General features: G+C 46.7%; 1 protein-coding gene and 1 pseudogene across 1 annotated transcript; one reads left to right on the top strand and one right to left on the bottom strand.

Annotated features, from left to right (window-relative positions):
• The first annotated feature begins 2,798 nt into the window (after positions 1-2,798).
• On the top strand, positions 2,799-51,762 carry LOC141917154 (acrosin-like; annotated as a pseudogene).
• Positions 5,540-16,893, bottom strand: LOC141917175 (uncharacterized). The gene is made up of 4 exons (XM_074810258.1): positions 16,203-16,893; positions 8,094-11,071; positions 5,805-5,866; positions 5,540-5,628 (listed from the first exon to the last, which is right to left on the bottom strand). Exons 2-4 carry the CDS (start codon positions 10,544-10,546, stop codon positions 5,540-5,542), a joined length of 2,604 nt encoding a protein of 867 aa, XP_074666359.1. The 5' UTR covers positions 10,547-11,071; positions 16,203-16,893.
• Positions 51,763-71,362: the final 19,600 nt, after the last annotated feature.

Consider the following 71,362-nt stretch of genomic DNA (forward strand, 5'->3'; position numbering starts at 1 on the left):
AAATTGGCCACTTTTACAAAAGGAAGCAAAGAGAAAGGTGGGAAGCACAAAGCATCTGGGAACACGGAAGAAAAAAATAACAGCTGTCAGTTACATTGTGCAGTTACGTTGGCAGGGATTTTGTTACTCATTTCCTCAGGGTTTTTAAATTCTAGAAATAAATTCAAACTTTTAATTAGACTTTGATGCCTCCAAACTTTGCCAGTGGAGAGCTGGGTGAGCCTTTTGGTGTTTGTGTCTTTTTAGGATGCACCAAGCAGCTAAGTACAGATCTCAGGAAAAAGGTAAATAAATCATAAAATATGGAATTGAAGCACCTGCCACTCTTACAGCTCAGCCTTAATTCCACACCATCACACACTGACAATAGTCACTGGCAGTGTCTGGGTGGCTTCTGCCAGATTGAACCTTCCAAGAAAAAAATTTGTCTTTTATTTTACAAACAAGACATTGGCATTACATGAGCAATCCATAGACATCCCCCACTGTCCATTTCTGCTATTTCCTCTATTAACAAGAACCTTGAGAGCATTTCCAGTGCAGGCCAGGGGCACCGAGTCGCCTATATCCAGATCTACCGTAATCTCCCAGATCCCATAAAGGGCCACATCCCCTGGTAGAAGGAGCCCCTGAATAAAACAAGGGAGAACTGATTTCTGTGCCCCTCTGCCACAAACCTTGGCCAAGCTGCTTCAGTCCTGAGCCCAGCACATGAGCATCTGCTGCTGCCCAGCTGCAGGTGGCAGCTCCTTCAGGCCCAGCACCTCATGCCCTTTCAGCTGGGTGCTCTGCTTTGAGCTCCTCCTCCATCAAACTGGCATCTTTTACTTTCCTTGGAAAGTCTTCCAAGAGCCAGTTAGTGCTTAAAATTCAGATCTATTATTTTATACAGACTACAGAAAAGGGCATTTCCTTCCTTAAAACGCTACTGTGGGACCGAAGCGAGGCCCCAGCTGCAGCCCAGGACTGTCTGACAGGCTGCTCAGCCTGCTGGGCCAGGTCACACGGCCTGGCCTACGGCAACGCGAGCGCTCCTTGCCCCCAGCCCGTCCTGCCGTCTCGGCAGGCAGCTTCCAAAAACTGTATCCTGAGAACTGGAGACAAGGAAAAGATGCCCTGAAACACGGAAGGAGCATCCTGAACTGCTGCTGGGCCTTGGGAACACTCTCCTCTGGACTATCTGGCCATCCCCAGGGAGGGCACGTCGCAGATGGAAATATTAACCCAGTAATGATTTAGCAGCAAATCAAGATTTATTAATGACTAGCAGCACTTAATCATGAACCAATGTAAGGATTTACAAAATAATTCAGTAAAATACACTATGATTCGAATAGCCACTTCACTAGAGGTTCGAAAGTGAAAAAATTCACACTAACTTGCTATAAGGTATCCTAAACCAGAATATATATATATATGCCTATTCATAAATGTAAGATGCACAAACACACGCTTCCTCTCCCCAGAATCACCCCATCTCTCCCTTCAGTTATCTGTGGAGTGTGGCCCCTCTCACATCATTCCCCCTTAACCACCGGCAAACCCTGGTGCTGGAATAGCCACAGAGGACGAGTTGTCTTCTCTCAGGCCGCCTTCTGCCTGCTCTCTCGAAGCAGATCTGGGGCACCACCTTCAGGTCAACTTCCCCAAAACAAAGCAGCCTTGAGTCCCGTTTCTCTGGGGCCCAGCCCTGGTGCCTCAGAAGCCTCAGGGGCCTTGACAGCAGCTGTTCTGCTTTCAGCGGGAGCCTGCCCTGGCACCCTCGGGTCCAGGCTGGGCACTCAGCTGTGTGCCTGATGTCTGTCCACACAAGCCAGGATGACAGCAGGGAGCTCCCGTGCCCTTCGCCAGCTTTGAGACTGCTGTTCTTCAGGCCACTGCTCTCACCCCTCCAGGGACCGGCCCTGCTCAGCAAGCGCAGCGCAGGCGGCTGCCTCCTGCTTCTCTGCCAGGACTGCCATGCACCCCGCACGTGAGCATGGCTCTGCCGTCGGCCGTAGGAGGCAGACTGAGGAGATGAGGCTGCTGCAGCGTTTCCCAAGGCCATGGAGAATGGCACGTGGGGCTGATAGCAGGAGCAGCCTCCTCTGCCTGGAGCTTACAGCTGCCTGTCCTTGGCCACGCACACCAGGGGCCACAACCGCCCTTGTTGGTGTTGGCCCAGAACAGTGAGACAACTCCTAGAGAGTGAGGACACGGCGCCTGCCAGAGGGTGTTGCTGGGCTGACGTGGCCGGTGCTGCCTCTGTGCTGCCCCATGCTGTGTGTGGGAAGGGTGACACTGCTCGTCTCTGCTGGGCTGAGGTGGCTGCACATCCCTGCTTGCCTGCACAGCTGGAACCAGATGGGCTCTGCCACACCCACACATGTGCTGCTGCCTGTAGCAGTTCTGTTCTCCAGTGTACCAGTTTTGGGAAGGACCTGGTGGCAGAGGGCTGCGGAGAGCAGGGGCGCGGTGAGCTCCCCAAAGAGGTTGTGGTGCCATGCTGGGTTTTTCCTGCTGGCCGTTGGCAGGCAGTGCTGGGGGCCGGGCGCTGCTGCCTGCCACGGGGCCTGCACACCCCATCCCGCAAGCAGAGCATTCAGCGGCGTCTGTCGGGGGTGTCCGATCCCAGCTTCTGCCTCCCCTCCTGCTTGGAAACCCCCATGTTGTCCCCCCCCCGGCCCTAGAGACCACCGTGCCCAGCCCCTGGAACCAGCGACGCTGTGACATCAGCCCCATTACCAAGGGCACCGCGGGCACCGCGAGCCCTGCAGGCACTGCCTCAGCTGCTGCACTGGTGGTGACAAGCCCTCGGTTCTTGCAGCTGGCACATGCCGCTGGCAGCGATGCATCTGCTCCGTCTCCTCATCCTGCTGGCCCTGTGCTGGCCTGCGCACAGCGCCTGGGACAGCTGTGGGTAAGTGGCCAAGGCTCTGGGAGGGAGCTTGAGCACCCTGATGGGGGTTCCCTGGAGGGTGCCCGCTGGTCCCCCGTGGCCACACCACGACTTCCCCATCCCCACACGGGAGCCTCGGCTCCTTGCAGCACCCGGGCTGCTGGCACAACTCGCCTGCGGGGCTCCAGCAGAAACAGGGGTGGCCACCCGCCCACCCCACGGGGCTCCCTGGCCTCGCTGTCCATGCAGCGCCCCATGGGGAGGGCAGAGGGCTGACCTTCAGCCGGGACAGCAGCGAGCCGTCGAGCAGGACGGTGATGAGTTTCTGGTTACAGGGGGACCTGCGGGCTGCAGTCCATTGCTACTGACGACGGCACCTCACACGTGGTGGGGGGCACAGACGCCCAGCCAGGGGCCTGGCCCTGGATTATCAGCATCCAGGATCCCTGGGCAGCGGGCACGGGGCATGTGTGAGTAGGGTCCCTCATCAGCCCGCAGTGGGTCCTCACAGCAGCCCACTGCTTCACCAAGGCCAGGTAAGGAGGGCCAGGAACGGGGATATCCCCTGGCACTCACGGGTGCCCCGTCCGCAGCACCACGTGCTACTCCTGTCCCCTTTCCTTGCGGTATGCCCAGTGCCTGGGCACTGCAGACCCCACCTGGGAGGCTGCTCAGGAGAGGGCTGGGCTCCTGCCACGGCTTCCTACAGCCTCCAGCTCGACACGCCATGAGCCCAAGGCATGCAGGGGCAGTCGCAGCCTCTGTAGCGCTGCTTTCCTCTCCCCCACGTGAAGCAGTGGGCAGGGAACTGCTGGGCTGCTGCAGCACGTGGCTCCACTCCCTCTGAGCCCTCTCCCCATCTGCCTTCCAGGCACATCACCATGTGGCGCATGGTGGTCGGGGCCACCCGCTTGACTCAGCCGGGCCCAGAGGCCCAAGTGCGCAATATTAAGCGGCTGCTGGTTCACGAAGACTATAGCAACATCTCGCAGAGGAATGACATTGCACTGCTGGAGTTGGACTGGCCTGTCCAGTGCAGCAACTCCATACAGCTTGCCTGCGTGCCTGACGCCTCGCTGAAAGTGTCAGCGCTGACAACCTGCTACATCAGTGGCTGGGGGTCCACAATGACGAGAGGTGAGTTCCCAAAGAGCGCTCGCTTCCCGAGTGCAAGCTCGGCACACGGGGGAGGCGGGCTGGGCTTCCTGACAGCAGAGGCGAGAGCCAGAGCCCGGCTGTGGGGACGTGTGCCCATAGAGAGATGGGCCTGGCCCAGGGCCCACGGCGAGACAGAAGGGCAACGCCGGTGCAAAGCCAAGCCCCAGGGAAGGGCCTCACCCAGACAAGGCAGGAGACCTGGCAACGAGCTGCTGGGTGTTAATTCCTTTCTGTGCTCACAGCTGAAGGACCAACAGATGTCCTGCAGGAGTCCAAGGTCCACCTCATCGACCTCAACGTCTGCAACAGCAGCCGGTGGTACCTAGGGGCCGTCCACCCCCACAACCTGTGCGCTGGCTATCCGCAGGGTGGCATCGACACCTGCCAGGTAGGAGCCTGCGACAAGGCAGCGCCCAGCGGCACAGGCAGCCCCGGCACAGCCGCCCAGACACACCCCGGCACGGGCTTTGCCTGGCCAGTCGCCGTCCTACCGCTGGGTCCCCACCACTGGCGGGGCTCACCTCCCCTTCCCCAGCTGCAGCTCCTTGCCCAGGGCCCCACTTGCCCCAGAGGCCCGGGACTCTGCCCAGAAAGCCCACCCAGCGCTCCTGGCAGCCCCGAGCTCCAGCTCCCAGCCCTGGAACATCCCTCTTGCACCCAGCCATCATCACTGTGCAGAGATGAGCGCGAGCCCTACCCCACAGGCCCACGACCCCCTCCCAGACAAGGTTCTGTCGGCCCCAGCACCTGAGCAGAGCCTCTGTGCCGCGGATACAGCTCTGGGAGGTGCTGGCAGAGAGAAGGAGCCGGCCCTAGTGCTGCCAGTGACCACCCGACACCACCTAGACCCTCTCTCCTCCGCTGCAGGGGGACAGCGGTGCTCCTCTCATCTGCAGAGACAACCATGCTGACTACTTCTGGCTCGTTGGGGTGACCAGCTGGGGGAGAGGCTGCACGAGAGCAAAATGGCCCGGAATCTACACCTCCACTCAGCACTTTTACAGCTGGATCCTAGAACAGATGGGGCTGAGCCCAGCAGCAACGGCTGCTCCAACGCCACGGCCAGCCTTCCCCTCAACTCCCCTTCAGACGCCAAGGCCAACACCAACGCAATCAGGCGGGTTCAGCTTCTGCCCCTTTCTACTGCAGAAGTTGGTGGAATTCTTCACTTGGTTGCAGGAGCTCCTGCAGAACCTGAGGGAAGGCCTGAGCAGCAGGACGGACAGGATCCAGTGCAGGCTGCAGTGCACCATGACCATCTCCTGCAGGGGCTCTGCCTGCTGAGCCAACGGCAGCCTCAGCACCAACAGCCTGCTCGGTCCTGCCCACACCCCTCCAACTGCACAAAAAAATGATGTTGTCTTAGTTGTTGAATAAATTTGCCACATTTCACAGCTCACCATGCTTCAGTTCCATTCCGTCTCCTGTCAAAGGCAAGGATTGCACTCCCGGCACCTGCAAAGTGAGGCTGCAGGCAGCCAAGTTGGGCACAAAGGGAAAGAGTCACTCCAAGGGGTGACCCCAAGCCTGGTTGAAGGGGAGGGGGAGGGTGCGGTGGGAGAAGGGACCACTGGTCACAGGGGGTGAGAGGTCTTGGGGACAGCAGCTGGAAACACAGAGTGTCTTAGGGCAGGTGCTGGTGGGACCCCACTGTGCGTGTGTACAGTGCACCAGTGAACTTGAAACTGGACTCTCGTGACCCGGCAGACACGGCTCTGGACAGAGCCAAGCTGTGCCTGATGCCAGGGTGAGGAGCTGGACATCCTACCACTGATATCCCAGGCGCTTGGTGTCCCTGCTGCCAGCTGAGCAATCTCTGCACATGCTGTGCTGGTGAATCAGGGAGTGAAGGGTGTTTGTGTTTCACTAGTAAACATCCACTCCTGCCCATCGGGAAAGGCAGAGAAGGACTGGCCTCTGCTCCTGGCTATGGACGGGCTGGTTACGAACCCAGGGGCGCTGGTAAAGGCCTTGGCCTGTCTGTGTCAGTCTGTTCTGCCCCTCACATCAACCGTGTGTGTCTGTGCGTGATTTTGTGTATCTGCTCTTTGGGATGCAGCATCAGTCTTTGGAACACACACACAGAGACAGCAGCTGCCACATCCATGAGAAGAGGAACCTCCTGGGTGTGAGTCCCCCAGATTCAGCTCTAGTGGGACTGAAAGGAGAAATCCCCCGTGCTCAGCAGTGCCCTGGCTGCTCCCTGACAGAACAGGGAAGGAAACCCAGAGAAACTCTGCAGCAGAGATCACGATGGGCAGAGGCAGCGCTGGCTGTGAAGGCGATGGCGAGGGCTGGCAGCTGGGCTGGCACTGGACAGTAACTGGGCTGCCTGCTGACAGAAGGGCAGCAAGATGCGAGCTCAAAGCTTTATACAAAAAGTTATTTAGTGATTGTTCTCTCCAGTAGGTACCATGAAAGCATCTTGGCAGGACCCTGCCCTGCAGGCCCAAACATGGCTTCTCTCTCCTGGCCAGCTTTGCCTTGAAGAAACCTGCAGTAACGACATCCCCAGAGCTCTCGGGGCCTGAGAAGATTCACTCTGCCAAGGGCAGCTCTGAGTAGCCCCAGAGATCCAGAGCAGAGGGAAGAACAGTCCCAGGGTGCAGGGCTGAGGCAGACGGGGGCTTCTCTTCAGGGCAGCTCCTCTTCCCCCGACAGACTGTCACCCTCCTCCTGCAGGTCAAAGCTCTGGGAAGGGGCAGGACAAAGAGCTGCTGAGAAGTACGAAAGCAACACCTGCACTCTGCTGTGGGTCTGTCAGATTCGGTCTGGGGCAGCGTGGGCTCTTCAGAGGGTCCCCACCTCAGCCCTTCCACCCCGGACACCAGCAACACACAAACCCCGTGGGGTCACCAGCACAAGGCCAAGCTTCCCATACCTTCTGAGTTTTACCCTCTGCCCCAGGCTCTGCTTTCCCCGAGGGAAAAAAGAGCTGAGCTGCAAATGAGCAGTGCAGGAAGTGGAGCCTTTCTTACCTCCAGTTCCCCCGTGACCTCGCCCAGGAAATCTGAATTCTGTTTCAAAACAGCTGCTGGAGATTTTTCCCTTCTGATTTACACCCTGGGCAATGTCACCTGGCACAGAGCCAGCATCGCGTGACAGATAACCTTTTGTTCTCAAAGAAATCAGTTCTCTTCCGCCCCAGTCAGAGGGAAAGGGAAAGCTAGGCGCATGACACGTGGCGAACTTTGGTTCTTCCTGCGTGACCAGGGGGAGGACATGAGGAAGTGGGATGGTCAACCCACCTTCAAGTTGGAAGCTCGTGTACATGAATTGCGAGGAAAGACCCCTGCCAAGAAGAAGACATCCAAGAAGGCTGTTAATGTAGCTGGTGTGAAACCACAAGAAAGTAATCAGCGATCTCCCATGTTATAGACTATCTTGCCAAAATGATGCAAGTTAGGACAAATTAAATTTCAATTATTTATTTTAGCAAGCGGCAATAAGCAAAACAGCGCTGGGCGGCCGGGGAGTCCCTGCTCCACCAACGGCGCGCACCCACTTCCCGAGGGTCCGTCTTTTTTATATCCTCCGCCTTCCGGTATCGGGTCTCTCTGAGAGGTGTATCCTGCGTCTGCGCACTTTGCAGCTAGGGGGTCGCTCCATCCGGGTCTTCCTCACGTCACCAGCTCCTCGTATTTCCTACTTTCCTGAGAGTGGCTCACAAAGTCTTTGTTTATATTTTACAGAATATAGACACTACCCCCTTTTTTTTTTTTTTTTTTTTTCTTTTTTTTTTTTCTTTTTTTTTTTTTTCCCTTTGTCTTTCTCCCCTTTGTCCTTCTTCCCTTTCTCCCTCTTTTCAGTCTTTTGCCTAGTAGGAGTCCTTGCTTCAGCATTTCAACTTAGATAAGCACTTACAGTCAGTTAGTCGTTACACAGTGTAATAGTTAAGATTAAGCTTAGGCCAACATAGTTTATGGAATAACATGTCACGAGCTCCCAGTATCTTCAATGGAATTTGATGAACAAACAGTTTACTGTCTATCACAATCCCCCCTTTTTCTTTTTATCATTTTGTTCATCAAATCGTTGCAATTCTTGTTGACTTAACAGGAGAGTTTTTTTCAATTTAAAGTCATCATCTAATTGATTGGTTTTGGCTTTAATGAGTATTGGACGGGCGACAGACATCAGATATGTTACCCGTTGCATCATTCTCCAAGTTATGACATATAATATTATTGACAAAGTCAAACTGATTAAGATTAATATCAAGAGAACCACAATGGGGTGACACAACTTGTTCAAGATGCCTGTAGCAGTAGGTGACCATCCAAAAAGGGTGTCCCACCAGTTATGTTCTGCATTCTTTTTTGCTCTTTCCAAGACTCGGTGTATTTCTTCCACATTGTGATGAACAGTTATTAGAGTTTTCTGTCCGTTTTCTCTAACTTTCTCTAAAATTCTAACTAAGTCTTTGTGTTGAAGTAACTGCTTAACCAAAGTGAGGTTCATTCCAATGGGTGTAGGTTGTAGATTATGTATTAATGTATAATTGGATTGCAGGAGTTGGTAAGACGTGACCGGGGCTAAATAGGAAAAGTCACATCCGATTACCTTTGTGAAGTTGCAAACACAGAGATTTGAATAATTTTTTGTCTCTATTATGATCTTGTCTACAGTTAAGAATTCACAAACCGTCCTCAAACATACACAACCTTCGCCAATATATATAAGTACTGTTTTAGGATTTTCATTGGGATGGACCTCAAAGTGACAAATATTTTGTTCGGTATCTAAACAAATATCTTGTGCCTCAATTGCATTGCCTTCACAAATGAATCCTTGTTGCTCCCGTACAATGCAGGACTCTAGATTGACAGTTTGCCATTTTTCGTTTACCTTTCGGGCCCATACTCTATGCTCAGAAGGATAGAGTATGGTTCCGTTGTGATTCAGCCCTAATGCAATGATAGGATAAATTTGGTATATGGTGGCATTGTAAATAGTGAGTATAAAGGTAGTAGCTGTGTTTGTGATGGGGTCATAGGTAAAGTTTACCAGGTTCCACCAGGATTGGAGTTTCTTTTCAAAATTAGTAGCACTGTCCCAAATTATTCTTCGAATTTCAGTAGGAAGAATACCTTCTTCACCTTCTCTTATAATTGAGGCAGCTATCGACTGCATCCATATTTGAGCCTGGATGCAGCTGAGAGCTAAAGAGAGGTTATTTTGGAGCACACTGAGTGCGTCTGTAATCAATTCATGATCCTTTATATTTACCTTTTCCCCTTTTGGTAATATATTCGACAACAGCCACTGGTTAGCCCCCAAAGCCAATAAGGAAGATCGCAAAGGCCTTTGTATATTAGTTAAATCACTAATTGAGGTAGCCAATTTGTTCATTATCACCTCCGAATCAATACTATTTAAAACTCCCAATCCTGTTCCCAAAGCACCGGTTAAGTCTCTCTGCGTTCTTTTTGTGTGAGGAGTTTGTTTTTGCAGCCAGGTTGTCCATCCCTCGTAAGAAGTCTTTAGGAAAGGTGAACATGCTGGCTGAATATTTGAAACATTATTTTGCATTAACAATTCAACTTGCTTGAGAGACCACGCCGGGTTAAACAGCATTTGTTGTTTACCTGTATTTCTAATTGCATATGGTCCAATTTTAAAAATTCTTGGGCTAAGCACGACTGTTGGTTGTGTTGGAACAGTATGAGTAGTCTGAGTAGTCTCTTTGGGAGCGTGGGTTGTGATTGTTGTAGTTTCCTCCTGTATATTCAATGGAAATCGGAAAGATATAGCTTGATCTCCTGACCTGGTCCCTCCCAAACAAACTATGGACACCGGTTGGGTTGCAGTAAATGCATACCAACAGGTTTCCGACTCACAACGGGTTTGAGCTATTTTAGATTCCGTTTTGTCTCTGATAACGATTTGAGTAAAAGGGGGCTGACGGACGGTTTGAATTAAAGGGTGCCGACTTATTATCACATTTACATTGAATACTCTGCAGCCTATCTGTATCTCATCTCCTTTTTTAGCTGTCCAGGTATGGGATGAATTCTCCCATTTATATGTTTGGAGTGTTAGGTTATTGCTTAGTATGGCAGTTGCTAACTCTGTCCCATACAAATCTGCATCCATACTTCCTGTATGTCCATAATAAGCATCTGTCCAAGGCCATATAATTTGATTAGTTAGGGTATGTTCAAAAGGTTGGTGGGATTGGTTAGTCGTTCTAGCCCATCCTGGTAGTGTATTCATTGTAGCTAATACACCTAGCCAGACTATCCAATAGCTCCAATAGAAGGCTGACGGGATTCTATAGATTTGCATATTTTTTCTTAGTCTCTTTTGTATCGGGGTGTCTGACACTCTCGTCTGGCCCTTCTCCCTCAGAGGTCCTTTTTTCTTCAGAGTAGGGCAGTAAAGTTTTCCCCACTTTGATACGTCTCTGCCTCCTCTGCCTACTCTGTTGCTTAGAGCAGCAGGGTGTTCCATCTTCTCGGCAGCAGCCGTATTCTTCAGGGGTACGTTTGCCTCTACTCCGGGACACATAGGTCTCCCAGTTTTTATCTTTGACCTCGGGTTCACGACAGAGGACCCAGAGGATGTGCTTTCTACAGATCACCCTTAGGATCTGAGAGTGTTATTGAGTAGGCCAATTAGAGTGAGTGCACTCTCTTTAGTAAATATTTTCTACCAAGTTTTAGAATCTCCAGTTTTAGGGCCTGATTAGTTAATCGCTATTCTCGTTAATAACACTGATTACAACTAGACCGAAGATTTATTCCATGTGCATTATGAATCCCCCAGCCTTCTTTACATACATTACACTTTACACTTTATGCATATAAAAGGAAAACAAATATAAGTTTCAATTGGACAAAAATATCAGGGTCTCACTCATCGAGTCCTTCGTAGGTTCTTATCTCACAATGTGTAGAGAGTTCTTTCAGGTTTTCCGAAGGGTGACTCGTAGATCCCCAGGAGGGCTGGTCACTTTCCAGGTCGGATCCTGTATAGGTCCCTTTACTCGGCTTGCGTGTGTCCACCCCTTCTCAGCAGTCCGAACAGCAGTTTCTGTAGTAATAAGAGCAACATAGGGTCCTTCCCAACGGGGGGTCAAAGAAGATTCTTTCCATGATTTGATTAGTACTTTATCTCCTGGTTGGATTTGATGCATGGCCACATCCAATGGAGGCCTTTGTACTACCATCCCCCGAGCCTGTAGTTGTTTTCTCCTTGCCATTAGCTGTATCAGGTAGGACTTTATCTTTAATTCTTCAAGTTGGGGGTGATCCGGTGGCATTTCTAAATCATAGGGCATCCCATATAGCATTTCAAAGGGAGAAATGCCTACATCAGTTCGGGGCTGAGTTCTGATATTTAACAAGGCTAAAGGGAGACACTTTACCCATGACATTTTAGTTTCTAACATTAGTTTGGTAAGTTGTTTTTTTATTTCTCCGTTCATACGTTCAACTTTCCCTGAGCTCTGCGGGTGCCACGGAGTATGGTATTGCCACTGTGTACCCAGGGTAGCCAAAGTCTCTTTGGCTACTCTGGATACAAAGTGTGGACCCCTATCTGAGTCTATTGCTTCTATTGCTCCATACCGAGGTATGATTTCTTCAAGTAATATCCTTGTTACTGTGTGAGCTGTGGCTCGGGCTGTGGGAAAGGCTTCTACGAATTGAGTTAAATGATCTATAATTACTAATAGGTATTTATACCTCCCCACCTTTGGTAATTCAGTAAAGTCTATTTGTATTCTTGCAAAAGGTCTATGAGCCAATTCTCGCCCCCCATATACTCGTTTTCTTATTTGATGTTTATTTACTTTTTGACAAACGAGACATTCTCCTATCACTCGTTTGGCTATATCATATATCCCAATGCACATGTATTTAGTTGCAAATTGATCCACTAATGCCTGAGTTCCCCAATGAGTGTTTTTATGGAATTGCTGCATTATCTTGGTAGCTATGGGTTTTGGGAGAACTTCTCGGCCATCCGGGAGTTCCCATTTTCCATTAGCTTTCTGTTTAATCCCCATTTGATTTAATTTTGCTTGTTCTTGAACAGTAAAACTTAAAAGTTCATAGGATTTTCCATGGAAAAAGCACCACTTAAACCCTGGTCTTTCACATACACATTCTATACCGTCTACTCCGTATTCTTTCCAGCAACCATAACAGGGGAGGTAATTATCTCCACAATTAACACACTGCTTTCTGTCCTCTATCGGATCATCCAAGTCCAGTGCTGATAGCGCTGCTCTCTTTGCCTCTTGATCAGCAAGGTTATTCCCCCGTACTAAAGGATTTAGCCCCCTCTGGTGTCCTTTTACGTGCACTACCGCAATTTCGCTGGGCCCTCGTATAGCTTGCAAAATTTGTGATATTAACTCCTGATGTACTAGGCTCTTCCCCCGAGAATTGATTAAACCTCTTTCTTCCCATATTTTCCCAAAGGTATGTACTATTCCGAAGGCATATCTAGAATCAGTGTATATAGTTCCCACTTTTCCATTTAGTAATTGTAAAGCCTTTAATACTGCATATAATTCACATGCCTGTGCTGACCAGCTGGGACTCAAGGGTCCTGATTCTATCACCTTAAAAGTTTTTCCATCAATTATGGCATACCCTGATTTTCTTTTCCCTTCTACCACTCGAGAGGATCCATCTACAAATAATTTTTCTCCTTTTCCTAATTCCTCCTCTTCCAAATCTGGTCTTATCTTAGTCTGCTCCTCGATGTTACGGAGGCAATCATGAAAAAGATCTTGACTAGGTTCTCCATACAAAAATTGGGCTGGATTTTGTAACGATGTTGTTTCAAGGGTCAGGTGGGGGGACGTAATGAGGATTGCCTCATATTTTACTAGTCTAGCATCGGTTATCCATTTTTCTGCTTTTTGCTGTAACACACCTCTAATATTATGGGGTGATAGTACCCTTAATTCACTACCAAAAGTTATTTTATGCGCTTCCTCAACTAACAAAGCAGCTGCCACCACAACTTGTAGGCACGTAGGCCATCCCCGACTTACGGGGTCCAGTAATTTTGAGATATATGCTACTGGTTTCTTTTTTCCTGCCCATTCCTGGGCTAATACTCCAAATGCAGTTCCTTCCTCTGTGTTGACAAATAAGAAAAATGGTCTTTTCAGGTCGGGCAAGCTCAGAACAGGAGCATTTACTAATTCAGTTTTTAGTTCTTTTAACCGTTGATCATCTTCCTGAGTCCATTTTAATAATCCATTTTTAGTTATTTTGGTGTATAAAAACTTTACTTTTCCACTATACCCTTCGATCCACTGCTTACAATATCCAAATAGCCCTAATAGCTGCCGGACTTGTTTTTTAGTTTTCGGACTTGGTAGGGAAAGTATCCCTTTCACCCTTTCTGGATCCAATTTCTTAGTTCCTTGACTTAATCGATGCCCTAGGTATTTAACTTCCTTTTCAACAAATTGCAATTTGGATTTTGACACTTTCAGTCCCTTTAAGCTCAGGAAATTTAACAACTTGATGCTTTCTTCCCGAACCCTTTCCTCATCCTCCCCTGCTATTAAAAGATCATCTACATACTGGACTAGGGTAAGGGTATCTCCTATCTGGTAATCCTGCAAAATTTGTTCTAAAGCTTGCCCAAACAGGTTTGGGGATTCAGTGAAACCTTGGGGTAGGACTGTCCACCGGAGTTGAGTTTTCCTGTGGGTGTCTGGGTCCTCCCACTCAAAAGCAAAATAGTTTCTACACTCCTCTTTTAAGGGACATGCCCAGAAAGCGTCCTTCAAGTCTATTACACTGTACCACCGGTCGTTCGGGCCTAATTGACTTAAGAGAGTGTGTGGGTTAGCTACTACAGGGAATCTAGTTACAGTCCTTTTGTTAATTTCCCTTAGATCATGGACTAATCTGTACCCCCCATCCGCCTTCTTGACAGGTAAAATGGGAGTATTAAAAGGGGACATGCAGGGTTCCAATAATCCCTGCTTTATTAATCTCTGAATTTCTGGTTTTAATCCTTGCCTTCCCTCCAGAGGTATGGGATATTGCTTAATCCTCACCGGTACTTCAGGATCCCGGATGGTTACCATAAAAGGTTCAACATTCAGTTTTCCCACCGTATCCGGAGTGTACCACACTTCAGGGTTGATTTTAGTCTCATCTTCAACCCGTAGGGGGCATAGTTTGATTTCAAGTTTGTGTTCTGTTACTTCCAAACTAATTCCTAATTCAATCATTAGATCTCTCCCCAGTAGGTTATAATCTGCCTCAGGTACTAACAATAAGGATCCCATCCCCACTTTAGAATCTGTTTCAAGGAGTACATCTTTAATTACCGGTACTCCGAATGGTTCTCCTTTCGCCCCAACTACTTGTACTTTTTCTGATGAAATCTTACATCCTTGGGGCAATGATTGAACAGTAGATCTCTCCGCTCCTGAATCTACTAAAAATTCTACCTCCTGTTGCTGAGGACCTACTTTTAACTTTATCAAGGGCTCAGTTCGTTCTCGGGTCCCCAGCAAATAGAGCCCCTGACACCCCTAATCTTCTTTAAACATTCTCTCATCCATCATTCTCCTTCTGCAGCTCTTCTTTGTGTGACCTTTTCTTCCGCAATAAAAGCAGACAATACTCCCTTTTTCTCTCTCTCTCTCCGGTTCCTTTGATCTATAGCCTGTTCTTTGACCTTCTTGTTTTCTCCCAGCACTGTTCACTCTCTGTCCTTCCCTTATCGCAGCTACCATCATTCTGGTATGTTTCTTTTGAGTCTCGTCCTCCCTTCGGACATAGACTTTCTGTGCTTCTCTCAGTAATTCATCCAACCCCCGATCCTGCCAATCTTCTATTTTTTCTAGCTTCTTTCTAATATCTATCCATGCTTTTGCCACAAATTGTGTCTTTAACAATGCCTGTCCCACTGGGGTATTAGGGTCTAGTCCTGAGTAAAGCTGAAGATTTTTCCTCAGTCTCTCTAACCACTCAGTAGGAGTTTCATCCTTTTTCTGATGTTCACTAAAGGCTTTGTTTATATTTTGTCCTCTAGGGACTGATTCCCTTATACCCTGGATTACAATCGTCCTCAGGTCTTGCATATGACCTCTATCGATTTCATTTTGATTATTCCAATTAGGTCGATTTAGAGGCCATTTTATATCTGCTGCCGGACCTTGCTGATGCTGTTGATCCCAAATTCTCATTCCTGCTCTCCTGATCATATCCCTTTCTTCAACAGTGAATAGTATAGCCATTATGGCTTGTATTTCATCCCAGGTATAGATGTTTGGTCCTAAAAACTGATCCACCCGCTCCGCCACACCTAAGGGATCCTCCAATAGATTCCCCATCTCTTTTTTAAATTCTCTGACGTCCCCTGAATTAAGAGGGACAGTCACATATCCCATGCCAGGCTGGGGTCCCCCCATCGCAACCTCCCTTAGGGGGTACAAGCCACTATCACCCCACCCCATTCTAGTTTGACTACGGGTTATTCGTCTCGGTTCTTTCGGGGATTCAGGTGGGGAGTCTGAATTCTCTGGGTCCTCCGGCGCAGTCGGAGGAGGTGAAGGCGCCGGAGGTGGGGGTGGAGGTATGTAAGGAGGAGGAGAGGTGGGAGGTTCGTCCTCATCACGTACCTTCTTTTTCTTAACTTTTTCTTTTAGAGGATATAGTTTTATTCGGGTATCTGATGCTATCCATACCTGTGCATATTCACTCTCCTCTAAATTAAAGGGTTCCCTTGAGTTGACATAAATGTTTAGGGCTTGGCAGACCCATTCTTCAAAGGACCCAAAAACAGGCCAATAGAGATGATCGCCTCTGATTTGTTTCCCTCCCCAAACTTCCATACAATAATAAATCATTTTTGCTTTGTCCTTACCCCGCCTAGAGGGGTAATCTTCCCAATGGTTTAACATCAAGCCTAAAGGGCTATCTGGTGGTATTTGGGGGTACCTCACCTCGGGTCCCAAATCACCCATGGGATCAGAAGGCTTGCTTTTCTTCTGTCCCATCTTCCGGAGCGCCTTCACACACTCACACAATTCGCTTCCCCCTTTTCGTGACCCAGTCCCTTGCGGGATATGGGAACTGCACTACCGAGGGGTCCGCACTCGCTTCGCCCTGCTGGGCGTCTCACACACCACGCTCCGGGAAACCCAACCCCAACCGAACGGTAACCGGCCTATACTCACGCAACCCTGCGTCTTCGTCCGGGGCTTCGTGCACAAAGATTACGGGGTTACCGGTATTTTTTTTTTTTGCTTGTTGCCGAGTTTTGGAGTTCGTCGGTAGAGGGCGTGATGTGATAGCACTCAGCCGGGGCCGCTGAACTCAGCGGGGCGCGCCTCCCCGTATGGGGCTTCCCACCAGATTGCCTCTATCCGAGTCACGGCACCAATTTTGTTATAGACTATCTTGCCAAAATGATGCAAGTTAGGACAAATTAAATTTCAATTATTTATTTTAGCAAGCGGCAATAAGCAAAACAGCGCTGGGCGGCCGGGGAGTCCCTGCTCCACCAACGGCGCGCACCCACTTCCCGAGGGTCCGTCTTTTTTATATCCTCCGCCTTCCGTTATCGGGTCTCTCTGAGAGGTGTATCCTGCGTCTGCGCACTTTGCAGCTAGGGGGTCGCTCCATCCGGGTCTTCCTCACGTCACCAGCTCCTCGTATTTCCTACTTTCCTGAGAGTGGCTCACAAAGTCTTTGTTTATATTTTACAGAATATAGACACTACCCCCTTTTTTTTTTTTTTTTTTTTTTTTTTTTTTTTTTTTTCCCTTTGTCTTTCTCCCCTTTGTCCTTCTTCCCTTTCTCCCTCTTTTCAGTCTTTTGCCTAGTAGGAGTCCTTGCTTCAGCATTTCAACTTAGATAAGCACTTACAGTCAGTTAGTCGTTACACAGTGTAATAGTTAAGATTAAGCTTAGGCCAACATAGTTTATGGAATAACATGTCACGAGCTCCCAGTATCTTCAATGGAATTTGATGAACAAACAGTTTACTGTCTATCACATCCCAGGTACAGGAAGACTGAGATCACCTCCCTTGGCCCTGATGAAGGAGTCTCCAGCCTGGCACAGCAAGGGTCAGACAGTGAATACTCTGACCAAGAACAGGAATAGAGGGCCCCTGCCTCCAGCCAGGAGGAGGAAAGGGATGATCGGGTGTACTGGACAGTGTGGATTCAATGGGCTGGCACATCAAATCCACAGAAGTACCAGGCTTTAATCGACATCAGGGCACAGTGTACATTAATGCCATCAGGTTATAGAGGGGCAGAACCTACCTGGATCTCAGGAGTGACAGGCGGATGTCAAGAACTGTCAGTACTGGAGGCCGAGGTTAGCTTGACCGGGGACAAGTGGGAAAAACATCCCATTGTAACTGGCCCCTTGTATCTTGGGCATTGACTACCTCAAGAGGGGGTACTTCAAAGACCCAAAAGGATACCGATGGGCTTTTGGTGTGGCCAGTGTGAACACAGAGAAGGTCAAACAGTTGTCTAATCTGCCTGGCCTCTTGGAAGATCCTTTTGTTGTGGGACTGCTGTGAGTTGAAGAACAACAGGTGCCAATTGCTACGAGGACCGTGCACTGACGGCAGTATTGCACGAACCGAGACTCTCTGGCTCCCATCCAAGAACTGATCCGTCAACTGGAGACCCAAGGTGTCATCAGTAAGACACGTTTGCCTTTTAATAGCCCAATATGGCCAGTGCGAAAGTCTGACGGAGGGTGGAGGTTGACAGTAGACTATCGTGGCCTGAACGAAGTGACGCCACCACTGAGTGCTGCTGTACCAGATATGTTAGAGCTCCAATATGAACTGGAGTCAAAGGCAGCCAAGTGGTACGCCACAATCGACATTGCCAATGCATTCTTTTCAATTCCTTTGGCAGAAGAGTGCAGGCCACAGTTTGCTTTCATGTGGAGGGGTGTCCAGTATACCTGGAATCGACTGCCCCAGGGGTGGAAGCACAGCCCCACTATTTGTCATGGACTAATTCAAACTGCACTGGAAAAGGGTGATGCCCCTGAACATCTACAGTACATCGATGACATCATTGTGTGGGGCAACAAGGCAGAAGAAGTGTTCAAGAAAGGACAAAAAGTAATTGAGATTCTTCTGAGAGCTGGGTTTGCCATAAAGAAAAGCAAGGTCAAGGGACCAGCACAAGAGATTCAGTTCTTGGGAATAAAATGGCAAGATGGACGCCGTCATGTGCCTACGGATGTTGTCAACAAGATAGCAACTATGTCTCCACCGACCAACAAGAAGGAAACACAACCTTTCTTAGGACTTGTGGGATTTTGGAGGATGCATATTCCAGGTTACAGTCAGCTGGTGAGCCCTCTCTATCAGGTAACCCAAAAAGAAAAATTTTGAGTGGGGTCTTGAGCAACAACAAGCCTTTGAGCACATCAAACAGGAGATAGCTCGGGCGGTAGCTCTTGGGCCTGTTCGGACAGGACCAGATGTGCAAAATGTACTTTACACATCAACTGGGGAGCATGGCCTCACATGGAGCCTCTGGCAGAAGATACCAGGTGACACTCGGGGTCGACCATTAGGATTTTGGAGCCGGGGATATCGAGGATCAGAAGCCCACTACACTCCAACTGAAAAGGAGATACCAGCAGCGTATGAGGGGATTCGAGCCGCTTCCGAAGTTGTTGGTACAGAAGCACAGCTCCTCTTGGCACCGCGATTGCCTGTACTACATTGGATGTTCAAAGGAAACATCCCTTGTACGCACCATGCAACCAGTGCTACCTGGAGTAAATGGGTAGCGTTAATCACACAACGAGCTCGACTGGGAAAACCCAACCGTCCAGGGATCCTGGAAGAGATCATGGACTGGCCAGAAGGTAGAGATTTTGGAGCACTGCCTGAGGAGGTGGCTCGTGCCCAAGAGACACCGCCATATAACGAGTTACCAGAAGATGAAAGGTGGTATGCTCTGTTTACTGATGGATCCTGTCGTGTGGTAGGAAACCATCGAAAGTGGAAAGCTGCTGTGTGGAGTCCCACAAGACAAGTCATTGAGGCCACTGAAGGAGAGGGTGAGTCAAGTCAGTTTGCAGAAGTAAAAGCGATCCAACTAGCCCTAAAGATTGCTGAACGAGAGAAGTGGCCAGTACTGTATCTCTAGACTGACTCCTGGATGGTGGCTAATGCCCTGTGGGGGTGGCTACAGGAGTGGAAGAAGACCAATTGGCAGCACAGAGGTAAACCCATCTGGGCTGCTGCACTGTGGCAGGACATCGCTGCCCGAGTGGAAAACGTGGCTCTAAACGTACGTCATGTAGGTGCTCACGTGCCCAAAAGCCATGCCACCGAAGAATATCAAAACAATGAGCAAGTAGACAAGGCTGCCAAAATTGAAGTAGCTCGGCTGGACCTGGACTGGGAGCGCAAGGGTGAGCTATTTGTAGCTCGATGGGCCCATGAAACATCCAGGCATCTCGGGAGAGATGCAACGTACAGATGGGCTCGTGATCGAGGGGTGGACCTGACCATGGAGGCCATCTCACAGGTCACTCAGGAATGCGAAACATGTGCTGCAATCAAGCGAGCCACACGAGTAAAGTCTCCCTGGAACAGAGGGCGATGGCAGAGTTTTCGATATGGTGAGGCCTGGCAAATTGACTATATTGGACCATTGCCACGAACACGCCAAGGCAAGCGCTACATACTCACCATGGTGGAAGCAACTACTGGTTGGCTTGAGACATACCCTATAAATCATGCCACTCCCGAAATACCATCTTAGGTCTTGAAAGGCAAATTTTATGGCGACATGGAATCGAATCAGACAATGGGACCCATTTTCGAAATAATCTTATAAACTCCTGGGCAAAGAAACACACGGCATTGAGTGGGTGTATCACATCCCTTATTACCCACAAGCGTCTGGAAAGATTGAAAGATACAATGGACTGTTGAAGACTATGTTGAGAGCATTGGACAATGGGGGATGGAAGCACTGGGATATGAATTTAGCAGAAGCCACTTGGCTAATTAACACCAGAGCATCTGTTAACCGTCCTGGTCCTGCCCAAATCAAACCCCTTCATACTGTGGGAGGAGATAAGGTCCCTGTAGTACACACAGGGCAATGGCTGGGGAAGGCCGTGTGGATTGCTCCTCCCTTGGGAAAAGGCAAGCCCACTCGTGGGATTGTTTTTGCTCAGGGACCTGGATGTACTTGGTGGGTAATGCGGGAGGATGGGGCTACTCAGTGTGTGCCTCAAGGAGATTTAACCTTGGGGGGGAAATAATCTGTGGGCTGAGTTGTATGTTGCAGGAAGTGATGGAGGAAGTAGAAACGACGAAGAGTAAACCAGATACGTGTGATGATGACCCAAACCTAGCCGGTGCTGGAGTCCAACAGTCAAACATACTGCTCCTGTCCTGAACATCCATCCTGACAGATGGGAGCCCAGTCACTGAACATCTGGAGGAGTGAAGAAAGCTTACGGAATGAATAAATGAGTGTTATGTGGGACCTGGGCATGACGTAAATGGTATGGAATAAGGGGTGGAGACTGTACCGGGTCTGGCTGAGCCAGAATTGATTTTCCCCTGTAGCAGCCCTCATGGTGCTGTGTTTTATGTTGGGAGCTGGCAGGGTGTTGATAGCACACTGGTGTTGTGGCTACTGCTGAGTGGTGCTTACACAGCACCAAGGCTCTTTCTGACATTTCCCCCCCCCACAGTGGGACGGGGTGGGCAAGATCTTGGGAGGGGACACAACCAGGACAGCTGACCCGAACTGACCAAAGGGATATTCCAGACCATATGACGTCTGCTCAGTATACAGCTGGGAGTAAGGAGGAAGCGGATGGGGTCACCCTTGGTCCTCTGAGGCAACCACTACGCATATTGGATCCCTGCTTCCTGAGAAGGCCCGACATCGTCTGTTAATGGCAAGTAGAGAATAAATCTGTTTTCTCTTTTTGCTTCCACGCACGGACCTTTACTTCATTTTGCTTATATTAAAACTGCTTTTGTTTTACCCACAAGGGTAGTGTTTCTTTTTCCCTATCTTATCCTCTTTACTCTCTTTGCCTTGTTGAGAAAAAAAGGGGAAGGGGGGGATGTGATAGAGCGACTTGGTGGGTACCTGGCATTTAGCCAAGGTCATACCACCACAAAATGGCGGAGAAATGGAAAATTCTGTTGGCCTGGAATTCATTGGTTTGATAATAACCTGAGACCCATTGAAGTAAGACTTGAGATGGCAACAGATAAACTAGTCTAATCTCTGGAATAGCCTCTGAGAAATACACTCTCTGACAGATGAATCAGGGCTTTGGGACAAGCTGTGGTAGACAATGTGGAAGTTGCAGCAGCTTCATGAGGGGGAAGGTGAGCACAGCACGAGGAGGAGGAGGAGGAAGTATCACGGGTGGCGACGACAGCAATGTCAGCCGCACAGCGTGTAAGGAGAGACTGAGGCTTCTCATGCAGTTTTCATCGTTTTATTTTCCTTCTTTCATGATGAGACTCTAACAAGCACCTCCAAGTCCCCTTGGGGGCTGGCGCGCACCCCAGCTGCTGGCCCGGCCCTGGTTTTGCCGGCTTCTGGCCACCCTAGCGTCGGCGGCGGCGTGGCCGCTTGTGGGCTGAAGAGTCCTGGGAGCAGTTGGCCTTCCTCTTGGGGCGTCGCCGGGGCCCCCTGGGTGAGCAGTCCCTGCCCTGGCCAGCAGCGGAGGGACCTGCCACCGCCTGCCCCAGCTCTTCACGGGGCTCCTCCTGTGCTCTGGGGTCGGGGGCAGGAGTGTCCCCCGGGGCGGCGGCAGGGCCAGGGGTGGCCGCGGGGCTGTGCTCCTGCTCCTCAGCAGCCTGGGAGTCCCGGGGCTCCAGCTGCTGCATGAAGCGCTCCCTGCACCGCTCTGCCACAACGGCCACAAGCTGGCGCACAAATGTCACCGTCCGGTGCTGCAGGCAGGGCTGCAGCTGCCGCACCAAGGCCTCCTCGTCCGGCCCGTAGTAGCACAGATGTGCGATGATGTCGGCCTGTGCAAAATCCACCATCCACCAGCACTCCCTGTACATCTCCAGGAGCTGCTGCCTCAGCCAGGGCATCAGGGGCTCCAGGATCTCCCTGCAGTCCCGGAAAAAGCGCGCCCAGACACGGGGTGGAAAGCCACCCACAGGCACTGGGTCCACAGCCCGCTGCTCGTCCTGGTGGCCGGCAACCGATGGACGGGAGGGGCGCTGCTGGAAAGTCATCTCCAGACAATCTTCCTCTGCCCGCACAGAGTAGACGATGGACTGGAAAGTCTGCCTGCAAAGGGGGCACAACGCTTTCCTCTTGGCCCACCGCACAATGCAGCCCAGGCAGAACTGGTGCAGACAGGGGGTCACATAAGCCGCGCCATCTCGGGTCTCGCCGCAGATGGGGCAGCTCCACTCGCTCTCTTCAGCCATGTTGGCTTGTTGCGGCAGGCTGGGGAGAGCTGAGGACGAGGAGCTGCTCCCTCTCGTTGGCGTCACACGCTGCAAAATGGAGAGAGGCCCCAGTCACTCACTGTCCCGGTGAGGGGAGGAAGAAATGCCCAGGCCCCTGGCGAAGGACACCCTCTGGCTCGCCGAGAGCCTTTGCCCGCCCCGGGGGGACGCTCCCCCACACAGCTCACCTCCGCTGCCGTGAGTGCGCCCGTCGGTGCCCGGCTGCCTGACCCAGGCAGGGCCGGGGAAACACAGGGGATTGCTCCGGGACAGGCACCAAGAGCTGCCACCGGCAGCCCCCAAAGCACCACCCAGCACCAGGATCAGCCTCGCTCAACCCTCCAGACCTCGCAGACACGCTCGGCAGGAGTCCAGGCACGAGCCAGACTGGGCCGGGCTCTGCCGGGCCCCGAATATAAGCAGTGAGGGACGTGACGTCACAATCCATCGCTCGCTGACGTCACAGACCACCACTTGGTGATGTGACAGTGGGCCTCCTGTCTCCATGGCACTTGCCCGTGTCGGGGCCTGGCTGGCACTGGCGCTTGTGAAGATGGAAAATGTATCTGTTCCCCTATTCCTTGGACGTAGAAACGAGCCACTCTTCTATGGCTTGTACCTGCTCCAGTGCAAGCACAAGTGGTCTAGAGAAGACACAGCTGAAGCGCGGCAGATGAGAAGAAGCCGTCAGTAATCCATGTGAAGAAGCTCGAAAGCAGAGGCACAGTTTGCACAGAAAATGCCCTGGTTATGGCCGAAACACAGTTCTCACTGTCAGAGATTTGTGGAGAGTTGCTCATTACAGGGAACTGACGCCCAAAAAGGGTTTCTCTGCGTTCCTTTCCCTCGTCATCACATACAGCTTAAATTTAAACGGCAGTACAATGGAAAATTCTGTTTGCCTGGAATTCCTCCATTTGATAAGCTGAGAGACACGTTGGAAGTAAGACTTGAGATGGCAATAGCTGGAACAGTAAAATCTCCTGAAAAACCTGTGAGAAATCGACTCTGACAAGTCGGGGCTTCAGGGGAAGCTGTGATGGACCATGTAGGAGTTTCAAAGCTGTTTGTAAGAGGGTTTAGCACCAAGTATAGAAGAATATTTTTTTTAAAAAAATGGTGGATTTGAAAAGGATTATTGGATCTGCAATGTTATGCCAAGCTTTGAGAAACAGTTAAAGCCTGGCTTTAACACCCTGCTTTGTGCATTTCCAAACTCTGGCCCGTGGATCACCCCACCCACCTCCAGCTCGCAGAGGGAGAGATCCTGGTGCTCCTTTTTGGGGTAACACTGGCTGTGAAACCAGTGCTGGCACCTGTGACATCTGAAACTTTGCCACGGTACCACATTCAATAAACAGATTGAAGTCTTTGTTTTATCAGGCAGCAACGTTTCGGCTTACCATTTCCCCCACACCTCAAATTAACCCCCTCCAGAATTTCCTCTGTTTTCCTGCATTTTCTGCATTGGTCACGACTTCAAGTCAGTTTTCAGTTCAAAGCTGTGGCTCGTTTATATAGTAAATTTTCAAAAGGTATCACAAGTCCACAAGTCACGTGCACCAACAGCTTAAATAAATCTTCTGTGGGATCACAATGAATGGGATGGAAACACAACGGTAATTCGACCTGCAAATGGGTAGGAGAGGAATCAAAGAAATACACGTCGTTCCCTGGGAAGGCATAAGTGCTTCAGGGAGCTGAGCCGAAATAGGAGCCTGCTCAAACACTCAGCGCATGAGGCGACACGGAGTGTTTCTGTATTTGGGGAAGTGCACTGGTTTTTCTCTCGTACTGACTGTGATAGAGCTGTACATCATGGGTGTTTGTGATGTTCATAACAATAATACTGTGGAATAACAGAGTATGTGATGCAGTAATAACTGTCCTTTAGGATGGGAGCCAAAGCCCAGTAAATTCATGAAGCAGACTAGATTTCCAGCCACTGGCTGCAGACCGTGAACTTTAATCAGAATCACAACACGGGTTTCGATGACTGTCCATCTCTACTAGAGACTAGAATATTTGTGGAAACTGACCTTAAAATGAGATGTTTGAATAAAGAAAATGCTCTCTGTTCCATAACTCCTAAGGGTGAAACTAGGCATAATAGACATGAATGTGAACACGGATGCATCTGAGCATGTCTTTGAATCTCAGTTTGATGCTCCCTGTGAGAGCCTGTGGCTTGGTGCCTCCTCTCCTGGAGTCGTGTGCTGGCACACGCCAGTGCGATGGCTGATGAAGCAAAGCTGCCCCTGCCGCTAGAACAATCTGGAGTGAAATGCAAGGCACCAAACTCTCCCAGACTTTGGTACAAAATTTGAAAATTCCCATGCAAGTACTATGCTTTAAAATCACTGTCTCACCTTTGCACGTATCTGCCTGAGATTGCACTGCACGTGGTATCAAATACAAAGTGAGGGTGGTTCTGTGGAAAAGGCAGCAGGGTCAGACTGAGCAAGCTTCCTCCTAGCCCCAGCTCAGGCAGGGGCTTCCAGTGAGAGCCCGTCCGTTCATTTAGTCCCACACGTCCACTCTCAGCTGCAGCCTGAGCATTCAGTCACATTGCATTGCAGAAGCCCATAAACAATCTGCCTCCCGGATTAAAAACCTTTAGTTTTTAGTTAAGCCTAAAACGTAACTTTTTAGTTAAATCCAAATGCTCTAATTTTTACTTGGGTACATCTTTACTGTTGTATAGGCATTCAAGGTCTGCCACAGGTTGGTTTGTCTGACTGCTAAAGATCTAAAAACTAATGTGCTTTTTCCTGTGCTTGAGGAAATATGGAGTTGATGTTTTATACAAAGACCAAATCCTTCACCTTGCAAAAAAAGCACATGATCATGTACATGATCATCCATGTACAGCTTTCCAAATTCTTGCCAATGTGACCAACGCTGTGTGGAAGAACATCAGGAACTGAGTCAGCTCATACATTTTTCTGGGTGTTGCCAAGATGCTGGTGTTGGGTGTTGGAAGTGTGGGAAAAGCCAAACAATGAGAAATCTGCAATTTCCTTGACACATGGTGCCCAGAACAAACACAGGACGGGATGAAGATCCAGTCATTCGTGTTTGCTGTGGCACCAAGGAGGAATGTGAAGCGAGGTGGAGGCCGCGCGGTCCCATTCGTTCACGTCTCTCCTCTCAAGGACTGTTCTGCAGCAGTCTGCCACCTTCTCTCTCACCTTCCTCTTCGCCCACAAAAACCAGCGCACCCCTCGCTCCAAGGAACATGCTGTGTCGTTATTTGAGAGATAATGCCTTGGCCACGGTCCCACCCACTCACACATACGTGCTATGATAAATAGTGCCCCGAGTTTGTACCTCCCTGGGGAGGACGATAATCCGACACCAAAGCGGAGGGACAGATGGACGGGTTTGTGCTCTCGCCCCCCCCAGTTTGGACGCCTTTTGGTAAGATTTGAGCCCTCGGCTACGCCAGGCACTAAGTGTGTGTGTGATTGCAATCGTTTTCCTTTTTGTGTGTAGTGCTCTATAAGCAACCTGCAGTCTGTGCATTTATCACAGGCAATCTTACAGAATCTAGAAATGTTGCATAAAAAATAAACCGTACTATTGGTGAACCTGACGGCTTCTCTTGAACGCAGCCAGCCTAAGGGCTGTTTGTGCATCTGGTGTCAGGCCCGTAGTCACAGCCCCAGTTGGCATCCCTGTCAAGAGATAAGTCCAGCCGCCCCCAGCCCCTCTGATCTCTGAGGGCCAGCTAGAACGCAAGGGGATTCAGCTCTTACCAAATTTAGCCTCGCCTTAAACGCAACAGCTGGTTATAGATCATACAAGCCAGTTGAATAATATAAAATACATGACACATTCTTCTGGTTTTGACATTAAATATTCTGTGACCAATATTTAAAGTTTAACTAGATGCTTTGACTAGTAGATTTTTGTCTTTCCATTTACTAAGCTAAAGAAGTAGAGAAACAAGTATTTTCTCTTCTCTAAAGTCAGTATCAATTGATGGGTGCAAGAAGAACGGACATTTCAGGGGAGAAGTGAGATCTACAGCAGCAGAAGTGAAAGGGAGAATTTGGGGAGGGACTGCTGGAAAGCTGGCATCGTTCTACCCGGGTCAACGGTATCGAGCAGACCCTGTGTCATGGAGTGCCTGTAACAGCTGTAACAGTGGGGTGCAGAGCCCTTAGTCTGTCTGTGCTGGAAACCTTTTCATTAACTGGTCTTTTAGGTGTTACGCTGCATAATAGATGGGTGCACCTCATACGTTTCCATGTATGAATGGACACCTGGACATCCTGCATTCCTCTGCGGATTCTCAGATGATGCTTAACTCTTTTTGTCTCATGTGTGGTCTTTTGTAGCGAAGCAGAGAAGTTGCTGCTCACTAAACATATGAGGAAAACTCTCATAATTCCATGCTAACTGAACAACTTCAGCTGCTGTTCAGGCCTAAGGCAAACCTGATTAATGAGACTCAAATGCAGAATTTGCTCAGCCCCCAGGTTCAGTGGTCCTGTGGAAAGCTCCTGCTGTGATGATGCATTAGAGTCACAGATATGATAAAATGAGGCATACGTTATTCTTTTTTAATCCTTTGGTTTCTGGTACAGAACACCACCCTCAGACTGTGTTTTCAATGCTAACACTCAGTCTGTTTCAAATAGAAATACAGTTTTCCCTTTCAGCAGCCTGCCTTCCTGTTCCCGTTTTGTACAATGGATAAATAACAAGGCTGAGAAGAATGCTTGTCAACTCCAATTTTGCCAAACATGTAAATGTTATAAAAATAACCTTTAAAAAATCCCCAGACAAACCAAAATATTTCCACAATTTAAGCACAAAGGTTACAAAGCTGAACAGACAAATTACAAACAAATAAACCCTGGTAGCCTGGAGAACCAAAATATTTTGCCGTGGGGATGCTTCAAGTGAAAGAGCTCAGAATGAAAAGTAAACCTGACTTTATGCGCACTGCTGTTGTCCAAATGAAAAGGCATGTAAACATAGGAGGCAGCCACTGGATGCTTTTATTAGCTGCTGTTTGTGAAAACACAATACCCAAGTCCTTGGGAGTCCTTCAAAGTGGAGCTTCAGGGATGACGATGGAGAACCAGGATGTTGCTCCCCTGCTGCAGGATCGGCCCCTCAGCCAGGTGCACAGATTCTACTGGGAAAACAGCCTTCTGAGTTAGCAGTGCTATTTTTTTCACCAAGACAGTTTTGCCAGTGAAACATTGGAATAAATACACTTATAGAAAACTGCATTCTCCAGTTATAGCATATTTCTAGATGGAAATTAAACAAACTATACCACTAAGCTCATTTATACGAATATTAGAGCTGATAAGATTTTTACTGTTTTGATTACAGCGATAACATGAAGCAGGAAGTGTGCACACTGACAGTGCTTGAATTCGGACTAGCTAAAAAAATGTATTCACAAAGCTGGTTTGCTACAGAGGAAGCTTTTTGCTGCCCTTCTGTGGTAGTTATACATTCACTGGCATCACAATTTCCAGCAGTGAACCATGACAATATCTGTGTTAACTGTTTGAAAAGAAATAGCAAAGCCAAAATAGGTGAACTGAGCTGTTTTAACAGACTAAACAATGAGAAGAGCAAGGGCGTGGGGATTGATCCTTTTCTGATGCAAAACTGGAGATTTTTCATTAAAGGTGAATTCATGTCACTACAGAGATAGTCAAATAACCTTTCTTTGTTCAATTTAATGAACTAACTTTTGAGAGTGTAAGGAGCATTTATCTCTTTGAATGAGTAGAAATCCTGTATTTCTGATTGTAATTGTTCTTTCTGGCCTCAGTAGTGACGGTGGTTATATTCCTAAAAAGTGGTGCCATTTGTGCCGCTGGCACCAAGGGAGCCCAGTGACAGGGGCTATAAATCACTTTCCAGCCTGTTTAAAAGAAAGGGACATGACCCATGAACACTGATTTAAAAACTGCTTCAGATGACTATTCTTTTATGACTAACTAGAGTGGGCCTCAACTTCCCGTGAGATGTCAGTGTTGGCATGGTAAGATTCATCTCTTCTAACAAACTGGCCGGTTTCAGTGACAGTATTTATCCAGCACATTGTACGTCCATGGCGCCATACAGCAAGTGGAAGGTCACTCAATCAATCCTTGCTCCAAAGGCATAAGTGGATGTGACCGTTTGCAATACAAAACCCATACCTATTGATTAGCGTGACAATGCTCCACTGAACAGATGGTTCTTGAAAGGAGAGTGGAAGCAGTTTGGTACCTGAGGCCTCCTTCGCCCTGCCCTGTGATGGGGAGGTGAATCAGGACCTGGCCGGAGTGCTTCTTAGTTGCTGTGGTGTGGCAACACCCCCAGTGCCAACCTGGCTCAAATGCTGTTGTCAGAGAGAAGCCTTCAGTGAAGTCCACACAGCCTGATGGTGCCTGAGCCTCCCGAGGTGCCCCAGAGCACCCCCGTGCCGAGGTCAGGTCACTCTCCCCGCCCGTGGTCGTGAGTCACTCTTGGTGCACTTGTCTGTCCCCCCAGAACCGGTTCCTTTGAGGCTGGTAAAATGCTCCTACAGAACCAGGGGTGAATCTGTTTTACCCCAAAAGGACTGTTTATGGCTACCGCCAGCCCCAAATTCAGTACGGTTGGGGTCAGTCCTGCAGACAGCTCCTGGGTGTCCAGTCTGTTGGATAAGCAGACTGGCACTGACTTCTCTGCGCCAAAGGCTTGTCTCAGGATACAGAGATGTTTGTGTGGCGAAGGGCTGAGGCCTTGGAGCAGGTGACATGGGGATGCACGCTCAGCCCTGGGGGACAGGCCTGTTGAGACTGATTTGATCTGACATGCCTCAGCTTCCCCTGTGCCACCCTCTGATGGATCCCCCTCTGATGGGGGGGAAGTGATAAAAGTGGGAAAAAACCACATCCCTCTTATTTATTAGGAAGGAGGCAGCATCAAGCATGGAGGATCATGTGAAATCGTTAGTCAGGCAGCAAGGAGTGAACACAAACTGGGGGAATGAAAAGAGCAGAGAGGCGGTGCAAGGGAATCAGACATGTCAGCTGTAGTGACTTTCAGGACATTTATTTCTCGGTCAGTGAGAGTGTCTTGTTCCTGGTGAACCCCCACATCTCTGAATTGGGAACTTCCTCTTAAGGTTTCGTTGTGCTAGCAAATCCTAGCGAAGGTTTTGGTGAGATGCCCTCCACGCCAAGAGGCTTTCTGCTGGAGTCACCCAGCAGAGAGAAGAGAAGAGAACCGGTGACATGTGCTTGGGCAGGTCCAGGGCATGGTGGCTGCCAGTGTTCCTCCTCCCGCAGCTCCCACAGCTGTCTGCTGGGCTGTCAGTTAGCAAACCTGCTTTGAAACAGGGATTGCTCGCTGCTTAAAATCAGCACAACGTTTGGGTCTTTTTTCGCCCCCATTTCACTAGAATGCAGTTTAGTGTTCAAAAAGCAGCCATTATTCCATACCGCCTCTAGCTGCTGGCTGGTTTTTGTCTGCTGTGTCACAGGGCTGACCAAAGCCTCGCTGCCTGCACGGGAAGCATCACTGTGAGCGAGTCTGGAAGCGCCGCTTGCTGACAGGAGCTCCCCTTTTAGGGCAAGAGCAGGCAGGAGAGCTGGCAGAGATGTGCTGGAGAGTCGGAGTAACCATTAGGAAGATCTGGGAATCTTCTGCTGAATATAGGAAAGAAGGAGGGCGAGAGACAGAGTTTGAAAATCATGCAAGGTTTAGGAAAACCCTGGTTCAGCAAAACACAGATTCCTCTGCCTCAAACTTCAAGGCTGTCTCAGCTTAATAGAGGGGCTGAGCACACCCATAATTTCAGGTGTGGCAAGTACCCCAGTCTCCCCTGAAACGGCTTGTGCACACAGGGTTGAGTCCTCGCCTAAATGCTTTGCTGGGCGGTGAACTAGCTCTCAGTGAAACCATCTGGTTACCGCATGCTCCTGTTTGACATTCCCAGATTGTGAAGGAAGGTACTTTCGATAATGAACGTTATTTGTGAGGCAGAGTCACTTGAGAGTTTTTTGCTTTTTAAATGTGGATGACAGGTCACTAAAAATCTGTTTCTCTCCATGTAGCACCGTTGCAGTGTGCTGCAGGCGCCAAACTTTCCTCCGTGCCCACAGAACATTTTGTCTGGTTTAGGTTTATTATCTGGCCCAAGAAGAAACAGAAGCACCTTTAGGTTTGGTTATTACATTTCACAGAACAGTCTCGTGAACGTGTCGGAGAGACAGACAGACAGAGTTACAGTTAAATATAACTAGGTATGGTGAACTCACCTGTTGGAGAGCTTAGCTTTTGTAAAGATGTATTGATAAGCAGTTTCCTGACCCTTTCATCCCAAATGTGACGCAGACACAACTGCTGCTGCACTTTCACACAATTCTCACTCAGAATTTCAGCAGAACCTCATTGTTGCTGTGAAGTTGTAGCTGTGTTTTGTGGAAGTGGGTTTTGCTCAGAATTCTTCAAAACTCTGACCGACTCCATTCTGATCTGCATTTCTCTGTATAAGCCTAATATTTAACATTTCTTTGGGTTCTTCAGTCTCAGGATGAGCGATCGTGTTACTGGATGGAGAACATGCTTTGTTCCTGTGGAGACTTAAGTCTGCAAAGCCAACGTGTTTCTCCAGTTCATTGAGTGATGTTATGTTTTGTAATATGAGGGGACAGGGCACAGATCTGCAGTCTGTCACTCGTGAACTGTCACTCATTTCACTCAAATGATGTCCTTACTGAGGCAAGAGAGTTCGCTTTGGTATGGGATGCAGGAAGGATCCCGTAGCAAGAAAAGAGAGTGTGAAATCTCAATCCTATTCCTTAAGTATTAGTTGCAGAGAACATGGTTCTTCCTCTGTTTTACCTTTTCTCTCTGAATTGAATAAGGAACTCAATTCCTGACATTGAAATGCGCCGTAACTGCCCTCAGCCCTGCCCCAGTATTTCAGGGGAATCGCTGCTGCTCTCCCCGGGGCACAGACAGGACCTGCCTTTGGAGCAGAGGCTGCTTCTTCCCGCCGGTTCCTTATTCCCTGCCCGGGATGGGCAGCGCCGGGCTGGCACCAAGCGATGGGAAAGAATTACAGACCCCAGCTCTGAAAAGAGGGTGAGGAGGTGAGACCAGACGGCTCCCCCGCCCCTTGGGACAGGGGAAAAATAAATACAGCCCCCGAGCAGAGGGTGAGTGTCAACGCCACAGAGCGGAGCTGAATTCCTCGCCGGGACACTTGGGTTCCCCCCGCCCCCCCTGCGCGTTCGCCTCTCACCCTCGGAGGGCGGGGAAGCAGCTTCTCCCGGCCGGCCCCGTGCTGCCGCTGAGCCCAGCGGGGTGCGGCCCCCCCGAGCCCCCCCCGGGCCCCCGCCCCAGCGGTGGGGGACGGGACACGCGCGGGCACGGACAGAGACGGGGACGCGCCGCACCCACCGCCACACGCGTGTGCACCCGCGCGGGCACAGCCCCAGAGACAGGCAGGACCCGCGGGACAGCGGGGACACAGCGCGGAGAGAGGCCGCCCCACGCCACGGGGACACGGACAGACACACGGACAGACACACGGACAGACACACGGACGGACACACGGATGGACACACACGGACACACACGGACACACACCCGGCCGCAACGTGACGGACGGACGGACGGACCGACAGACGGACGGGCCAACAGACGGACGGGCCGGGGCGCCGCCGCTCCAGACGGATCATTGCACCCGTGCCGGCGGAAACACCGACACACACCCCCCCCAACCCCTGCTCGGGGCAGAGGCGGCACCGCAGGGTCCAGGCGTGTCCCCAGCCCCCGCCGGCGGACAACGAGCGGATCCGGCGCTGGAGGAGTCCGGGCAGGTAACGCGCCCGCGACCCGGGCGGTGCCGCCGCGCTGAGGAGCCAGGGGCAGCCGGGCCGGGCCGGGCCGCGGTGGCTGGCGGGGGAGGGCGGGGGTGCGGGTGGTGGGGGGGCCGCCTCAGCTCCCGGGCGCTGAGGGGAGGCAGGCGGGGCACTCCCGGGGCCGCAGCTCCGCGCCAATCCCCGGGGGCCGCGCTCCGGGAGCGGCGGGGACGAGTGAGGGCAGCCGGCGCGGGGGTGGGGCGCTGGCGGTAGCGCCTTGGCAGCGGGGCGGGCAGGGGCTCGGTGCCCGCAGGGGTTCCCCGGGGGCCGGCCCGGACCGGGGCAGAGGCGGCGCCGGCGGGGCCGCAGTGCTGGGGGGGGCCGGGGCGCTGGGGGGGCGCCGGGGCACAGCGGGGGAGCCGGTCCCGCAGTGGCTGTCCCGCTCCCGGGGAGTCAGCTCCGGCCTCGCTGCTGCCGCGGGAGGGGTGGGAGAGCAGAGGCTGTTCGGGGCTGTTGGGGACGTTTCTCCGCTCTGTCTGTGCGGGGCTTTTCCCCGCCGGTGGTCACGGAGCGATCGGCACCGACCCTGCAGGCGGGCGGGGAGCGGGGGGCTCAGAATGGGGCTGGGGGGGCCGAGGCACCGGCTGTCCTGGGCGGCCTCTGCCCAGGGGGTTGGGGGCAGGAGCTGCAGGACTGCCCGTGGTTTCCAGCAGCTCCAACAGCAGTAAGTCTCTTGGCGTGGAGAGAAGCTGCGGTACGCTTTATTTTCTTCCTGCACACCTTTAGAGCTGCTGGAACTAGAAGGGAGACTCAGAATCTCCTCTGAGCCTCTGCTCCACCCACGGGGGTTTTCTATCCGGGATAGATTGCACTGGAGGTGTTAAACTCTCAGGGGCATGGGGGTGGGGAGCGAGGCAAGGTCTGCTGGGTGCTTCAAACAATTCCTCTTGCTCATACTTCAGAAGGAGAGAAAGGAACCTGTTGTAAAGGCAGCTGAGGAATTTGTAAAAGTGAAATATTAATGACCTGGAAAAGCTCAGAGAGCAAAGACGTTGCGCCTGATCATTCAGGAGGGTTCTTGTCCTCTACAGCTCCTCACTGTGTGTGTGTCTGGAGTACAAATGCAGTTGGTATGAAGGACAGCAATATTTGTATTTATCTAGCTAGAAATAGTAATAGCACATAAAATATTTCTGCGTTGTTCATTATCTCTGCAGCGGCTGCTTTAGCCATGATTTTTGAGGCTGCTGTAACCAGAGAACTATTGCAGAAACAGGAACAAATATTTCAAGAATGTTTTCTTAGCAATGGAAATGGGAAGGGCTGACTCAGACCTGGAATAGCCCAGAGGAATGAGGAGCCTTAGAAAAGTCCCCTTAGAGGCATGATGATGGCTCTTTTCACCCGAAGCTGGTACTCATCTCGGGGATCCCAACCGGAGAGCAACATCCCCTAAACAGGCAGCACTGTCTGGGGAAGAGGGTAACACACGGCTGTGCAGGGTCTGCTGAGAGCATCTTGTACACCCAAGGGATATTTTCTGCACATTGGGGGTCCTTCACCCTTGGAGTGCGGACTGCAGCGATCCCTGGAGGTTGAAGAACTCCCCGAGTTTGGCCTGGAGGATGCTAAAGGCAGCAGCAGCTCTCTGCAGCAGTGAGGTGAGGGAATGGAGTTCCGTGGGAAAGGTGTCTGTCAGCCTGCAGGGTGAAGTCCTGTGCCTTGGCTGAGGCCCTGCAGGACTGTTGGAATAGCTGGGGCACGTTGGCTTGAGCCAGGCCTGCATGGGGAGAGCTTGGGGCAGCCTGAGAGGGGATGGACGTGGGGGGCTGGACCAGGAGGAGGACCCGGGACAGAGCACAGGGCACGCACCGGGGCTGGGTTACAGGAGAAAGCGTTGGGGATTTCAATCTGTTAGTCACAGAAGATGCTGGAAAAGCATCTTGTATCTCCAGATGTCAGCGTGTGTGTGTGTGTGAGCATGGTCTGTCATGCTGCATCAGCTTCTGGAGATGTCCTGATAGGAGGAGCTGTGTGTTCACCAGGTGTCACAGAGCTTTGAGGCGAGGTGGAGAAGTGAAAGCTGCACAGCTGTTTTTCTGGGGTTGATTAATACAAGTAAAGCAGGAGATGAAACAGCATTTGTGTGTCAGTGAAAGTATTAATGGAAAAAACCCCGATAGACACTTCAGGTCAAACCAATGAGCAGTGCATGCTTTGTTTTTGGAGTAACTACCAGCTTGCTAGGGGGAAGCACTGAACTCTATCTTCTGTCTTGCAGAAGTTGCTGCTTGTTACAAGGTTCAGTGCTCCAGGTCTTTCCCTTACGAAGCAGTTTTGTGGCACTTGAGGGGCTCGTCACAGGGGGAAAACAAAAGGAGACGTGCACATAAATAATGGCAAGTAGGGACTGGGTGTGCAGCTCCATCAAGTGTTTCTCTTGTTATTGCATTGATTTGGCAGTTTTCTGCAATGACAGTAAACTTGGGTTGCCTTGATAAAGTAAATATGCTTTTGTATTAGACTTCAGCTGTTGGACGTGCTGGCTGTGTGCCACGGCAGAACTTGTGAGCACTCGGAATGTGCAGTGTGATTTGTGCTTGTGACAGTTGATGTGTCCTCCTGTGTTTCAGCAAGGGCCTTTAACACTGAGGTTGTGGAAGGTGCAGCCATAGATGTTACATGCAATTGTATTAAACCCCTGTCGCTGTTCACTAGTTAAACACGTGGTTACTTGTACTTACTGCTTTTGCCTTGTTCTCCCTGCACTGCATGGCAGAGTGTACTGCTGGGATAATATAAACCCACACACCCTCTGGCTGAAGACTAGAGTATCAGTTCTTCATTGTATGGCAACGAAATGTTAATGTGCTGCTTGTGCCATCTGAAGTGCTAAGGCTTGGACAATAAGCCCAAGCCAGAGTTGACCTATAGATGAATCCTGTATGTTTTATAATTGACAAACATTGTATCAATAGGTATTGTACTAAAATTATAACAAACCACCTGTCCGGATGTAACAGGTGGGAATATTGAAACCTGAACAATAAGTCTTGAACCAAAATTACTAACTCAGTATGTAGTCATTAGTGAGATATGTATAGAAAATGTGACTTAAACATCATGAAATATGTATCCTTCTTTGTGTGTGTAAACAAGGTAACAAGGCCACAATAACAGGGCCACGGAGACAATTGTCTGGCCCTGTGACCTGGTGTGTGACCTTGCTCATAAATCACCTAGATAAGCTGGGAAAACTCCCTTAGTTTTTTCCCTAAGCCCCGGCCAGGCTCTGGGAAAATCTAACGTGAGACTGACTTCAGATATTTCCGCTTAAAACAAAAGGTGTCAGCTATTCTGGCTTACTGATTTCAAGTATATAAGGCTGGGCCCGCTCACAGCAACTTTGGAAGCCTCACCTACGGGTGGACGCACCGCGTAGGATTTCCCACTTGCAGGGAAAGGTTCTCCAAATCCTCGCTGTAACCGGGGCTCCCCAGCGACTGCGGATCTGGGTGATGGTAACGTATGCAAGTGGTGATGTATCTTTCTTAATCACTATTCTCTCTCTCTCTTGTAGTAATGATTTGATGCATTACCCTGTTTTTTCCTATTTGTTTAAGCGCGCTACTTTGTCTTTTCTTACTGTAAGTTTTCTATATTATTCTGTTATATTATTTAGTTATTTCTAGTAAATACGCCTGCTCTTTTCACTCTGGTGTCTGAGTTTAATTGATATCCCTGATCAGCAAAACAGCCATAGTGGTTGGAAGCAGAACCTCTGCAGCAATGACATTTATGCAGATGATGTTCCCCTGCCATCGTTAGCCGTGCCAGCAAACCTGGGACCCAAGAGAGATGAAGGCACCTGGTAGGGGCAGAAGGCGGTGGGAGGGGTGTGCTGTGCTGGGGTGTGACGGCAGCTTCTGCCCCTCTGCCAGCAGCCAAATAAACCCGCATTTGGGGCTTTGGGTTTTGTCTGTGTGCTAGGTAACAGTTCCACATTCTACAGTGTCTTCTCGCTCTATTTAGTGCGGTGCCAATCCAGGGGGTGTATTTCTGAACTATCCCGGCTCATTTATTTATTTAGTCATTTATTTAAAGTGTTTTGCACTCATTTTTTACTGTGTGACTGGTGAGCAGAGAGGAGAAGAGTGAAGTTTTACTCTGAATTCTTGGAGAAGTTTTGGCCATTTAAGCCCGTGACAGAACTGCTACTGATTTGAATAGGAGCCTTGGTGACTGTTTTAACAGGTTTATAACCTTAAAATATGCAGGCTGGATTCTTGATGACCAGCTGAACATGTTGTGGCACACGTACAATGGAAACGGAGTAACAGTCCTGCCCAAAATAAGATTGCCTTTCATTTTCTTTATTAATTGTTACCATACTTACTAGTTTATTCTGGGCAAGAAAAATAATATTTATTCTGCTGTTAACACAGAAATTTTAAATAAGAACCTAATCTATATATTGAAAGGATGAAAGTGCTAACAAGCTGATTTAATTTGCAGTATTCAGAAATATTAATAAACTGCCTTGGTAAGCAGATTCTTCCAATGATATATTCATGTTTTTTCTCTTGATATCGCTGAAGGGAGGTGACTGGCAGAAAATGGCAATAGGGAAAATGATGTGGCTTTCTACATATGAACTTAAAGTGATGCTGCAAGTTGCTGTACGTTCTTTCAGATTTGCAGACCTCTCAAATACCTTGAGAGCAGATGGTGCCTTCAGCTGTGGGTGCAGTTCCCCAGTACAAAAGGAGATGGGTTTAAGGGATGTGGGGTGCGAAGGGGGCGCAAGGCTCTGCTTCAGTGGAAGTAGCAAAATAACCTGGCTTTGTTTTGTGGGACTTCTCCAGGGGTTTGTAGCTGTAGTTAGTGCAGTGATTGTACTGTGGGTAGAAGACTCAAACATCACAATTTGTTAGCGCTTCTAACCTGTTTTTTTAACGTAGCAGCTATAGGCTCTGTGAGAAATGTTGGCCCTGTAAGCCAGTGGCAAAGCTGCTGCTGATTGTAATGAGGTCTTGTTTATATCCTTAAATAATATTTTAGTGTCTGTTTGCTTCGTACAGCATTTCTTTTCGTCAGGGAATGATTTTCAGAAGTTACTGAGCATGTTATGTTTTGATGTTCTTTGTTACATCATTAAATTCTTAGTGCCTCTAAAAATTAGGTTATCAAGTTTTTTTCTTACAGTGAGTTGAGAGTTCAGAAGAATAGGAATAGGAACTTTAGAATGGTCAAGACACTGCAAATAAAATTGATGTCAGTTCAGTGTATCTGAAAATAAACTGTTGTGTACATATGGGCATCTATTCGATACTAATGATAATTATGTAAGGGCACAATACCAGGTGGCAAACAAGGCATTTAGAGTTTTTATGAAGTCCAGCTGGAGCAGAGGTTAAAAAGACCAGGGATGTTAAAATGATCGCCTGGATTTTAGATTTTCAGAAGTTTACGAATAATGGGAAAGTAGAAGGAAGAATATAAGATTTGGGAAAACTGTGTTTCAAAATAAAATTGAGAAGAGAGTTGTGGAAAACGTGCACGTGGAGTAGATGTGGAGGAAGTAAAAGGAATATAGAGAAATTAGTTTGTCAGCTGTTAAGAGCTGACACCACAAACGGCTTCTTTTTATCTGCTAATCTTTATTTTATAGTGAGCAAACTCTGGGGCAGCTGCTGAGACGGGGAAGAAAAAGACGCAGAGGAGAGGTGGTGGGGAAGGAAAGAAAAATCAGCTGTTAAGCCTTTGTTCTACTGCACCACAAAAGGGCTGCTAGAAGAAATTCAGGGATCAGTCACATTAGGCACAAGGTAATCTCTATCCTCTCTAAACCCTCATCTTCAAATTAACATCCCGATCTTGGTCAAATACGTTTTTGGTGGCTGACTGTCTGTGGCGGGTCTCAGCAAATTTCACACCAGTCTTTAGTACTTGCTTATGGCCCTTAAACAGGGTCTGATGTGCAGTTGTTTGTTAATGATGGATTTTGTTACAGATTAAATTTTTATCGGGCAGAAATCGGAACCAGAAGCTACAAGGCTGTTTCAGACTGTCAGATCTGCAGCTCTGCTACGCTTTAATGTACAGAAAAGTTAGTTTGAACTTGTTTCATTTAGTGTTTGACATGAGCTCGGAGCATGCAAACAGCCACCTTAGGTGGCGTAGCTAAAGGCCTAATAACTTGGTTATGCCTCTGAATCTTCTTTGTCAAGAGACACATCATTTATACCTGTAACAGTTTCAAATTCAGAGTGTTAGCAGATGAAGACGACTAGGGTGTAATAAGACTTGAAGGAAGTTTTTAGCTGACCCACCCAGTGAGTTGCTTACAGGATACATAATATTCCCCAGGCACCGTAAGGATCGACTCTCTGGGGTAAATACTGTGTACATGCTGTGTACATACATACACGTGTAAAATTCACATGTTCTTTGTGACGGTCAGAAGGTAAGCTGTGGTGCTTTCGGTTGAAAGCTGCGCTCCCTTCTGGATGTAGAACAGGAACAGTGAATGCTTCAGAACAAAGGATTTCTTTCATTTACTTGCTCTAGTACAGTAAAATGCAAACATAAGTTCACAGCTTTTAAAATATACTGTCAGCTCTCTAAATGCTTAATAACCAGAGGGGAGAAAATAACAAAAAACTACTACTCACCCTGGTTTTAAGGAGTTTAATATGTTGTGGGCGAGATGTTTCTGAAAACTGTGTGTTGGCAATTGTGTTGTAGCCTTAGTGCAAGAAGGCCTTAGGGTGATACTGTTCACTAAAGAAGGGTGAGCAAGAAGTGACTGTGGGAAAAGGGTGTCACAACTCTACAGTTTGTTTTCTCATGCTTTCATTTGATTTTGGTTGAGATCCTGCAGTGTAGCAATTTTATTGTGATTCTATATGCTTTGAAAATAGTCAAGGGAAGAAGAAGTATGTCTAAAGGAATCAATTCTCTGCTCATATTAATGATTCTTTTTTCTCCTTATAGTTTGCAATTGCCCAGGACAATGCATGTGACTTCCAAAATGCTGAAGTTGAACACCAGAGAAATTGTAAAACACTGTCACAGCACTATATCTTTATGCAGCGTTTTCTAAATAGAGACTAAGTCCTTGTCAGAGAGAGTTTGTACAGTTAAAATAAAACAAGACTTGACGTGACCCAGAACAGCTTGAGAGAGGCGTGAGAGCTGTTGGTGAGGAACTGTGAGGAGCTGAACAACTGTTCCAAGTCAGGGATTTGAGGGAGGCTTGAAAGGGCAGTGAAGATGGCACACTTCCCCAGTTCAAAAAAAAAAGGTTCAGGAGTTTGCACTCCTTTTGTTGCCCAGGTTTTTGTTACTGGTTTTCAGAAACCACTGTTTCTTTCTAATGAAGATGGTGAAAACAGTAACTCTGTGAAATGTATGGAGATTTTTTTTTTAGTAGTAAATAATGACGGAATTAAAAGCTGTTTACAAACACATGCTTCTGGGTCTGGATGCTCAGCTGGTGTTCTAGTGCTGCTGCCTTCGGTGGAGCTAAATGCCCCCATTGCTTGTAGCTTCCTCTGAGCCTTGTGTTTGTTGGGCTGAGCAGTGCTGAGGGAAGGAAGGGTGGGATAGGCAGGCAGTGCAATAGGTTTTCACTGCAGTGCCTTTAGCACTTCTCCCTTGGTATGTTGTTGGTCTCCTCCGTTCCTCTTGAAACTGTTTTTCTGTCTTGGAAGTCAGAAATGAAGCTCGCAAACCCTTGGTAAATTGTGTTGCTCAGAGGACAGATGAAAACACAATACGGTGAAAAGAGCTTATGCTGATTTCCTATGGAAACAAGACTTGCTGTCCTACTGTCCTGGTGTACTGTTTGTATATTAATCTGCACCAGATATCTTTGAACTTGTTGGTTGCTTTTGCAGTATTTGTCAAAGGAATGGAAGTCTTAAAACTTAATAGTTAAGTTTTAGTAATTTTTGAGAAATTGGAGGAGAGAGACTCCCGTACGGTCTCTGGCTGAGAGAAAAGCTGCCTGGTGAGCTCATTCTATCATCAGTGTCAGAGTCAACCTAGAAGAGCTTTGTGTGTGTCCTGGCTGCTGGGAGTGCTTAGACATTAAAATGAACTAACCACAGCGTGCAAATCTGTAGGTAACTAGGACTTGTTAGATCTGGTGCTCATAATTATATGTGAGAAAAAGCCTGAGTAATTATTCTTAAATTTTTTTTGTGGTATTCTGGTTTGTTTTGGTTTTGTTTGGTGTTTGTTGTTGTTATTGTTGTTCTTTTGTTGGGGTTTTTTTTTTTTTTTGGAAGGTCTTCCTCCCTCCCCTGGGTTATTTTTCTATGACCTTTTCTAAAAGCATAGGGTGGAGCACTCGATCAGGGTGTTGGACTGATGAGAATGGATTTGTTTAAGCCCACAGGCTGTATCCATTTACACTCCTGAAGATCTGGCTTTGTTTTTAATCCTTACCTACCTGAAGTCCTCAAGGAGGCACGTTGTGGATATGGAGCTTTTGTGAAACTCGGCTTTTGACTGAAAAGGTAACAGGTATCGTATATCTGAGTGAGTCTGTTTTCATTGACATCCAACAAACCGATCAGCACAAGCAAAGAAGGCCAGACTTCTTTTTTTGTGTGGTGTCAGAAAAGGATGGGGAAAGCCCAAACAAACCCTACTGTCAAGGTGCAGATTAATTGTTTTTGCTTTGAACTAATGCCCCTGAGTGCTTGGAAGATCATAAGCCGTGGCACTTAGTGAGCTGTGTGTTGGGCTGCCCACAGTGTACCTGAAGGAAAGATCCTGGTTCCAGGTACCAGCTGAAGAGGAGAAGCTGCTGAACTGTGCTCTGTTGCCATTCAACATCTCCCCGGTACCTCTGGCTTTAGGAGGTGAGTTAAAAGTAGAGAAGTAGGAGAAAACTTCAGAGGCAGGCATCTGTTTTTGTGTGCAATAGCAAAACCCTTACCAATGAGTAGTGTGTACAAAATCCAAATATTTGTATTCAAAGAGTGTGCAGTCCCACAGAAGTGGCTTGTTGCTCTAGTACCAAATGAGCTTAGAAGTGAAGCAAGAGAGTCTTTGTGTCAAGAGAGTCTGAACAGACATATGGAATGATAAGTTTCAGGCTTCTAAGATTTAGAAAACTTCCTACATTTCTGAGCTGTAGCTGATCACAATTCACTGTGGAGAACATGCAGAATTAATATTAAAGAGAGTGAGTGTGAAAAATAATGATATGGTGTGAGAGTTTGGCACAGTAATAACAGCAAAACCCTCCTCCTGTGGTTGTTTATTTTGGAAAACAGTTTGGGCAGGGCACTACAGTGATTATTCAGAGCGTGTTTCTCTATAAAACCGGGTTTGGTTTGCTCTGTCAGACAGGTGGCGTTGCCGTGCTGCTGTAAAACCATTTGCTGAGCTTGTGTGCAGAAAATGCCCCTGTCTGTTGGAATGAAAATTCCCCCTGAGACAAACTGGTCTGGGGGTGCAGCAGAGTGACTCGGGGTGAAGCATCCTTTTGAAGCTGGGATTCTTGCTTTTGCACTGTGATAGTTTTGCCTTTGTTCATGTTAGTTGTGCTTCAGTCAGTGCTGGTTGTGCTTCAGTTGGGCTCTGGTTACTGTAGATGTGTATTAGAAAGACCTTTTGCAATTTATCAGTTATGAATGATTGTTATTCAGGAAGGTTGCTTTGTGGGCTACTTTATTATCTTGAATATCGCAGACCTGTAATGCTTGGGGAGTTAACAGAGGGGTTTAATGACTCTGTGACAATAGGAACAGTTACAGGAATGGTGGGAAGAATCCTTGAATGTATTATTTTTATTTCCCTGGAGTTAATCTTCACATATCAAAGTAAATTAACCAGAATATGCTGCTTAGATGTCTTCTGGCTTCCCAAGTCAAAAGCCATTCTGAACAGAATGTGATTCTCTCTATTCCCTGTCCTACAACCCTTACTCACAGCGTGCTCCTAGTGAGGTCAGTGTCACTGAACAAAGTGATATTCTACAGACGTTTGGGGTGTTAAGGGAAAGGTGACAGTTACTGCGATATGTATAGGTGAAATTGTTTTGCCGTGAGGTTTTTTTTTCTCTCTGAACTAGATTTTTGCCATCAGTTACTCAATGCATGAAGAATGAAGAGGTGTTTCTCCTGGAACGAATGCTAGGTCATAGCCTGTCATATCATTCTGGGAAGATTTTTATAAAGGGTGCAATGTTTTGTCATGAATCTAGTTTTCAAAATCAGTTGCAGACCCCTGGAGACATGTGCTGTGCTAGAATGGAGTATTTGCGTGCCTCGCTTTGTCCGTTTAATGCCCTGAGGGTTTTCCTACTGAGTGGTGTTTACTGGAGAGGTCAAATTAGGTGGGAATTGAAATCCTATCCTGGCTGGAGATGGAACAGAATATATTTCGTATTTGTTTGTTTGTCTAGGAGTAGGTGCATACAGAGATGAATTTCAGTGTACTCCTCAAGCTGTTCACTATGTTGTGCTGATCTCTACAGCTCCATCTGATTGCCAAGGGAAAAAAAGCCACGGGTGGGCTTTAAAAGTTTCTGCGGTCGGTGCTGGTGCGACCCTTGGTTCACCGTAAGGATGTGTTGGAGCAGCTTGACAGGGTCCCTGTGCATTGCAGCCTTTGCTGCTGCTTTCCCCTTCTGATTCTGGTTTGGGATCTGTCTGTTCAGATGGAGCAGCGTGTGGGTCCTCCCTTTCACCAGAACAACCCCGATCCTGAGATCCTTTGCTTTGGTTGCTCAGCCGAGCAGCTTTGGATTCAGGACCTTCTTTTTCTCCTGTACCTGAACCAGCAGCTTGCGCAGCAGAGTTTTCCCAGGGAGCAGGTCTCCAGGCCTGTCCCAGCCAGAGGAGCTGTGTGCTTTCCAGCCCATCCCTCCTTGGGACCCTTGTGCTGGCAGGCTGGTGTCACCCTGCGTGCCTTGTTAGCTGCCGGCGTCTCCAGCCCCCCTGGCAGTGGCTGCACCCCTCAGCCAGCGCTGGGCTGTGCTCGGCCTTCACCTCCCCTGACACTGCCCTGCTCTGGCTGCTGGGCAGATCTTGCCAGGGTCGGGACCACAGGAGGAGGGGGTGGCACACCCTGCTTGCAAGGCAAGAGCTTTCTGGCAGCTCCTGGCCATCCTGCGTTCTGGTGCGGAGGAGTTCCTGCAGCTGGAAGGGATGGGATTGCCTGGGATTGCTGGGCAGGAGCAGGCTGTCAGCTCGGGAAGAGCTGAGGAAGGCGACAGCTCCCAGCAGGGTTTTCCATGCTGAAGTGCCTCAGGCATCTCAATCCCATTTTGTCAGTGTCCTGAATGTCATAATATGTCATTGCAGCTAGTCATGACCTCCAGGGGCTTTTGAGAAAATACTGTCATTGCTGAAGAGCTGGGTTAATCCCTCCCTAAATCCATAAGTAATTCAGGCTGTTACTGTGGTTTCAACACTCTTCCCTAGAAAGCACAGACCGAGCGAGGGATGGAGATCAAGAAAACAATCTACAGGTACAAAATCTGAGAACTAATCCCTGAATTTTTAAATAGTCAGTGAATAATTTATTAACATATTTTAAATATTTAAAGTGTATTTAAAACACCATTTCAGCAGCTCTCCCTTCTTTGGATTTTTCTTTCTAATTTTTTTGGTTCAGGATAGAAGTTTCAGGTATCCTGTTATTCCCCCCCACAGGCTGTACTGAAATGAAGTGTTAGTTCAAGACATGAACTTGGTGATGTCACTGCTTGGGGTAGTAAGGCACAGATACCGAAAATAGTTTAAATTTCATGGTGGCAATCACTTAAATATGTGGATTTAAGAGAGAAGGCTGTAGTTAATTTGAATTACTCACACAGCTTGATGGAAGGAGTGAGTGCTCTCAGGAAATGCAGTTATCAAGTTTTAGAGATTTTTGTTTTGAAGGACTTTTGCCTCCCCAATATATACATTCTCTGGATCAGTTGTGATGTAAAAAATGCAGTCAAAATAATATTGTTAAGTTCATTTTTGTGCTTAAAATACATTATCTGTGTTTATTGATTGTCATTGGCAGTGACACATGGAATGAGGTGTAGCAGTTTTAAAACAATAATGCTTTCTAACATGGTCTTCGTGCAGTGGGTGTGTAAACTGGAAGCTTGATGCCAACGTATGTGGCGAAGGTTAAAAGTCTGGGTGTTTTCAAGGGAATGCAGGACAAGTTTATGGAAGTGAAATCCAAGGAGTGTTACCAAGTCTACAGAAATTCTGACAGGAAAATGGTGGGACAGGGAAGACTATTTCTGGGGGGCAGTACCTTATGCTCTTGCTGGACATAAGATTTTGCCCTGCCTGAGCCCAGTGTGTGGGCTGGCTGCATTTTAGGAGTGGCCACGCCAGATCAAAGTTCTGCAGTCACAAAGCATCCTCAAATTAAAATTGATTACAGTTGTGGAAATTAAGAACTGGAAGTCTTTGTGAGAGCTGGTTGTGTCTGCATTTCCAAGACTGCTCTGTGCTGCATGATAAGATGAAGTCACTCATACAGCGTTCATTTTAATAAGCTAAATGAAACATTGCAGGAATAGGAAGCAAAGATTTAGGTCACCCCTAAAATACATGAAAAAAAAAGTGACTTACTGAGGTAGCGGGTAACCAATCCCCATTTCACATCGGGGATGAGGCTACAATATGTCTCTGCATGGGGGAGCACTGAGCAGAAATAAAGGAGGTGTTTTTCCTGCTGTGATTTCGTTAGTGAGACTGCTTGCTGGGATGAGTCAGGTTGGTTTCTTACATTGAAAAATAGGATGTCAGATTGTGGAAGTTTTAAAGAAAATGAAGGAAGCTTATTCAAGAGTCAGAAAATGTTTTAACCTGGGGGGTTAAACAAAGGTCTGCTTGTTTGAGTTAACAGGAAAAACAAGGAACTTGATAAATATAAACAAAAATATGGAAATGTATGTGCAGGTAAGAGGAAGCTTCTTGAAATAGGGTGGTGTTTAGTTAGTAGTTGGAAGTACAAGAGTTTGTATAAAATCTGAAATCTGAATATGAAGGAACTAATTTGTGCGAACTGTTCTATAGGAGGTCTGAAGCAGTGCTCATCTTGGTGAGTCTGTCCCTAAAATCTGAGAACAGAGCTATTTCTGGGATGCATGCTATCACATGGTAAACTTTATTTTAAGATTCTGTGATGGATGGATTAAAAAAGTGATCCCTTTCAATGAGTCCGCAGTCCAGGTATCTTCTGTTTAACACTAAAATATGTTTAATATGGAAGCATTTGCACTGCTCACGCTGATTATTCCGTCCATTAATTTATTTTTTTTCACAGCTTAGAGTAGGAAAATGATCTAGCCTCTTCATCTTCATGTTCTTGCATATTAGGACTGACTTAAGAAAGCTGATGGAGAGAGTTTAATTAATTTAATTGGTTTCCATGGGACTTAAAAAAATAAATCTGGATCCAGTTCATGTTCTCACAGCAGACTGTTCTGTGTAAGCCTATATATTGAGTGAAATTTGTCTTAAAATCTGTTGGAGGAACTTATTTTGATATGGCCTAAGGGATAAGATGTCTCAAGTTTTTAGGGTAAAGGGAGGGATCCAGGACCTGAGAAGTGCTTCCTCCATCCTTGGCAGCAGCTGAGGTGCCCGGGGCCACTGCCCAAGTGTCCTCTGGGTTGTCTCCAGGCGGTGCTGGAGAGGGGTTCAGCTGTGGGGCTGCGGCCGCTGCTGGCACAGCTGTCCTGGGTCTCCTGATACAAGGAAATGATCACCTGCTTTGCAACTTATTTACTTATAGCAACTTATAATGTTTTTTGAATATTGCTAATTTTGATTAATAATCCTGCTTGCCCAGACTGTTCTGTGGAATTTTACCAAGGACTGCTGTGTCCATCAAAACAAAGCAGTTTACTGCGAAAATCTACCAAGAACTGCAGTGTTCAGCAAAATATCATGGTTTTGTCCTTGGGAAACAGGTGTGCTCTGACTACTTGGGTCTTGGTAATGAACAGATAGCCATATACGGACGGTAGAAGCGGATACACTGGTACTTTTAGATAAGATAGAATGAGTAAACGGGCTGAAAACACTCTTGTTATTCAAGAAATTGGCCAAGACAATCTGCACATGCTCCGGGGAAAAGTACAAGGTGAGAAAGACTATGAGCCTTCCTCCCAAAGACCCCCGAAGACACCCCCCAGGAGGCAATGTGCAGGTGCAAAGAGAACATAAACTGCTGACCCCAGCCTCTAGAACTCACCCAGCCTTACTCATGCATATGTATGTTTGTGTTATGTGATCAATGAATATGTATATCCACACTCGATAAGTTTTTGGTAAAATGTGTGGTGGGTGTGCAAGCTTTGTGGAGAAATCCCCTTGCACCCCGGCACCGGAGTAAAGCATACATGCTCTATAACTCTATTTGAGTTGTACAGTCTTTTTTCCGTGAATCATCACCTGCTGGCCTTTTGCCTCTCCCACCTGTGGGTGCCTGCGGTTCCAGTTGCTCCCTGTCCTGTGTCTGCAGCCTGGTCGGGAGGAGCCTCACAGACCCTGGCTTGGCTCTGCTTAGGCTTTGCTGGACAAGCCTGGGGTTAGACAGAGCTTCACACTGAATTCACATTGTCATCATGAAAACGGGCATCTAATTGGTTCTTCCAGCTACCTGGAGTGAAGGCTGGGTGGCATCTGTTTAATAAAGTCCATCATCATCTGGAGATTAAAGGGGGAAATGTTTATACTCTCCTGTATCCCAGTGCATTGGCTTAGTATTTCTGTGGGCGTTTGATGCTGACCTGGAGGTTTATAAGAGACTTTGTGCCGCCAGTACATGACTTGAAACTGTTATGAACACGTTTCCATATTGAAGTTTTCTTGGACTCTGGTGGATATCTGAATATCTTACCGTAGATTTGAACCCTCAGAAAATGAAAGTGAGCTTTACCAGTCTTTTGTCTGAGCTGCCCAGTACAAAGACCCTAACTTAACCAGGTTTCTCTCGTTTATTTCCACCATGATTCTCTGTATTTTTAGGACTTCAGTGTATGATATTTTTTCTTTCTTTCTTTCTTGGAAACAGTACTTCTCCAAAGAAAGCTTTATGCCAAGTTATATTCAAACACATTGACATTCCAAGAGGAAAACAAACTGAAAATGTCTGTAGATAGTTGAGGCGTACGGTATGTTGTCCCTCGCTGTGCCACAGCCAGATCCTTCAGAAGATTGTTGTGGCAGCATCTCATGGGGTGAAGTGTAGGAAGCACTTGTGGCATGTTTCTTGGCTGACTATGAACTTCGGACTTTCTTGTGTATAGCACAGTCCTAATGCTTTTTTAATGTAGATTTTGTGTGTGTGAGAGTTGATTTTATACTACAGTATCATAGTGTCATAAGGTATAATTATCAAGCTATAATTAAACAGCTGCTGAGTTATATAGTTTAGGATGATAGATTATTTCCTTTTGGATTGAGGCCATTTCTTTCATGTGGTTTCCACATCTCTGGTTTCTTGTTCTCCAAAATATGATTAAAGACTCAGCAGAAATGACATAGTGGGAAGTTCAATATTTTAATGACTTAGAGGCATAAAGCCCACCCCTCCATGTTTATTTCTTCATTAAAAATGTTATTTAATAATCTGTGCTAATGAAATACGACAAAAATGAAACCACAAAATACAGCATCTGTGGCAAAGCTGAAGCTCGGCTGTCCAGGCCATTGCAACTCCAGGGTGTGTTCACAGGCTGTGCTTTGTGCATCAGCTGAACTGCCGGGATGCTGTAACAGGCTGTAGTGGGAGCTCTGGCTCTGACTGAGAGCTGGGCATAAGCGTTGGGGTGGGGGTGCCCTGTTCTAAGGACTGTCCTTGTTTCTGTCCAGACAGCTGTAGCAGACGAATTCCCGGACTGGTTTGGATCAACCGCTTCAATACCATGTTCCAGTTGGGTTACAGCAAAAGATACGAGGGATCCTCAGGACACGGGTGGTGCCCGTATCAGAAATGGAAACGTGCCCTCAGGGAAAACGTGGACGAGGAGTGGTAGAGGTAGGGAGGGACAGCAGTGAGGGCTTGTGACGAGGGAATGGGGAAATCTGGTGTCAAGGAGAGAGTGATGTGCAGGGTGTGTGCCCGGAGGAGCTTGGCGGTGTGTCAGAGGATGGCAGCTGGACTGCTGACCTTGGGTGATGCTCCGTTTGCCATCTGACAGCCGGACAGCTGCAGCTCTTTGCAGTGCCCTGTTTGGCCGGGGACCAGGAGAGGCTTTCAGAGAAAAGGCAGCAGCACCACTGTTAGATGGACAGTCTGACAGTGAATTCTGCTTCGCTGCTTTTTTGTTCTGAAAAAGTTTCTGAGCAAATGTGACGTACGCTGTGTTTGTGCATATATGCTGTGCAAAACGTACATATTTACATCAGCTTCCATCCTTTTGTGTACATGATTTCTATGATAAAGGTGTTTGCTACTGCCTGGTGAAAATACTTGTGTGACCCCTTTGACTAAATGTTGCTTTTGGCAAGAGATTTCTGCAGTAATGATGGCCTTAAAAATTGGTTTAAATGTCTTTGTTGTTTTTTTTTTTTTTTTAATTTCTATTTCCCTGTGAACTATGGTGTAAGTAAAAGTAAGGTGGATGAAAATTTAAGACCAAATATCTGCTCTGCTATAAGAATATGTAATGCTTTATTAAAACCAATAGCATATATTTTTCAACTACTTCAAAACCATTTCTATCTCCTTACTATAGCAGTAACATTTAGTGCTTACACAGTGCTTGACCTTTCCAAAAATACTTTACAGATATTAATTAATTGTTTTCTGAGGTTGGAAAAGCCACCCAGTGCAGAATGTGGGCAGGAGCGATGGGGACAGCCAGGCCAGGAGAGCAGAGTGGGCCTTGCTACACCTCGTTATTTCGTGTTGTAAAGACTATTGTCAGAGGTGCCAACTGCCTGTCATCGTCCTTCCCTCCTGATAGCTCTTACCTTGAGGAGTCACCCTGCGTATTTCTTAACAAATCTCTGACAGTACACCATGAAGTTTTGCCTCCTGTGTACTTTTAGGCCCTCTGAGGTTTTCACTGGAAACCAGCTGATATAGCTATGTTCTCTTAGTATGCCTCAGATGAGGAGTGATTAGCATTTGTGTGGTACCTGCCAAAGAGTGATCTCGAGGAGTCTAACAAAGTTGGCATGTCCTCATTTTGCAGATGTATAAAAAATTAAAGCTCAGAGAAGACAGAATTGGAAATAGCATATTGGTCTCCTGGCAAATAGCTCCTCCTTAAGTGAATGAATAAGATTGTCTTAATATGGAAAGCAGAAAAGCTTTGAATTATGAAAAGGAACAAGATTACAGGATTTAAGAGGTGCAATATATTTCACACCCTATGCTTAAGTCAGAGGAAAGGAAGAACAAATATCCATGCATGTCAAATTGGGTTCACAGCAAGAGAGTGCATACACCTGGGAATTGGTGTAGAGAAACAATTGCTACCATTGTTATTTAATGTCATTAGCAGATTGATTAGCAATGGCCAAGTGAGCTGAGTACCAACAGCAAAAAATATTGTCAGACCACACCATCACCATTGCTCCGTGCGCTTTAGTAGCCCTTTGTTAATCTTTGCCAGCAGAGGACCTGGCACAAATCTCTGCTTCAATCCCAGTTCTGTCCCCAAGCCCATTAACGTATGTTCCTCCCGAGCGCTTTAGGAGCACTCAGACACTTCTTCCCAGCGCTTCTTTCGCTGGGACGTCAGAATCAGGGCCGCTGCTGTGACAGATTCTCCTCACCTCCAGCTGCCAGCTGTGGGCACAGCTTTGGTGTTTGCTCCTCTGCCTTTGGTGTGGGGCAGGATAATCCTGTGTGCCCGGGGCTCCTGCAGCCTCTGAGCTTCTGCAGCAGCTGCCTGGACCGCGGCTTTGCCAAGTTCAAGGGCACTTCTTGTGTGTCTTGGCCCATCCTGTCCAAGGAGAATAGGATGTCACTTCCAGTGATCCCACAGGGGCTTGGGGTTGAAAAATCCTGTAGGAAAAAGAAGAAGGTGTCAAGTAAGGGGGAAAAAGGCTGATCAAATCGGGAAAGAAGATTCATGTTCAAACGTCTCAGACTTTTTTTTCCTTAACCTGGTATGAGGTTTTTGTCGAGCAATGTTTGCTACAGTTTCAGGAAATGGTATTGGCATTTAAATATTAAAAAAAAAGATTGCTTTTTATTTAAAGTATTTTTTTTTACCTTCCAGAAACAGAAACTTGATTAGCAGATGATTATGATAAATGATTATTTCCTGAGAAGTCAAATGGACTCAGCTGAGATGATGATTTTCTTTACTGTCTTTGTCAGATGAGAATAATCAGTCCAAGATGTCATTGCCTCTTTGCTGTCTTTCACTGCACAACTTAGTGAAGGTTTGGACTTTCTATCGGGCATTTTGCAAAGCAGGAACACAGATGTGGCTGAAATAGAGCAGTCTGTGGGCTGTTCATTCTCGTGTCCTGCCTCGTGCTGTAAAGAGTGGCAAGGGCTCTGGGAGGAGCTGCAGGTGTGACTCCTACAGAGGCACTGCTTTTATTCCGTGCACTTCTGAGATCTGCTAAAGCACTGAAAGTTGAGATTCAACAGAATATTGGAATAGGGTGTTGGCATTAAATATTGTGGTCATCAGCACTGTCTTATCCATAAAACTGCACACAGTTTTTGATTCATTCCAAATTCTGGCCTTTGCAATTGGTAATGGGCCAGGTATCTGCAATCCTTGGTACCCCTCCAACCATGAGAGCTGGGAACAGAAATCACTGTGTGGTAAAGCATCTAGGAAATAGGGCTGAAGCAGCTAATACAATTTTTTTTTTTTTTTAAAGACCAATCTGTATAGGTATAATTAAACATCTAGTTCATCACCTCAGCAGGCAGCAATTCCACTCGTGTTCCTGTGTCTCATTGCACTGTCTGGTGACACCTGGTTAACATGTCAGCTGGACGTTTGATCTGGTCAGTGGTGAAGTTCCCAAGATTGCCAAGTTCCTGCACTGTTTATACGAATACCAGCAATCCAGTATCACACACAGGCCTATGCTTTTAGTCTTTTCTTGATACAGAGAAACAACTCTGCTTTGTTTTCTGTCTACTCATACTGAGAAACTTAGCTTGGAAACAGAATTTATTTTTTCTTGGCAGTTTAGATCTTGAAGGAATGGTAAATACTGTGATCAGAGCAGGAAGTCTGAATTCATCCAGGAAAAATAGTGAAGCTCCTTTAACAAGAGTCTTGCATAGCTTTGGAAAGAACAAAACCCAGGTGTGTTTATGTGTAGTGCTAGGTGTAACAGAATTCTAAGTGTGTATTTCCTACATCAGAAACATCTTTGACTATTGCAGCTCTGGTATTAATGTTGGAAAAATACCAAGTAGAATATCTGTGAGTTGTTGGGATAGGGGATGGTGTGCTCTTTGTTTATGCCAGATCTTTTCCAGTAAAGAAGAGTAAGTCCAGTGTCTTAGCTGAGGGTGTGCAGGAGACTCCTGTCAGCAGGTTGTTTGGAATGTGGTGAGGATGGTTACTAAGCTTTCTGTGCAAACGTGCTCATCCCTTGGAAGTGATGTTGATGGCACAGGGGCTAGAGGATTCTCTTCTAACCGGGTCAGAGGTTAACATTACTGCGTGGTTGCCCCACTGGGACACAACCCAGCATTTGAACAGTAACAACTGTAATGCTGTAGGAGTTCATCTGCAGGAAGAAAGCCTGCCTGCCTTGGAGTGGCTCCTGTGACATCTGAATTCAGCATGAAGGAATTGCCACTTGGGGAAAATGAACTGGCTTCCAGAAGATGGGTACAGCTGGTAAAAACTCTGCCTAGCATTGGTCAGATCCGAATCTGTTACGGTAAAACTGCAATTTACAGTGAGGGAGGCAAGAACAAGGGTTTGAAAGATCTTGCTTAGCTTGTGCTTCGGGTGAAATCAAAATCAGATGATAACCCTTTCCTTTTCTTTTCCTCCTAAAGTATCTGCTATTGTGCTTTTCTTTAAAAGACACTAAAAAAAAATCAAGTGAAATTGTTGCTTGAAAATTGGCGTGAGGTTCTTTGTGTGTTATTTACACAGAAATAGGCTCCAAAAGGAAGCCTTGTGGCTTTCTACCAGGGAATTGTATTTCCTTGTATTTGGTAATTGTAATGTTGTTAATTGAAATGTTTTATTTTAATAACCTTACTTAAAATGCTTTGTGTGTGTGTAACAATCACAAACTTTATGCAATGGGCTATATTATATTTTGTTACATTTTGGCAAAATGGCGAGTATGGATTTATTTTTTTCACATTTTAGTGTATTTTTTAAACTTTTCCTACTGGTGAAGGTCAGGTGGTTAGCTTAACGCTAACTAAGCTTAATGTGGCCAAATGGAGGAATCTTCTGGGTTTAATCCCCTGACATGCTTCAGGAAACTTCCAGAATATTTCCTGCTACCCTCAAGATATGGTGGGCCACGTTCCTCAGATTTCTGAAATAATCTCTGTGTGGCATAGCAGATGGAGAATAATTTGGGAATGGTTGAACAATCTCCTGGAAATGATGTCTTCTCCATAACCCTTCCTAATCTCCTGGGTGCTTAAATGCCGGCTACGGGGTTCCACCTCTCTCGGGCTATAACGCTTTATGACGACTGCAGTGTTGGAATAATTTTGATACTTTTCAGCCCAGAGAGCAATGGCAGTGAGTTTGCTGTGGGTGTCTCAGCTTTATTGAACTGAAGTGTGACTTAAGACAGGAATTTAGTGGGAAAGAGGGGGCTTCTTGTCATCTCTGCTGCACGTCTGAGGTGGTGTGGAGTGAGCAGTGGGTGAGAATGGCATTTCTGCTGATGTTACTGGTGAAAGGGGAGTGTGTGTAGTAGAAAACCTGTTCTGGGTTACATGCTTGGAGGAGAGAGCGAGGTTTTATGTGGCAGCTGCCATCCTGGCTTACACGTGAGTGAGTGAACTGTCCTGTGAGTGTTAGAGGCAGAACTGTGTACCTGAAGTGGTGGCGGATCCCGTTGGTACTGATTATCAGTAGGGGATGGGACATTTTGACACCGGTTGGCTGCTTCTTCAAGGAAGGTGAGGTGTGATGTAGAGGCGCAGCCTTCCAACATGTTTCTTCAGTTTCACGAGCAAAGGGATAAGTAGTCGTATTTCAGAATGTGTTTTGATTTTAAAGATGTGCATTTCTGAGGGGAAGAAGCATCCGCATCATCTAACTTCAGTCACAGAACTTGGATTCTTGTGTTAGAAGTCTATTTTTCCTCTATGGTCGGTGCAGACAGAGAGGCTTCTCTGTAAAGCAATTAAGAACATCTAAATTGAATTACTTCCCTGCTTTGCTCCCTGATGGAGCCCACTGTTCTTCATAGAAGGAGCTTAGGGAAGCTGGATTCATAATATACTCTTAAGTCAGATATGGTGGAACTCCTCTAACCAACTTGATTACATATACTTGCATTATATGGTGGAAACCACCCAAAATTCAGTATTATGACACCAAGTCTTTCCTTTTCATTTTAGAAAAACTTTTCCATAAACACTGGTGATCAGCAGCAAGTATTGCAATGACCATGTAATGGTGCTTTCAGAATTTCTCAGTGTAACGTTATTGAAAGTAACAAGCTCCAGATGCCTTTGAACATCTCATTCAGGATGGGATCATCAAATACACTATTGTGCTACACGCTTGAAAATATTTATTATGACAAGGGGGCAAAAAGAACCTAGTCAGTTGTAAGGAATATGTGATTGTGTCTCTGCAAAAATAGTCTTGATGTCATCCCTGACGCAGGTATTTCATTTTTGGACGTTTTGCAGTTGAGAGGGAGTGATGGTCAGAGACACTTTTTGAAAAGATTATACCCATGCTTTTGTTTTTATATAAAATAACTAGTTGCCTGATTTCAGTAAAACTTCCCTAGTGTGTGGGCTTTAAGGATGTGTGTACAAGTGTTTGGGTTCATCTGACTTACTAACACATTAAAATGGCACCATTTACAGTGGATGGGAGAAGTGCTGCTGTTGGATCTCCATCCCTGACCAGCAGAGTTGGCACACAATGTCAAGGATGATTGCAAGCCGCCAGGCTTTCTCCCTGGCTGACAGTTAAGCAGATTTTTTAATAGTTCTGTTGAGCTGTGTGGGATCACTTTGTGTACTTGAAGTTAATCATTGGCAAAATTCTCTGTCGGATCAGTCACTTGTTCACTTCCTTAAAGGATCCCACCTCTATTTATCATCATCTGGTTTTCAGTCTGTCTGTAATTTCCAATTGAAAGGGGGGCCTGTTTTGTTGGGTTTTGCTGTTAGGAAAAAAACAAACTGGAAGAGGTGACCTCAGTATCAGGCATTTGCTAATAATTCATTTGGGCTTGTTCCATGTTCCCTGCAGTCCCAGGGGAAGGTTCCTGGCGCAGGGGTCGCAGCCTGCCGGGAGGCGATGGGAGCAGGGCGGCAGCGTTCAGCTGGCCCGGCCGGGAAGGACCCAGCGGTGGCTGCAGGAGGTCACAGGGTGACCCCAGGTCACTCCGTGTGCATCCTGATTCAGTTAGCCCGCTGGGACACGAGTTGCTCACTAAGCTGAAACAAAATGTGCTGAAATGTAAAAACACATTCTTGGAACTTCTTGCTTCAGTGATTTTCATATGAAATAAGAAATGTTAAAACTCAGTCCCAAGCTGACAGTGTTTATACCATCTGCTGCTCTTGTTCCTCGCAGTAGCATTTTCTTAGTGATCTTGATCCAACAGCTGGTGTTTTCATGCCAAAGAAGTGTGCCGTGGAGAGCAGCAGAATGGCCAGAGACACTCTGGCTGGCGTTGGACAACAGGATTAAATGAGAAAATGTCTGTGTAGTCTGTTTGGATTTATATCTCTTTATAATCCCATAATGAAAATAAAATCAAATATATGAATCAGAGTGGTACATTCAGCTGACAACTGTGGCTTGCCAGAAAGGACAGAAAATAAAAAATATTTTAATGAACTGTAACTCTTTCCTGGGAATATTTGGGTTTACAGTAGAGGCCAACATAAATAAAATATTCTTAGAGTAATTTACATGATGCTAAGCTAGTGAGCTCTGAGGGCTTTCAAGGCTTCATCCCTTTGGAGGATAATACATACATACATCTGGAGATAAAAATACTTACAGTGTCTGAATGACTGATCTTAGGAGCTGTCTCATTGTCAGAAGCACAAATCTGCAGAATTAAAGAATTCAAGCCAAGGAATCCACTGTCTAATTCAATATGGAGCTAACTATAGACTGCCCAGGCCCTGACTTTGTATTTTGCTGCCTCCCGATCTGTGAAATCCCTGACACCAAACCCCAAGGTGTGTGACACTGCAGAAGGGCCCGAGAGCTCCGGCAGGAGCTGCCCGTGACCTTTCGTGTCCCTGGAGCTGGCAGCAGCCCCGGCTGGGCAGTGGGGTCTGGCCTGGCCGTGGGGCTCAGCGAGGCCTCTGTGCCACTGCCAGCTCAGCACAGCCTCTGCCTGGAGCCGCTCGGGGCTGGGCTGGAGCTGGCACCTTTCTGGGCAGCGCGTCCTGCGCCTGCAGAGCAGCCCCTGGGGAAAGAGCCCAGAATGGCCTGAGCTGGGTGAGCAGGGACTGGGAACGCTGGGCACAGAACGCTGGGCGTTGGGAGCAGGGACAGGGTATCCTGGATCTCACCGGGGGGGGTGTCTGCTCTGAGACAGCAAAGCACTGACATTGTGCCTACGAATGGAGATAGTCATGCTTGAAGGCTCCTGTGAGAGTAGAGATGTCAGCTCTGCTTGGTACAACACCCCGAGCTGTGGGTGGGTCAGGGTGGCCAATGACACCAATTCGATAGCCCGCTGGGGGAAGCACCACTACAATACTTTTATTTGTCTTGATACAGTTGAAGGGCAGATGTTTGAAAGCAAGATCCTCCAGTCCCTGCAATGCTTTGGTGGGGTTAAACCAACTCTGTTTTCAACTGGACAAGAAATGTCTTGGCGACAGGCACTTCAGTCATGGGCTAGAACCCTCCTTCAGAAAGAAGGGGAGTGTTAAAATTAAAGGCCCTGTCACAGTAGGTACCGCTTTTCTGTACAAAGAGGGAGTCTGGGAGGTGGAGTGTTGTTCCTCTGCTATTTCAAACACTCCCTGTCATTGAGGCATATTTTCAAAGGCGTCCATGGGCCTTATTTCAGTATTCGACAGCTGGTGCCTCCTGCATCGTGTTCAAAGGAAAATGGCTTCAGATGGGATAAACTTCTGTCTTCTTAATGAGAGGGGTGAAAAGTAGCTTGTAAACAGGATTGAACATGCCAAAAGAAATGCTTATAAGAATCTTCCCTTTTACTGCAGCCCCAGCATGGGTGCCTCTGTGTGTGTGAGGAGAGGCTGGGGGGGGTGTAGGATCCAGCCTGCTGATAATAAACTGTAGTGCTGCCAGAACCAAGGCAGCTGTGGGTGTACTGCTGTGGGATTGGGGTGTGTTTATTTATTTAAAGTCTCACGAACATCAGCTTGTAGTTGGCACCACCTGTCAGCTTTTCAGTGACCAGTATAAAAGGAGCTGATGCTCCTGGTTTGTTTCTTTGGGTGGAGGTAAGTGTGTGGTGTTTGTCATCTCTGTTGGCATCTGCTCTTAATACCTGTTTAACAGAGCAGCTTGTCTCAGGGACTTCTTTTCTAATGCATATTAGGGGATGATTGCTGGGAGTTCGGTGTTGTTACTTCATATCAGACTAGTTGTCAGCAAAATCCCTTTGAATATTGGAGTATTTTTACGAAAGAAAATAATATGGTAGAGTTCTTGTAGCTTTTTTCTTTTCTTCAAGCAATTGCAGTAGAAGCCCTAAAAGCATAGATCTAGAATAAAAAAAAAATAAAAAAATTGTGTAAAACACAAAAAAATGAAAGGCAAAGCATTGAAGAAGTGGTCATAGGACTCGGAACTGGCCTTGTTTTGGTTCTGTTCTGACTTACCGAAAATATTCTGAAAACAAGAATTCAAAGCAGTAAGTGGAAATGTGCATATACTGATTGTCCTTAAAGATTCTGTAAAAGTGTAGGGGAACTTTATTACAGCTGTGCTCCTAGAACAGGAAGAGGAAGATGTATCCTCAGGATATTTTCCTGCAATTTTGGAGCGTTTTTGCAGACTTCCAACAGTGATGTGATAAAAGCTTCCAGACCTCTGTTTGGAAAAGCTCTGTCTTGGGTAATTTTCCTGCCATCCTCAGTATGGGCCAAGGGGAGCTGGGGCGGCTGAAGCTTTGGCAAGAGCATGTTTGGTTTTTTTTTTTCCCCTGCAACTTTCTCTGTCAAATGGCCCTCAAGAAAAATAGCCTTCACTTGTGCCTTAGACCCAGAGCCAGCACATGATTCACCAAATGCATCTGTTATCTAAGTGCAGTGAAAGGTGGGGAAGGAGGGAAGAAAACAGGTGAAAAAAATGGAGTTTGGGTTTTGTGGGTTTTTTGTTTGTTTTGGTGGTGGTGTGGGTGTGGTTTGTTTTGGGTTTTTTTATAACTAGTTAAGTTCTCTGATTTGATTTATCCTATGCCCAGATAGCACCCATGCCAGCAGGAAAGGGTGAGGGGACGGTGAGCCCCTGGGTGGGAGAGGAGGCCAGAGCCCACCTGGGGAGGCAGGAGGGGTTGAAGTGTCTCCCCACTGTTGGCTGGGGGATTTGGCAGGGCCTGACAGCAAACAAAAAGGAAAATCAATGTTGTGTTTTGTTTCTACCCTCAAGAAAGGAAATATTTTAAAAGGGAAGAAAAAAATCAAGAAAAGCGATGAATGTATTTCTTTCAGTACTGAAAACAGGAGCAGATTCATACTGCCAGATTCGGTCTGCAATCACCCTTCACTTTCTGAATATTATTGAGGTACACACGGTTATGACTGATGAGCTTCCTTAATGGAAAGCAGCATGTCTGGCAGCAGTGTGACAGCCGCAGGGATTTCCAGCTGGTGCCCCGGCTGAGTAGGTAAATGGCTTAGGACGCAGGTTGCACCCCCCTGCAGATGTTGTTCTGAGCCCTCTGCAGTTCCAGACTGCACTGCACTCTTCGTGCTGGTCTTAGAGCCCTTCCCTCAGCTGGCCTCATGTGAAGGATTGCAGCAGAGGAGTGGGGGCTGCATGGGAATTTCCTTTGCTGAGACATCAGGGCTGGTCTGACCTGTGCTGTTGTGTTTTAGGGCACTGCCAAGCACAGGAGTGTTCTTCTGCCCGGCTGGGCCATTCCTGCCAGGTAGGATTCCCATTTCTTAGTCTGAAGGACTCTGTTTCAACAACCCAGTGAAGTTGTGTAAGATGGATTTAAACAAGCCCTTGAGCTGGCTCATGTGTTTTTGCAGTTAATTTAGTACTTTACTAAGCGCAGCTACACTGTTGGTTTCTAAATCTGTTGCATTCGGTGTCTTTTTTTGTCCATACAGCACATTTGAAAAGGGTTTTACTAATTGCAGTTCAGTAGGTCAGACCTGTTGTATGTTGAGATCACTCTAATTGCATTCTCGGAGCATGCATAGAGCTTGATGGTGACACTTGTGATTTTTTTTTTGTTGAGATTTCTGCTCCCATCTCATCCATGGAAATGGTTTCTGTCTGAAACACAGCCGCATTGTGATTTGCTGTGATAAATGTTAATTGATAAATGAGAGTCAGGGTCTCTTACTTGAACCTTATTACAGATTCCAAATTAAAACTCAGAAAGCATTTTTCTGGATGCATGAATGGTACAAGGTATGGGGAAGAAGAGGTTTTGGAAAATATGTAGGAGATCCCACAACTGGACAGGCATCATGTTTTTAGCATGGACTGATTCTTGCATTAATCATTAAAGCGAACACTAAAGTGACTCCCATGCCAATGGATTAAAGCAATGCACTTAACGTGTATTTCCTGCTCATTGATGTGTGAAAAATCTTTGTTTCCATCTTTTGTGCATATATCTAGGAAGGAGGTGATTGATGCTGCTGCTACTTGCAGTTTTGTTGCAACTCAGAGCTGCAGCTGCCACAAGTTCAGCAAACAGAATCTCCAAGTAAAGATTAAAAGCAGTTTCTGTCTGTGGGAATACAGTAATTCCTGAACTGGGAGAGGTCTGGGGCCCAGTGCTGGTGACCAGATCTCAAAATCATTGCACTTCAGCCAGCAGTGGGAGCTCTCTGGAGCAGATTTCTGTTTGTGGTCATTTATTAGCTAATATGAGCAGCTTCATTTTGCATGGATGATGTAGCTGATGCATGTGAGGTCCACAAGGAACCTTGTAGTGGGAGTACAAATGCACCATGATCACTTTGAAGACTTAAGAAATGACACAGCAGCTCTGATCTGTCAGTCCAGTTCATGATTTCAGTCGTTGTCAGTGCAAGATCTGCTGGATTCATATAAAGGTGTATTTCAACACCAGGTTTGTTTAGAAAGGGTAGGAGAGTGAATTTGTACTGATGTATATTCAAACTGTCCTGGCACCAGACTCTTCGGTTGATTTAACTCACCTTAATGCCATAATTCATTAGAACCAACTCCATGGATACGTGTACAGTAAGTGATGCTTTGTACTGAGCAGTGGAAAAGGGTTGTCTTCTGTTTCTTTAACATGTTACAGCACACACAGGTTTGCTAATCTAGTTCTATGTACATATGGATCTATCTTAAGGTTAATTTTTTTGTGAGATGAGCACCTGTAGTTCTGCATAGTGGAGCCTGTGGACTTCAGAAAGTATAATTGCATGTGAAATTGTCACACAACCCTTTCCACTTAGTTCTGTTTAAGAATTTTGCAGTGAACAGGGTGCTTTATCCCAGCCTGTGAGATAGCGATGTTGGTTTGAGTTTAATAGGAGTGTGTTTAGTGTATGTGTTCAGAATGTAATATGTGTGTTTTTGTGGATGTTGACAGTGCTTACGTGTTGTATAATGAGCATTGTCTGTTTTAAAGATTGGATAAGAGGATTGCTAGGTTTTAAGAATGGGGGGGGAATTGTTTCTGTTACTATTTGGTGCATCAGTGTCCTTTCCTTATGCCTCTGCATTGTCTATGTTTCTCTGTTCTTACTCCATTTATTGTAGAATGTGCTTCTTCCAAAAATTGTGTTCAGAAGACCGCTTAGAGTATGGAATGTAAGGGCATAGGAATGCAAGACTAATTAAAATGAATGGATTGTGAGGATGTGGCTTGGGCTGGAGGAGAAGGAATGGGCGTACGTGGCAGGTGAACAAGGAGGCGGTGGGTGATACGGAGCTGTGGATGAGGTTGTGCTGTTCTAATAATGCCTTCTGTGTCCTTACCATTGATCAAACTGCTGTGGATTTTAGAAGGTGACTCAGGCTTTGTTTCTGTGGTCTAGTCTGTACAGATGTACAAGTGCAGTGTTTGGTTAAATTTGTGCCAGCTCCATGTAGGTGCTGGGATCTGTCCATGGGAAGCTGACAGGAGGCGGATTGGAGATAGCTGAGCTTCAAACATAGAGTGAGGAAAACAGAATTCTGCCTCTGCACTGCTCTGCTAGCAGGAAGGCTTTTTCTCTCTCTCCAGTGCTGTACTCTTTCTCTCTTCTAATATTCCTCACTCTCCTCTCTGTAAGATCACTTTTGTCTGTAAAACTTATTTTCCCTTATCATCTTTTTTCCTCTTTTTTTTTCTTCAATCCTTTTCCTCAGGGTTCTTGTAGGATTCTTAGCTGTAACCTTTCCTGCTACCTCTGCTGGTTTTGCTTGCTCTCTCGTGATTGATGACTGTGCTTCTGACCTTACTCTTTAATTTCTACAAACCTGTGTGGCACCCCCCAGAAGTGCCTTTGAGCGGCTGGAGCTGAAACCTGGATGAACAGTTCTTGCTGAACCTGTTTGCCTTCGGGTGGCCATCATGAGACCATAGTTGGTGGAACTTGGTCAAGAAACTCTGGTTTTCATTGTAATAACACTAAATAATTAAGTGTGCACACCAATCTGTGTGGACCAGAAATGCAGCAGCATAGTTTTCCATACCCTACTGCTTCATTTATTTATATATTTTTAACTATATTTAAATTTAAAGCTCTGCTTCTAGGAATACTTTTTCCATGACTTTTTATATTCCAACTATACTAATTTATTTCTTCATATGCTGTCCTGTTCTGCTTAATTCTGTAGTAAAACCTATGACAGACAACTTGCGTAAGAGCAATACAGGTAAGGCCGTGTAGTTCAAAAGCAGTTACTTGTTTGAAAAGAATTTGTAACTTGAATGAGTATCATCTGACAGTATGTACAGTAAAACTTTAAGGTGGTTTGCTCTTTCTCTTGTTTGAAGTAGAATAAGATTTTGCTTTAGGAAATTGGCTTCTTTAGAGCAGTTGAGTACTTTCAGAAGTATTCAGTGTGCACATCTTTATATTACTGAGAGTGAAGCAGCAATAGGAGATTTATCAGCTGGCTGATGCTGATTACAGACATCTCATTCTGCAAATAATTTGTTTATTTTCTTTCAGGTAAAAAATGACGATACAGTAATTTTTCATGCAGTTAAATCCACAGTGTATTAACTTTCTTTGCCAGTATGGATTTTCTGTATCAATACTGATTTTGAGAAGATAGACCTTCTATTTGCTCGTGGAAGAGGCCAAGCAGCACACACTGACCCATTCCCTCATTCAGACTGCAGCTGGAATTGGGTAGTGAGGCGTGTAAGGGACTAATGAGCTGTCTGAACTTTGCACTCCCTGAATAAGATCCAGCAAGCTTTTTCCTCGTTTTTAGAAGAAGGAAAATGCTGAAAATTGAGATCTTCATGTACTTTGCCGTGCAAGAAGCAAATTTAACTTAGGAGATCCACACATAGAGATGTACACACAGTTGCTGAAGTTTTATTTTTAACAATGAATGAATCTGATTCTAAAAATTCCCAAGTTTGTGGGAAATCCCAAATTCTGAAGTTGGAAATGGCTTTAAACTCTGACGCTGTTTTGGTGTTTGACCATCGGCGAGAACCTTGTATAACTTTGTGTGAAGTTACCCTTCTGTAATGTCATTGTCTGTAGGGTGGGTGTGTGGCTCCGGTAACACCTACAAACCACCCAGGGCATTTGGATGGAAAAATTCTGAGAAGTCTTTGAATGATGATGACTTTACAAGGTAGTTTGTAAAATACACTTTGAGGTTTGAGTGTTGTGGGGTGTTTCTGTTTGTTTGCTTTTTCTTTGTCTCCTCTTGAAACATTGTTTAAAATGGTGATAAAATGCGTTCCTCTGGCCTTGTGCAGTTTTTCTAAGTGTAAGGGGTTTGGGGGTTTTTTTTGGTAATGGTCTTTATTGGAGGTTCTTTGTTGCTTGCAAAGTTCATTCTGTATGTCAGTTGAACCTGAATTTAGTTGTAAAACATGAGGCCTTGGTTTGTTCCTGTAAATTGCTGGGTCATCTTGTTTGACTGTACTATGAACTCTAGTATTTGGTGAACTCTGTAAGATAACTCTGCTTCAGAACAAGTAGAGAGAGAGACAGTGTGGTGCCACTGGCTCCTTGTGGACAAGCCCTTTGGAAGCTGCACTTCTGCTTTAGTTCAGGGGGTGGTTAAAGTGCTGCAGAGGCTCAGAGAAGGCAAAGGCCTCCCAGGTTCTGCCACACAGGTCACACGATCTGCTATGCGCGGGGTTCTCCATCGTGCAGTGATGCAGTGGGATATTCACATCGACAAGGCTTTATTAAAGTACTTGTCATTTGAATCCAAAGGTAACAGAAAGACAAGCTTCAGGTTTTTCAGGAAAAGTCTGTGTGGTCATTTTATTATCAATTTAACATAGTCTTCTAAACCCAGACTCTGTTGCGGATTTAGTTTTAAGTTGATCTCTACTCAGTAAAATATTTAAACCTATGGTAGATTTTTTTCTGCAAACAGTGGCTTAGGTGAGACTTTCCTTTTTCATAGTTGTTCTCCATTATGAGAAAGTAGAGATGTAAAGGAAATCAGGGGTGGTTTATGTATTAAAGCATCCCTAACTGTCACACCACCCGGTGGGTCCCTTGTCTGCCTCCTGCGGTTCCAGGTTCTGAGGAGTGCCAGCAATTTGGATGTTCACATCATCTTGTGTGGTAGGAAGGAGTACTTGAGTGTGTGTTTTATCTTTACCACTTACCTGGAGTGAAACAAGGAATTTTTTTTCCTGTTTGGGTTTATTTGAAGGAGTAATTCTAGTAGTGAATCAAAGGCAACTTTTTTACCCATCTCCTGAAGCCATAGTTATAGGCAAATAACACTGTTTTTATCCGAAGTGAGAACATGTGTACATTGTGAGTGGTCCTGGTACAATGGAGGGTTGATTTCAACTATTTCCCTTGTTCTGATTTCTGCTGGCATTTAGCTTGTGCCTTAAGTACTTAGGGAGCAGCCTTTGATTATCTTCTAAAAAAGGTACTGTTATACCCTTAGAGACGAAGCATTGCAAGTATTAAGTGATTGTGGATGTAGTGTCAGAGGATTAAAGCCCGGAGCTCACTTTCCCTGTGCAGATACAGTGGTTCCTTGTTCTGGTCAGTGTGATGCCGTGGAAGAGACTGATCACTGCAATACCTCCCTGCACAAACTGCCCTGAGATCCTGCTGATGGCCAGGCTGCAGCATCAGGCTTCAAGTCCCTTGATGTGAGTCCTTCTGTTTGAAACCCCTCAGGGAAGAAGTGTACCTGTGATACTGCCTGGAAGAGTTAACTTGTTCAGTTTTGAAATTAGGGCAATTTTTCTAATTGTGCTGCTTCTGAGAGCTGTTCTGTTGTTGGTTTACCTTTCATATATGGGAGGTTCTGCTTTTGAGAGGCAAAAAAGTTCTCAAGGATTTAAAAAGATCCATTTTTTATAACACTGATTTCTGATCAGGTGTACACAGGGAGGTGGCCAAAGGTAATACCAGCAGTGGTGGCTCTGTAAAATCTTGGAGTAAACAAAAGCCTTGTTCACATTTTTTGTATTTGATTAAACAGCTTAGAAGGATTTCCTGGTACAGTTATTTGGGCACTAACAAATGGTCAGGCTATTGTAATATGTGTGTTAAGCTCTCTCCAATGTTCAGGTGTAATCAGGATCTTGAACCTGGTATTAGCCCTCTCACTGATTATATGGGCCGGGTGTATTGATGGAGTGACACTGAATGTCTGCAGGTGCCTGACTTGTCACTGTTTTGCTGATTAGGGATATCAATTAAACTCAGACACCAGAGTGAAAAGAGCAGGCGTATTTTACTAGAAATAACTAAATAATATAACAGAATAATACAGAAAACATACAGTGAGAAAAGACAGAATAGTGCACTTAAATAGGAAAATACAGGGTATGCATCAAATCATTACTACTTGAGAGAGAGAATAGTGATTAAGAAAGATCCATCCCCACTTGCACCCGTTCCCACCATCCAGACCCGCAGGCGCTGGGCAGCCCCGGTTACAGCGAGGATTTGGAGAGCCTGTCCCGGCGAGTGGGAAATCCTACGCGGTGCGTCCACCCGTAGGTGAGGCTTCCAAAGTCGCTGTGAGCGGGCCCAGCCTTATATATCTAAAAATCAATAAGCCAGAATAGCTGGCACCTTTTGTTTTGAGTGGAAATATCTGGTTTCCATCTCACATTAGGTTCCCCCCAGAGCCTGGCCAGGGCTTAAGGGAGAAGCTAAGGGAGTTTCCCTGCTGGTCTAGTTAATTTATGAGCAAGGTCACAAGGCCAGACAGCTGTTTCTGTGGCCCTGTTATCTTGCCCACACATAAAGAAAGATAAGGATACATTCAAGATAGACATGTTTTATGATGTTTAAGCTACATCTTCTATGCATATTTCACTAATGACTACATACTGGGTTAGCAGTTTCAGTTCAGGGCCTGTTGCTCAGGCTTCAGTATTCCCACCTTTTACATCAGAATAGGTGGTTTGCTATAACTTATTATAATACCTATTAGCACAGTGGTTATCAGTTATAAAATGTACAGGATTCATCTATAGGTCAACTCTGGCTTGGGCTTATTGTCCAAGCGTTAGCACTTCAGTCACACACACACGGCATCTCTGGACATGCGAAGCAGGTGGAGTCTGCAGGTGTGCAAGGGTCAGCAGGTGTGTATTGTATGAAAAAGGACCCATCAGTCACACAGTGTGTTCCCTGGGTTTTGGTGAGAGCATTTCATGGGTAGAGCATTACACCAATGATCCTTCTCCCAGAGGCAGGGAAGGCGAAGCACCGGGACACTGGTACCTGCCTAAAGTCACCAGAGAGTCCGCTGGCAGGAGCTGCCTCTGCATCTCATAAATCTCTTGTCCATTTTATGTCCACACAACCACAAGGAGACACTCGAATTGAATTATTTTCTAAAAAACTCTGGCAGTGCTGTTCTATTGTTGCAGGCATTGTATTTCAGAATGCTTTCAGGTGTTTTTAAGCATTATAATTCTCCATGTTCAGAGAAAAGAGGAAAAACCCAGACCCCTTTTTTTTTCTTGCACTGAAAAAGGCTTTCACACCCAGATGCAAAATCCCATCCCAGAGCAGATTTTACAGCTCAGTTATTAACCCCTGGAAAAGAATTCACACTGGGAGTGCTGACAGTTCCCTAATTATAGTGATTCTAATAGAACCCCTAATAATAAGGTAGCACCCAAGTTCACTGAGCTGCTGTGTCAGCTGGTGAACCCAAGCTCACAGAAATCTCTGAGTGGCAATGTGGGGTGGTGCCATTCAGGGCTGGTTTGCATCTGCTGTTCTCGGTGAGCACGCTGGCTGATGTATGAAACGGTGTTTTCCTGCTGTTAGGGCTGCCTGGCCTGCTGCTGGAGGTGTGTCTGAACACAGCTGAGGTTATCTCTGCACCTTTGAAACGAAACCCAGTGCATTCTTAGACTAGATAAACACCAGTGTTATTCTGGGCAATTGAGGAAGGATTAGCAGTGTTAAAAATAAAAATGGTCGTTTTTCACTAGAAAGATCCTTAAGGCAGACTTCACTTTGAAGCAGCGGTATTTCAGTTACTGTGTGATAGTCTCCACAGCAACACTTGCCCACACGGGGTGGGAAACTGATACACCAGTGACCCAATTTTTCAAGGTCTGTCCACTTTCCATTCTGCTGTGTCATAAGCTAAAGATTTTTCCAACTTACTTTAGACTATAGAAACTAGTTAATGGAGTTGGACTTGGTGAGAGCAAGGGCCTTGAAGGGGCATTGCATGTGCGGTGCTGGAAGTTCCCCTGCAGAACAAATCCTGTCCCAGGTGAGCTGCCGTCCAGAAGTGAGCACTGGGTCATGCTGGGTGCTGTGGGCAGACCACAGTCTCTAGGAGCAGCTGGTACTTGGACTTTTTTTCTGGGCTGTGAACACACTGCCAACACAACACCTGGTAGTGCCAAACCAAACATCTGAGCCTGGGTCCTTCTAAGAATTGACCTGACTGAGCTGTAACTGGTAGTCTGGTGTGCTGCGAGACTTCTGGAGTAGGAGGAAGATAGAAAGGGTTGCTGCTAAAAACAAACATCTTCTGTGCTTGATTTGTAAAACATACTTTCAATAGGGGATGAAAAAGTACATTTTTGGAGTAATCTTGTTTAGTAAACAGGGCATTTGAGATAATAGTGATGACAGTGTTGATGTGTCTCCAGGGAGCTAATCTTTAACATAACGGCTTCTCTGATGGCTGCTCAGACAATCACATTGATCACTGAGTGCTGCTGAGACACAGACTGTGCTTCCAGCATTGATCCATGACAGCATGAGAATACTTTGGGTAAGTAGTCATGTATAAAATTAACTGCAGTTTTATTTTTCAAGTGATGTAATGTCAGGAAAAATAAAGAAGTCTTCACCCATATCAAAAAAATCAGTTTTATTTCATATTTATTGAGTATAGTGTTTTAATTAGCATGACTTCATTTCTAAAAAAATAGCAAAATTGTGTTGCTTTCCTGAAAGTAAGCAGTTAAGTACTAACTGAAACATAGTTACATTTCTTTGGCTCTCTTAGAGATGGAAAGAACAAGTTGTTTTTGCAGGTGGATTCATAACCATGGCTGTAATATCTAATAATGCAAAGTCTCTTTTATGTTATAAATTAAGACAAATGCCAGGATCTGGTTTTGATGCTACTGGATGTCCTCTCCTGCTAACATTCATTTGGGGGAAAAACGGCTGGAAAATGCTGAATAAAGCTTGAAGGCCTGAAGCCATAGGCTGGGGCTCTCCCAGACAGCTGCTGCTTCAGCTGCAGCCATTGAGAACCCTCCGCAGAGCCGCCTCGGAAGGGCCAGGCGCTGCCTTGGGCTGGCAGCCGTTTTTAGGCTGTTCTAAAAGCCGGTGGGAGAGCAGTGCTTACCCCTGGAGTCCAGGCTGGGAGCGCTGTGTGCAGGTCATTGCTGCTGACCTAAATCCCAGCCCTGGGGTTCAGTGCTGTGCAGTGTGTGTGCTGCACAGCTCAGGGGGCAGCAGGCAGTCACTGCTAGTGCTTTGGGACTGGGACCACCAAAACTGCAGGTCAGGGGGAGACACGAAGGGAAAAGCTCTGCTGTGCCCTGCAGCCACTTACAGCTGCTGTAAGTTTTCTTACTGTTTCTGTTTGCCATGTCCTGATGGCTGTGGTAGTATGGTGTGTGCTATTTAAAGCTGACTGATAAACCAGAGCCAACCCAAGGTGTCGCAGGATCCCACTTCTCTTGTCCCTTAATCAGCAGACAAGCCATCGCTGTACTGTGGTGGGACAAAATTTCTTGTCCTTTCATGCTGCATCCCAGCAAGAACAATGCAAGAATAGAGCTCTGTCAATTTTTTCAGTACTTCAAGCTAAAATACCTCAGTTATTTTAAAATGTTCATTTTGAGATGTCAGTGATGATCCATGAGGCTGGGAAGATTCTTAATTTATGAAACCAGTTTGGCTGTCACATCTCACTTTTCAAACTTAATGGATTCAAATTCCAGGTTATTTTCCCCTTGCATTCTGAGCTGCTCATTTTATTTTGCTGATCTGTGATAGAGAAGGTGGCCGAAATAAAACGAGAAGAAAAATAGCAAAAATTATTAATGTCCAGGTGGTAAGGATATGTTCTTGCCCTTATCTCTTCTTCTCGACACCCCTCACCACCTTTAGCCTCGCTTCTTTCTGCTTTCCATGCTTCCAGTTTGAAACTGGGTTTTTTATCTTTTTGGTCTGCATTTTCTTCCCGTTGCTCTTTGCTGTGCTCAGATCCTGGTTCTAGAAGAGATGGTGAGTCTTATTTTCAGCACTCTGTAAAGAATATGGTGGTGATTCGTGTTAAAATATGATGACTTTGTTAAGAGTTTACCATGTACATAAGTTAAAGGAGATTTGTCATAGTTTTATTGTTAAAAGGGGTTTGGAGGTTTTTTTTCCCCTCAGTGACAGATGCTAAGCAGGTGGAAAATTACTGGCAGGACCCCTGTCAGAAGTCCCCAGCAACACCGGATTGCGCAGGTGAAATATGATTGGAGGAATCCCTGCCAGGAGCCCCAGCAACACGAGAAAGCCCGGGAAAGTTTGAGGGACCCTGCTGCGCATGTGAAGGAGGGACTATAAAAGAGTGACGTAGCATCACCCGGTGCTCGTCGGTGCGGAGTGGGAAGCCCCCCCTGCCCCCCAGCGTGCCTAGGTTTTTTTTTTTGCTTGTTCTTATTGCAAATAAATTTATTAAAGATATTTTCGCCTCTGCCTCGGCATTTATAACAACTCAATGACTGACAGTGGAATTTCTTTGATGAGGCAGACTGTGCCTGTAGAGTCTGTTCTTTGGCTCTGGCACCAGTACAAGCTTTCCAGAGGGCTCGCTGCTGAATGTGATGCTCATCTCTAGTCTGGACAAAACCTTGGCACTTTGATTCATTTACTGTCTCTTTTACATTTCCTTCCCTGTATATCCAAACACTGATATTGCTTGGAGTCATGTTTAGAACATTTAGTGCAAGCAATTAGAGAGCTTTTTGCTGCTGTCTTTTTATTCTTAGAATCTCTGTGAGGCAGAGTGAGGGAGTTACCTCTGGGGAGTGCAGCCGTCAGCATGTGTTTTAGATTCCATCTGTGGCAGAACTGATTTCTGCATGGCTCACCAGACCAACCTGCAGCCAGAGGACTGGCTCTAAAGAAATCCATGCTTTTGGTTCCTGAGGTCTTTGACTCAGTCCTGAGTATTCTGGCAGCCGCAGCCACTGTTACACTAGCAAGCGCTGGTTTGGGGTCAAAAGATGTTGATGCATTTTATTGTGTTCTGTGTAACAGAAAAATCCAAACTATTGGGTAATTAATCTGTGTTTCAGATGGAGTTCAGTGTGCCTGAACTTGTAAAGCATGGGCACGAAACAAAGCTTCTCCCCGTCCTGAAGTGCAGGTGATGTGATCACACATTAACCTGAAATGATGGGTAGCTGGGCAAGCAGGGTACAACTGGGTGTAACTCAGCCTCCCTTGTGTAAAGGGGTGAGTTGGGCACTCTGTTATTGTGTGTCCTGTCCTGCCTGAGGCAGTTCTGATTGTGAGTTGTGGGCTGTGTTTACAGATGAAGGTCCGTACAACCCTTGGTGCTGAATCCTGTCAGGCCAACGTCGTTTCAGCTGGTGTCTGATATTACCTCCTTGTGGCACGGCTGGGGCTGTCCTCTCTTGGGGGTGTTGTAGCTGTGGGCACCGTGGTGCCATCACTGCACCTGGCCTGTTACGCTCAGACGCTTCTTGGCACAATAAATGTTTCCTCCTTTCCTCGTAGGGAGGTTGCATATATTCTCAGAAGTAGGGGTTGATTTGACCTTTTACTCACCAAATGAGTAACTATACCTTAATGAGTTCCACTTTCCATCTGGCTTTTCCCATGCAATTTAAAGAGAGGTGATCAGAACAGGAGCTTGTCTGTGGGTTTTTATTTCTCTCAAGTATTTCTACCTCCCTTAAATAAAGAGACAAAATAGTTCATGTAGGCCAAAACAGAGCATCAGGGAACTGTTGCCAGCTTCTCTTAGAGTTTTTGCCCTGGAAATGCTTCCTGTTACATGTTGTGTTCCTGTACAGTCTGCTGCTAAATGGGGGAATGACTCAAGTAAGCATTCCTGGCCAGCCTTACCAGCCTTACCCTCTCTCATTCAACAATATGAATTCACAGAATCACAGACTGGTTTGGGTTGGAAGGGACCTTAAAGACCAACCAGTTCTACCCCCCTGCCCTGGGCAGGTTGCCCAAAGCCCCGTCCAACCTGGCCTTGAACCCTTCCAGGGAGGGGGCAGCCACAGCTTCTCTGGGCAACCTGTGCCAGGGCCTCCCCACCCTCACAGGGAAGAATTTCTTTGTTGTATCTAAGGCTTTAAAATTTTACACATGAACTTAAAATATCCATTAGGTTAAAATATTCCTGGTATAATGCATCATAATTCTCTAATAATGCAAGCAATACTTCCCTGCAACGTTCCATCTAGTGTCTCAAGCTGCTTTTAAATGACAAAACTACACTGCCTAAGTATGATCCCCATGTTAAATGAGAGGGACGGGTTCTCATGGGTCCCTTGGACACAGAGCAGATCATTGCTAAGTATCTGGGTATTTATTTAGTACTTGAGGTAAATGGAAACTGTAATGTTCCATCTTTTTGTAACTTCTCTGTGTTGAACTTTGTTTTGGATCCTGACATTAACAGAAGTCTGTGTTGTTTTGTGACTACAAAGCTGTGAATTCCCAAAGAGTTGGTTCCTAAATCCAGAGGAAAGCAAAAGACATTAGGAGTTTATTTTTCTAGGACTCCTATGAACTTACATGCTTTTTTAATCTTGTGAGGCAGCTCTGAGTTTGCAGGCTGGTTTCTTCTTTCCCTTTCTGTGCTTGCTTTGGGGGCTTCAGTTTCATGCTTGGACCTTCTCAACCTTCATTTTTCAAAACCAAATGCAGGTCTTTACTATCTGTGTGTAAACTTTGCGTGTGTGGTTCTGGGCATTAGTGCTGTGGCACTTGATTTCCCTGGAGTGTGCTGTAGTCGTTGCTGCAGGAATGTGAGCCACCGTGTTTTGATGTTTGATTAACAACTCGCAATCAGAATTTGAGTATACGAATATATTCACTTGTCTTGAGCTTTCTTCTCTGTCATTGTTTTTATTAGTGGGAAGAT

This window comes from Strix aluco, chromosome 34, assembly GCF_031877795.1.
Source record: "Strix aluco isolate bStrAlu1 chromosome 34, bStrAlu1.hap1, whole genome shotgun sequence".
Lineage (NCBI taxonomy): Eukaryota > Metazoa > Chordata > Aves > Strigiformes > Strigidae > Strix > Strix aluco.

Excerpts from the sequence above, each read along its gene's own strand:
- LOC141917175 (XM_074810258.1), bottom strand. The coding sequence starts at position 10,546 with ATGTGTCCCGGAGTAGAGGCAAACGTACCCCTGAAGAATACGGCTGCT. Across the intron at positions 5,867-8,093 it reads AAATTGAAAAAAACTCTCCT|CACAGCATGTGCAGAGATTG; the intron begins GTTAAGTCAACA and ends CTGATTCACCAG. Across the intron at positions 5,629-5,804 it reads AAGCGCCTGGGATATCAGTG|ACCTCTCACCCCCTGTGACC; the intron begins GTAGGATGTCCA and ends GCTGTCCCCAAG.